The sequence below is a fragment of the Haliotis rufescens genome, unplaced genomic scaffold (assembly GCF_023055435.1).
Source record: "Haliotis rufescens isolate VD_foot unplaced genomic scaffold, xgHalRufe1.0.p SCAF_59, whole genome shotgun sequence".
In the NCBI taxonomy this organism is placed as follows: Eukaryota; Metazoa; Mollusca; class Gastropoda; order Lepetellida; family Haliotidae; genus Haliotis; species Haliotis rufescens.
Window position 1 is genome coordinate 2116272 of NW_025964323.1, and position 72089 is coordinate 2188360.

At 39.9% G+C, this 72089-nt stretch overlaps 4 long non-coding RNA genes across 4 annotated transcripts; all 4 read left to right on the forward strand.

The window, feature by feature from the left end:
* The first annotated feature begins 2585 nt into the window (after nt 1–2585).
* On the forward strand, nt 2586–4022 carry LOC125374583. The gene is made up of 3 exons (XR_007218678.1): nt 2586–2644; nt 3123–3332; nt 3934–4022. It is a non-coding gene; the product is annotated as an uncharacterized LOC125374583 (long non-coding RNA).
* An 11306-nt stretch (nt 4023–15328) lies between these two features.
* On the forward strand, nt 15329–16772 carry LOC125374585. The gene is made up of 3 exons (XR_007218680.1): nt 15329–15387; nt 15873–16082; nt 16684–16772. It is a non-coding gene; the product is annotated as an uncharacterized LOC125374585 (long non-coding RNA).
* Nucleotides 16773–28025: 11253 nt separating this feature from the next.
* LOC125374584 lies at nt 28026–29462 on the forward strand. Its single transcript, XR_007218679.1, has 3 exons — nt 28026–28084; nt 28563–28772; nt 29374–29462. It is a non-coding gene; the product is annotated as an uncharacterized LOC125374584 (long non-coding RNA).
* An 18596-nt stretch (nt 29463–48058) lies between these two features.
* LOC124142852 lies at nt 48059–51027 on the forward strand. Its single transcript, XR_006862217.2, has 3 exons — nt 48059–48096; nt 49067–49317; nt 50961–51027. It is a non-coding gene; the product is annotated as an uncharacterized LOC124142852 (long non-coding RNA).
* The last annotated feature ends 21062 nt before the right edge of the window (nt 51028–72089 follow it).

Here is a 72089-nt window from a genome sequence, read left to right on the forward strand (position 1 = left end):
ATCACTTCGGGCTTTCCTCCCACATTAAGCTGACACGCCGCGATATAACTGGAATAATGTTAAAAGCGGCGTTAAACCCAACTCACTCACTCACCTTCTTATCCGGTATATTTGCTTGAGGCCATGGCTCGTATGATTGTGGGTTCGTCTTTTTGATGATTCCTTGTTTGACAGCATCAGTCTGTGGGCTTCACAAAGTAGTTAACGTCTAAAGCCTGCATCAGTCGGTGTTATGTGTAATAACCATGACGATTTGATAACAAAGAAGGACAGCTGATTATGATACAATTTTACGTAGCTTTTAATCACATTCTATTTGAACAGTTCTTATTTTGCGTTGCAAATACATGGCATGCACATGCACAAGGTCATTTAGAAAAGAAAAAAACATGCAATGTGGGCTACTTTCACACCTATCGCATTCACTGAAGTAGATACAAGATGTCTTAGCATCCCCACTTGTAGTTTTATTACATGTCTTGTGTGTAAAATATCAACCCCACAACACGATATTGAATAATGGACGATATTGAAAGTGCAGGTCTCCTTAAACGATTCCATTGACAGTCGCTTTAAACTCAACTCACTCGCTCACGTTCTAGAAACATGTTGACATTTTGGGGTAAAAATAAGTCAAGTACACTACGAAACATATTGAAATGTGTTGGGTAAAAAAAGGTCCACTACACTACGAAACATGTTGACATTTTGGGGTAAAAATAGGTCCACTACACTACGAAACATGTTGACATTTTGGGGTAAAATTAGGTCCACTACACTACGAAACATATTGACATTTTGGGGTAAAAATAGGTCCACTACACTACGAAACATGTTGACATTTTGGGGTAAAATTAGGTCCACTACACTACGAAACATATTGACATTTTGGGGTAAAATTAGGTCCACTACACTACGAAACATGTTGACATTTTGGGGTAAAATTAGGTCCACTACACTACGAAACATGTTGACATTTTGGGGTAAAAATAGGTCCACTACACTACGAAACATGTTGACATTTTGGGGTAAAAAAAGGTCCACTACAATACAAAACATGTTGACATTTTGGGGTAAAAATAGTTCCTTATTATCCCATGCTTGTATTCAGAACCTAGTATTAAGGGTCTCGTGGTTGCTGTGTATGATCTCAATGACTGTGGGCTATTTTCTAGTGGTAATAATAGATAAGCTGGCCCAGGTTCACCTGGATACATGGTGCTGTGACACAACCGGAATGAAAATGAATGTGACGTAAAACAACAGTCATATTTCGGATCAGTATGCGTTTCAGTTAACAGGGTTTAAGGGTCGCTCACTCTTTTAAGTGTTCTTTCATCAACCCAACCCATCTAGTCTCTAAAGATAGTGCCTCGGCACTGTAGCTCACCTGAATATGTAGTCAACAATTTAAAATAGCAACAAAGACAGCACTTAACAGAAAATGCTGTCAGCATGATATTTTAATGTTCTGCAGGATACTTAAGTCTAAACAACCTACCTCAGTCTGGCAAATATTTCAGAGGGGAAGTTTACAGAGCCACATATGCATTTTGTGAGAATTTAATAGCACCGTCCAAAAACAAGGTCAATGTTTTAGATAGTGCAGTACAGTATATGATGGTAGTGGTTAGTATCAAATACAAAAATACAGTGGTGATACATTCATTGATAATAATACAGTGAAATACGGTTATAACGAACTACTTATTTTAGTTCGTTATAACCGTAGTTCGTTATAAGCATATATACAACATAACTACAGCAAATAGTCGGCACCAAAAAAGTAAGTTCGTTATATCCGTCAGTTCGTTATAAGCGTGTTCGTTATAACCGTAGTTTACTGTATATATTCCCCCAGCAGAGACAGCCGTCAAGCTTCCCAGACGGGCCTTGGCAGGGATTCAGCGAGTATTAGTGATGCAAACACGAAAGCTTGTCCTGATGAGATTAAAAGTGTGAGAGAAACACACCCTTGTCCCCTTATATACAGCTAGACTAGCGACTCGAACTTTCTACCCAGTGCCCTCACGCAACTCAAGAGAGATTAACACAAGTTGACATGTAACTTTCAAGTTTGACATGTTTCGGTGACATAAAATGAAACCAATATGGTCAACTTCAGATCATTATGTGTAATTTGATAGGTTTTAGTGAATGGTGAGAAAGTTATATTAAATATTAAACATTCTTTTCATAGGTTCAATTTGAAATGAGACTGGAAAAAATAATCTCAGCTCTCTTTTATGAAGTCTCTAAATTGGAGAAAAGGCACAATCAAATAGGAAATCATTTGAGACTAGTATCCAAAACCTTTAAACTGTTTAGGTTTTTTTGGTCAGTATTTGGTAACTTTATTCTGCTTGTTCTTAATAAATGACGTAACAATCAGTGAGTGAGTGCGAATGAAATTCAATCCTGTACGAAGATTTGTTAGACATTAATTTTTTTAATATCTTCCAAGGCCTCCATTTGTAACGAATCGTGTCCTTGCGCAATATAAAATCAATCAAATAAGTGCTCTCAACTGTCGTGAACTGATATGTTATTAATTCAGTTAAATGTAGGCTGAAGTTTGTCCCTTGCTCTATAAAAGGAGAGGATTTTCAATAATTTGACACAACACTATCTTGTCTGGATACTGGTAAGTACTCAGTACTCGTAACTACTATTATATTATACATATGATATTGTTATGTGTGGATCGCTGCATCTCTTTGTGGATGGGTGATCAAGGCCCTGCAACTTTGTTAAATGAGATAACTTTGCTTCATACAAATAATTACTATATACAATAATTACACTGTTGCAGTGCCCTTTCTCCTTTAAACAACATCAGACTGAATGTCAGAACATGTTGTTACTGTTGTAACCAAGGCTGTTAATCATATCAAAGCTATGACATTTTGTTAATTGTAATAATTATGAATAAGACCCCCCCATCCCCCAACCCCCACACCCCACCCCAGATCCACTCCGACCTTTAACTGATGACGAGCAAAGAATGCATCTGGTTGTCTTCGCACAAAAAGAAACCCTAACCGATTGAGATGCATGTCACCACATTTGTAAACTGATCACGATAAACTGTTTTGTTAATAATTACTCTTCGTTTCCCTCAGTAATCGTCAGGATGAAGAACCTGTTCGCTGTTTTGTTGGTGGCATTGGTGTTGGCTCTTTCCCAGGCCCACTTTTACAGGCCCAAGGGCGGCTATGGCGGCTATGGCGGTTATGGCGGTTATGGCGGATATGGCGGTGGCCATATTGAATTTGATGCACCTTACCCCCAAAAACCTTATAGATCGCGCTATTATGGCTACTAGGTACAAGGTATGTTATGACATATTTTCTAAATCTTGTCTGTCTCACAGTACTCTGGTAACAAGATTCAGAATGATAACGGATATTGTATGGAACACGCATTCAATGTTTTTGACGAATTATCAATCGATCTGTGTGTATTCTACTCATGAAGCAAATCACATATCTTGGAGATTTGACTGTATCATTCGAATAATGTTAACCTCTGTATGCTAACGGAACAATGGAAAATGCATATATTCTGAAATTATATGTGCATCTGTCAGTATTGTTGTTGGAACTTTATAAGAAGCACAGTTTTCTGTTAGTATACATCATTCATGGGTCATTCCTGAAAATACCTTGAATATATTTTTGCCACTGCTTTAACAATTTTTCTTTTTTTCAAATACCAAGGTGCATTTTCTCTTATTCACATATTCATTAGGTATCTACGTTTTCCACATTAAGCTGCATGCAATCAGAACGTGATATCAGTCCCGGACGTCCTACAACAGTGTCATCACGTCACTGTTAACTGTGATTCTTTCTTATGCTTATATCACATAAATCAGTTATATCTAAGACGTTACATAGATATGCATTTAAAACTTTATCTCTTATGTTTCAGAGTTTGTGAACCCAAACCTGGAACGTATCACAGAGACAAATGAACACTGATTCGCAATGATCAGTTGAACAATAAATCTTTCCAACATTTCCATGCGTTTTATTATTGTATCGGCTGTATGTAGAGCTATCTACCTAATTTGGAAATATAGAATAAGGAAGGCTCAAGTGATCGTGCATTTTCTGATTGCGTTACAATCTTAGCTTTGGGGGAAGTTTGAAGAAGGGGCTACCAAAAGATTCAGTAGAGGAAATGAGCCGGCTTTATCAATATTCTGGCCATTGCCGAACAAGGTTCAACAAAACAGGCTCATCACAGTGTACGGTAGTTGGGAATCGAACACTAGACTTTTGCCTGACAGGGCAACGCTTTTAGCGCCAGGCTATCTCACAGGCTTTGTAGATCCCGTATTGCGACAAATTGTAGCTGAAACAATAGCTGGTCTCCACCCGGTCACTCATCCATCCTTGCTTTTGCAGGTGAATACTTGACTTGCCTTTCCATGTTGTTTGTGATGGGTGCCACCACTTGGCCAGGATAAGGTCACCCTTTCCTCAACACCTGGTATCATCACTTTTGGATAGAGATTCACAAACATATACTTTTTATGAAGTCAGAACCGTACAATGGACTCTGCTTTCTTATGCAAAGTAAAAGGATTTTGTCACTTTTATTCGATTATCAGAGTTCAACACAAATGTATTCAACTTTATTACCCACGTGGTGAAGATACAGGTGGTAAGATACTAAATCCGTACGTCACACGTGTGTCGTACAAGGTTGACCTTGTTTTATTCGTTTTGATTGGATAACCGTGACCTCTGTCACACCGGGACTATTTTTTTCATTCATAAAAACATGCGAGACGTCATTCATTTTGCAACTACAATGCAGAACTGAAGCAAACTCACGTGAGCGAGAGATATTAACAAACACTTTATTAAACCAAACAAGATAGTCACACACATCAAATTCGGTTTGCACTCTATATATGTTATGCATTGAGCTTCCACAGACATTATATGATCGAGCTATATCCATTTACAATGTACGACTACCGTTCAATAGATCGAGGGTCCCAATGAGCGTGACGCACCCGACTACTTTCGCAACTTCCAACTTGATTTAACGTCAAAGGATAAGCGTGTCAGTTTAAACTATCTGGACAGATATCTAGACTTACTTGGGATGATCCGGTTGTGCCATCAGTGTCCTCTTCGAAGCGTATTTTGTTGCACTGTTTCGGGAGTTGCTTGTTCACAACTGCACAACCAGATCACTCAAAGTGAACATTTCCGATACAAATCATTCGAAAACTCCGTAGAAGTGTGCCTGATTTCTGATTATGTGGCCCAAAATATCCCAAAGGTGAACAATAACATTCCCTATCTCTAGCGTAAAACGTTGAGTAGATCACGGTTGTCTTTTCTTATTCCGGTGGTGACCTTGCCCTTCGTTCGAAGCTGTCACTGGCATGCGCAGACTTGAGCGTGTTGATTTTCACGTCTTCAGTAAAGGGTGGTACAGTAAACATGAATGTCTTTGGCGAACACTGTGATTTCCCTCTTCCAAAATGGTACGGACATGATATAAATTCAGCTGATTGATCAAGGAAACCGAACCCATTTTGAATGCACAGACGGGACCCCGGCAGTTCGAGTGTCCGATATTCAAAGCGCGACGCTAATGTGACTTTTCAAATTGTCTTATAGGTGTCCTACGTACTAAGAACATGGCGCTTGAATTCTCATAAGTTGAAGAAATTCTTCCAAAAGGATCTTGAGCGTCGATGCTGTTTTCAAACACAACTGTATACGCAGGCGCAACAGGGCTGATGTTCAAAAACAGGAGGCAGTTAGGCTGTTTAATGAAATTGGTATAGAGCCTGGGCCATGCACCGGTAGGGATACTTGGACTGTTTTCAGTGATTACCTGGCACCGGAATACCAGCTGAAAGTATGTTCTCAAGAAGTCTACAAAAAGCTTTTGTTCAAGAGTGCAGTGGAAAACCCCTCTAAGATCATTCACCTTTACCACCACAATAGCCACTATGATGTGATTACATTCATGGCAGCTTTTACCGGTTACAGTGAATATTGTGAAGATTGTGACGTGGGCTTCAATAACAAAGAAGACCATCGCTGTACCAGGGAATTTAGATGTCATCAATGTAGACGTCCTGGCTATTGTGGTAAAGGTGAAAATGAAGGCATTCCATGTCTCAATTGCAGGAGGTGGTTTCCAACAACTTATTGTTACCAGCGACATCAAGAGATGTATACGAGCAAAGCTGGTATTCCAACCAGTACTTGTCAATCCCTACATCGTTGCACCAACTGCAATCAAGAACACAATGCCTCTGCACATACCTGTTCTGAACTGTAAGGAAGCCTTAACCCCAAAACACCCGTGCTACATTACGCCCATAAAGGAGGACCAAGGTACTACATCAAACACTGTAGATCCTGCCCATGAAAAACAAAAGTTTATATTTTATGACTTTGAATGTCAACAGGAGGCGGGAGTGCATGTCCCGAACTTGTGTGTAGTACAGCTTGGATGTGGCATGTGTATTGGGGACAAATCTACCAATCTGTGTGAAGGGTGTCCTTGGAGAAAGGAAGATGAGGGGCCTTCAAGAACGAAAGTATTTCGAGGAGACAACAATTTGGAGGACATGGGAGTGTGGCTTCTAACCCTTGTTGACCAGAAACGAAGCAAGAAGAGGAAGAGGGATGCTCCAAACTCGGCTTTACAGGAAGCCTTAAATGTCTTGGAGGATGATGATGAGGAAGACGAAGATGATGTATTGGTCATAGCTCACAATTATCGAGGATATGATGGTCATCTGCTGCTACAATATTTCAACAAACACATTGTGGTTGCTCCGCAGATTGTACTCAGAGGCCAGCAGATACTGATGATGAAAGTGGGACGATTGACCTTCAAAGATTCTTTGAACTTTCTCAGCATGCCATTGAAATCATTTCCAAAGACACTTCAACACAACAGTCAACAAGAATTATGTAGGAGCCTATCCTCCAATGGACACCTATGGACCCGACAGTATGTCCTCGGGCGAACGGAAACTTTCATCAAAAGGTACGAAGAGAAAGTTTCCTCCAATGCCATATACAACATGTCTGAGGATATACTGTCCTACTGCCAAAGTGATGTCGATATTCTTAGAAGAGGACCTGCTGCTTTCCGTGACGTATTCATTGGGCAAAACAACGTGGATCCATTCCTAGAGGCAATTCCCTTCCTATGGCGTGTATGCATGTATTCAGACAAAACTACCTGGATCCTCAAACCATTGCCATCATACCACCTCATGGATACAGACCAGAGAGACACTACTCAATACAGTGTCTCCAATGGTTAAGATGATTAATGCATGAGGATCAAGATCTCAAAATAGAGCATGCACGCAATGGAGGGGAAGCAAAGTTTCTTTGCTCGGATGGTTCTCGTTACAGTGTTGATGGCTACGACAGGGAAAGCAAGACTGTCTTTGAATTGATGGGCTGTTTCTGGCATGGCTGCACAAAGTGCTACAAGGCTGTACGGTGTGAACCACATCCCACCCTGGGAACAACCATGAGAGAACTGTATCAAAAAACACTGTATCGCCTTGCTTTGCTGAGCCAACACAAAGACGTGGAGAAAATTGTCCAGATATGGGAATGTGAATTCAAAGACAGTCAGAAAACAAACCCAGAGTTGAAAGGGTTCCTATCCACCTTTGAATACCTGACAGACCCCTTGGATCCTCGCGATGCATTCTTTGGAGGAAGAACCAACGCCACAAAATTGCATTATACTGCCCAAGAAGATGAAGAAATAAAATATGTAGATGTGTGTTCCTTGTATCCATACATTTGCAAGTACGGAAAATTCCCCCTAGGTCACCCCAAGGTTGTGGATTATCCCCATGTGTCGCAATTGAATCATCTAGAAGGGCTCATCCGGTGTTGCATTCTTCCAGCAATCACAACTGTACCATCCCTTATTACCCTACAGAGCTGGTGGGACACTAATGTTCCCTCTGTGCAGAACATGTACAGATGGTCAGATAGATGGGGACCGTCGTCATACAGATGAGGAACGAGCATGGGTGGGAACCTACACAACCATTGAGGTGCAAATAGCCGTACGCGAATGTCGATACAGGGTTCTGAACATATTCGAGGCCTGGCATTTCGATAATTTTCCCGAATATAGCAGAAATACTCATCAAGGAGGATTATTTGCCAAGTACGTACACAACTTTTTAAAAATTAAACAAGAAGCCAGTGGCCTCCCTGAAGGATATACCGACCCCCAAAATTACGTCCATCAGATATATCAGAAAGAGGGAGTTACACTCGATGTCAACCGGATAATGAAGAATCCTAGGCTGCGGACATTGGCAAAAGGATGTTTGAATAACCACTGGGGCAAGTTTGGGCAAAGGCTAGGTTTTGGAAAAGCGAGCTATGTGACAGAGCCAGACCTATTCTTTGCAATGTTGAGAGACGAGCGGCATGAAGTCAAAGATGTCCGCATTGTCAACGAAAACATGCCGTTCGTCTTCACTGAACAAGGGAAAGACTTCCACAGTTCGCATCCTGCCTCCAATGTCGTCATCGCTGCCTGGGTTACAGCACAAGCCCGTCTCAAATTATACAGGTAAGCTATTGCATTTATTAAAATTGCTATTTAGATTATAAATTTGTAATAATTTGGTTTCAATATGAATTAATCATACGGATATTTACATGTCATCTTTCTAATTTGTCCACAGCTACTTGATGCCACTTTAGCGGAGGGTGCTGTACTTTGACACGGAAAGTATCATTTACGTCCACAAGGCTAGTGGCTGGAATCCACCTTTAGGTGATACTTCGGGCGACCTGACCGATGAGCTGGATGGCAACAGTATATCAACGTTCGTGTCAGGTGGCCCAAAGAACTATGCCTACAAATTGGTCCGACCTACTAAAGGCAGGACAAGGACAGTATGCAAGGTTAGGGGGGTCACGTTGAACTACCGTGCAAGCCAGCAAGTCAACTTTGACAGCGTGAAAGAACTCATATGCGGCAGACAGGAGAAGTCAATAAGCGTGGACTACCCTAACCTCATCGTACGCACAGGATTCCATCAGGGCATCCAGTTGTTGTCTGTCAGCACAGCCAAGAAATACAGGATGGTGTACACAAAGAGACGTGTTCTGTACGGTGACAATGGATTGCCCTGTGAAACCCTACCATATAGATGGAAGACATCGCCGTGATAGACTAGGATAGACTGTGTTAAAGACAAAACAATCATTTTCCTACACTGAAATCGGCCGTGCCACACCTCAACGTTGGTGTGTGGGTGACAACATGTTTAATTACTTGAACATGGCTAAGATGGCACGACGTACTACAATTTAAATTTGAAATAAAATGAATGAACGGAACGCCTATTTCTATGTTTTCATTGATTTGCTGCGTCAGTCGTTAACACACGGAAAATGTACATACAACTCCCATAAAGTGGTGATAGAAATTCGCCACTGGATAGCGTTATGTATATTATCACGTTTGTTGATTAGCAGAACACCAAGTTCTTTGCGGATTAATTTTATAATCTCTTGTGCCTGCCCGAGTTGTTGATATCGACGTCTTCTATGGTCAGTATATTATGAGTATTACTCGTCTTAAGATTACTAGACCTTTGTTTGAAAGCGTGCGTATCTTTAATGTATATAAGCAAGCTGGGAAGGACCCGATGTGGGTGAGTGAATGAGTGAGTTAATATTTAAAGTCACAGCGGCAATATTTCAGCCATATAGTGACTAAATCAAGTTATATAATAATACATATAGACATTAAAATCTGTCGACAAAGGACAGTAAAAACACTAGACTCTCACAGATGTAGATTTAAAACTAGCAGATCATAATAAAATTCATAACAATTCAGAACAGTACATAATAAAAATGGGCTATAGATCACCAATAACCAAAGGTAGGTCACCATACTAGGTACCATGGGAACTTACGATACCTCTGCTACCTACATGGTAACCCAGCAGGATTTACACCATCACTCTGGCTACTGGTGATTGTCGGTACGTTTAAGCCAAATCAATTAAAAACAACAAGAATTCTTTGATAAAAAACAAGGAAAAATGAAAAATACTTTGAATGAAATAGGACTTATGTACCCTCTCAGGGGGACAATTATTTTACGTTACTTCAACCCCCATTGAAGGTACAGCCACTTACAGTCACAGTTATATAATCATTTTACCAAATTAAATCACATACTTTTTACAATACATTTGATCAAAATTTATCTATTAATTCAATTTCTTTTAAAAAAGCAATAATTAAATGAGTACTTACATTAAAAAGATCCTTCATAGATGAACCTGGAAATAATTATCCCTTGTGATTGAAAAATAATCTCCAGCAATGCCATACAGTGCCTTAGAAATGGCAAAAGGATTTAATTTTAACGGTGTACCACTAAAAATCTAGACCAACTACCAGAAGAACATTTCAGGGTGGTAGTCTCCTCATCCGAGGAATATTCCAAAGAACGTTGTTTTTTTTTGGTTGAGCCATTTTGGGTTTGTGAAAGGTTCACCATCCCAGCTCCCCACCCACGAAGGAGTATCACAGGGACAATGCTATACGCCAGTGGATCTCCAACTGGCAGCACCAAGGATACTGGAATGGTATACTCAAGCAGACAAATTACTTAAAACTTAATGTAGTCCACCGGATAGGCCCATGAGCCACCGCCTTCTGGGCATAGGACTCTAGGCATATGAAAGATTTCACAATCAAAATATCAAGTTCTGTTACATAAACAATTTGTCAAGACCTAAAGTATGAAGGAAATTCGAATTCAAATTTTGTGCAAATAAAATAATGCACAGGGCTCGACATGTCCAGCCGATTGATAGAAGCGGGCCCATTCTACCACCCGTCTAGGCGAAGTAAGGGTCAAAGTGGTTTATTGGGCAAAGGAACGCTATTCTTGGAACCAGTGCCCTCAACCACCAGACTCCCGTCCCCCGCCGACACAGGGGCGCAACCCACGGCAAACGGGTTGCCCAATTTGGTCGCCTTTTACGACCAGCAATGGGGTGCTGTGGACAAATTCTACCCCTAGTCCACACGGGGGAAGAGCTATTAGCATTACCCAGCACTCACCACGAGGAGGTTGCTCTTCACGAGTGCCACCCGATGTGGGATTCTGAGTATTAATCGGCTTAAGACTTTGAAAGCGTGGATGTACTCCAGGTATCTTAATCCGATGACGATAAGATACTGGGATGCGGGATAATGCTCCCTTGGAAGAGCATGTTTGCTTTATTTCAACGCCTTACTGAGTATTTCACACCAGTGTTAAGATAACATGTCCGACTTGTTGACCGTTAGATAGCGGTGGTCGTTCGAAATTAATCCCTGAGTAGTATTAAGGATTAACTTCTCCAAGGGTCCGACTACAGTGACCCGTCAGTAGGTTAGCTGATCGCTGATTGCTTAAAACGTAGCTGACGTATTCTATTGCCACGCCTTGGCTAAAATCATCATTCCAAGTGTGACTGCAGTGCTGGAAGGATGTCTAATACGGATCCCAATTACGACTCGGGCGTTGATTCCTGTGAATGCAATGTATATTTCGACACTGATTCGTTGGATATACCTGTCAGACCCAATATGAAGTATATGCAAGATCGGTTGGATGCTTTCATTGCGGAGTTAAATTGTATCGTTGGAAAAGTACGGATAGTTCCGTCACAGAACACAGGCGATATTCACCTAACTGCTCGTATATGAAGATGGTATTTAGAAACGTATAACTCCGGTATACGCTTCTATTCAAAGGTCCTTATAAGGACCAACCAAATAAAACGAAAGAAAACTTGAATACATGATGATTCGTTTTGATTATCCTGTATGCGATGTATTTTGCATGTAAGAAACACGCCATTACATTATGTATTTAGCAAAGACATTGTTCGATTTAATAAACGTCACGAATACAGCCAAACAAATACATCCATTTTACACATGCATTCGTCAATTTATACACCATGATCAAACTAGCATACATGTCCGACTATATGTGTCGAGACTGTCATTTTTTTAACATGTACGACATCTGTCTCTATTACTACGAAACTCTCTCGAAGCCCATGTCCACTATTTACAAATACAGCCATTTTATAAATACACTCGTTAATTTGTACACTATGATCAAACTATTATTGCTCATGAAGGGTATATAGCATAAATGTCCGACCATTATGTAGCGAGACTGTCATTTTTTAACATGTACGACGCCTGTCTCTATTACTAAGTGACTTTCTCAATACCCATGTCCGCCATTTTCCCGTCTCTCACACATCTGACCACCAGACGTCATTTCTTACACGAGACGCCATTTTATCACTCCATTCTCACTAAACGGGTAGACACACTAAATCGGAAATTCTATGACGTCACTTCCATCTTCATTCCCAGAATACACTTCCGGTTATGACGTCTCTTCCTGTCTTCACTATTACCACTAATCCTCATGCTACGTCACTTCCGGTTATGTCGTCACTTCCGGTTATGTCGTCACTTCCGGTTGAATAAGCCTGGTATACTACTCGGGTGGCCCAGTCGTCTGTTAGCCGTGCAGAGTTGCGTCCCCTGGACATGCCAGAAACCTATGATTGTGGGTTCGAATCCCGGTTCACTTCGATTATGTTTCTAGGTTTTCCAGCACCATACCCGTGCTCGTGGGTTTCACCGAAGTGGTAAACGTCTGAGACCTGCATCACTTCGGGCTTTCCTCCCACATTAAGCTGACACGCCGCGATATAACTGGAATAATGTTAAAAGCGGCGTTAAACCCAACTCACTCACTCACCTTCTTATCCGGTATATTTGCTTGAGGCCATGGCTCGTATGATTGTGGGTTCGTCTTTTTGATGATTCCTTGTTTGACAGCATCAGTCTGTGGGCTTCACAAAGTAGTTAACGTCTAAAGCCTGCATCAGTCGGTGTTATGTGTAATAACCATGACGATTTGATAACAAAGAAGGACAGCTGATTATGATACAATTTTACGTAGCTTTTAATCACATTCTATTTGAACAGTTCTTATTTTGCGTTGCAAATACATGGCATGCACATGCACAAGGTCATTTAGAAAAGAAAAAAACATGCAATGTGGGCTACTTTCACACCTATCGCATTCACTGAAGTAGATACAAGATGTCTTAGCATCCCCACTTGTAGTTTTATTACATGTCTTGTGTGTAAAATATCAACCCCACAACACGATATTGAATAATGGACGATATTGAAAGTGCAGGTCTCCTTAAACGATTCCATTGACAGTCGCTTTAAACTCAACTCACTCGCTCACGTTCTAGAAACATGTTGACATTTTGGGGTAAAAATAAGTCAAGTACACTACGAAACATATTGAAATGTGTTGGGTAAAAAAAGGTCCACTACACTACGAAACATGTTGACATTTTGGGGTAAAAATAGGTCCACTACACTACGAAACATGTTGACATTTTGGGGTAAAATTAGGTCCACTACACTACGAAACATATTGACATTTTGGGGTAAAAATAGGTCCACTACACTACGAAACATGTTGACATTTTGGGGTAAAATTAGGTCCACTACACTACGAAACATATTGACATTTTGGGGTAAAATTAGGTCCACTACACTACGAAACATGTTGACATTTTGGGGTAAAATTAGGTCCACTACACTACGAAACATGTTGACATTTTGGGGTAAAAATAGGTCCACTACACTACGAAACATGTTGACATTTTGGGGTAAAAAAAGGTCCACTACAATACAAAACATGTTGACATTTTGGGGTAAAAATAGTTCCTTATTATCCCGTGCTTGTATTCAGAACCTAGTATTAAGGGTCTCGTGGTTGCTGTGTATGATCTCAATGACTGTGGGCTATTTTCTAGTGGTAATAATAGATAAGCTGGCCCAGGTTCACCTGGATACATGGTGCTGTGACACAACCGGAATGAAAATGAATGTGACGTAAAACAACAGTCATATTTCGGATCAGTATGCGTTTCAGTTAACAGGGTTTAAGGGTCGCTCACTCTTTTAAGTGTTCTTTCATCAACCCAACCCATCTAGTCTCTAAAGATAGTGCCTCGGCACTGTAGCTCACCTGAATATGTAGTCAACAATTTAAAATAGCAACAAAGACAGCACTTAACAGAAAATGCTGTCAGCATGATATTTTAATGTTCTGCAGGATACTTAAGTCTAAACAACCTACCTCAGTCTGGCAAATATTTCAGAGGGGAAGTTTACAGAGCCACATATGCATTTTGTGAGAATTTAATAGCACCGTCCAAAAACAAGGTCAATGTTTTAGATAGTGCAGTACAGTATATGATGGTAGTGGTTAGTATCAAATACAAAAATACAGTGGTGATACATTCATTGATAATAATACAGTGAAATACGGTTATAACGAACTACTTATTTTAGTTCGTTATAACCGTAGTTCGTTATAAGCATATATACAACATAACTACAGCAAATAGTCGGCACCAAAAAAGTAAGTTCGTTATATCCGTCAGTTCGTTATAAGCGTGTTCGTTATAACCGTAGTTTACTGTATATATTCCCCCAGCAGAGACAGCCGTCAAGCTTCCCAGACGGGCCTTGGCAGGGATTCAGCGAGTATTAGTGATGCAAACACGAAAGCTTGTCCTGATGAGATTAAAAGTGTGAGAGAAACACACCCTTGTCCCCTTATATACAGCTAGACTAGCGACTCGAACTTTCTACCCAGTGCCCTCACGCAACTCAAGAGAGATTAACACAAGTTGACATGTAACTTTCAAGTTTGACATGTTTCGGTGACATAAAATGAAACCAATATGGTCAACTTCAGATCATTATGTGTAATTTGATAGGTTTTAGTGAATGGTGAGAAAGTTATATTAAATATTAAACATTCTTTTCATAGGTTCAATTTGAAATGAGACTGGAAAAAATAATCTCAGCTCTCTTTTATGAAGTCTCTAAATTGGAGAAAAGGCACAATCAAATAGGAAATCATTTGAGACTAGTATCCAAAACCTTTAAACTGTTTAGGTTTTTTTGGTCAGTATTTGGTTACTTTACTCTGCTTGTTCTTAATAAATGACGTAACAATCAGTGAGTGAGTGCGAATGAAATTCAATCCTGTACGAAGATTTGTTAGACATTAATTTTTTTAATATCTTCCAAGGCCTCCATTTGTAACGAATCGTGTCCTTGCGCAATATAAAATCAATCAAATAAGTGCTCTCAACTGTCGTGAACTGATATGTTATTAATTCAGTTAAATGTAGGCTGAAGTTTGTCCCTTGCTCTATAAAAGGAGAGGATTTTCAATAATTTGACACAACACTATCTTGTCTGGATACTGGTAAGTACTCAGTACTCGTAACTACTATTATATTATACATATGATATTGTTATGTGTGGATCGCTGCATCTCTTTGTGGATGGGTGATCAAGGCCCTGCAACTTTGTTAAATGAGATAACTTTGCTTCATACAAATAATTACTATATACAATAATTACACTGTTGCAGTGTCCTTTCTCCTTTAAACAACATCAGACTGAATGTCAGAACATGATGTTACTGTTGTAACCAAGGCTGTTAATCATATCAAAGCTATGACATTTTGTTAATTGTAATAATTATGAATAAGACCCTCCCATCCCCAAACCCCCAACCCCCACACCCCACCCCAGATCCACTCCGACCTTTAACTGATGACGAGCAAAGAATGCACCTGGTTGTCTTCGCACAAAAAGAAACCCTAACCGATTGAGATGCATGTCACCACATTTGTAAACTGATCACGATAAACTGTTTTGTTAATAATTACTCTTCGTTTCCCTCAGTAATCGTCAGGATGAAGAACCTGTTCGCTGTTTTGTTGGTGGCATTGGTGTTGGCTCTTTCCCAGGCCCACTTTTACAGGCCCAAGGGCGGCTATGGCGGTTATGGCGGTTATGGCGGTTATGGCGGATATAGCGGTGGAGATATTGAATTTGATGCACCTTACCCCCAAAAACCTTATAGATCGCGCTATTATGGCTACTAGGTACAAGGTATGTTATGACATATTTTCTAAATCTTGTCTGTCTCACAGTACTCTGGTAACAAGATTCAGAATGATAACGGATATTGTATGGAACACGCATTCAATGTTTTTGACGAATTATCAATCGATCTGTGTGTATTCTACTCATGAAGCAAATCACATATCTTGGAGATTTGACTGTATCATTCGAATAATGTTAACCTCTGTATGCTAACGGAACAATGGAAAATGCATATATTCTGAAATTATATGTGCATCTGTCAGTATTGTTGTTGGAACTTTATAAGAAGCACAGTTTTCTGTTAGTATACATCATTCATGGGTCATTCCTGAAAATACCTTGAATATATTTTTGCCACTGCTTTAACAATTTTTCTTTTTTTCAAATACCAAGGTGCATTTTCTCTTATTCACATATTCATTAGGTATCTACGTTTTCCACATTAAGCTGCATGCAATCAGAACGTGATATCAGTCCCGGACGTCCTACAACAGTGTCATCACGTCACTGTTAACTGTGATTCTTTCTTATGCTTATATCACATAAATCAGTTATATCTAAGACGTTACATAGATATGCATTTAAAACTTTATCTCTTATGTTTCAGAGTTTGTGAACCCAAACCTGGAACGTATCACAGAGACAAATGAACACTGATTCGCAATGATCAGTTGAACAATAAATCTTTCCAACATTTCCATGCGTTTTATTATTGTATCGGCTGTATGTAGAGCTATCTACCTAATTTGGAAATATAGAATAAGGAAGGCTCAAGTGATCGTGCATTTTCTGATTGCGTTACAATCTTAGCTTTGGGGGAAGTTTGAAGAAGGGGCTACCAAAAGATTCAGTAGAGGAAATGAGCCGGCTTTATCAATATTCTGGCCATTGCCGAACAAGGTTCAACAAAACAGGCTCATCACAGTGTACGGTAGTTGGGAATCGAACACTAGACTTTTGCCTGACAGGGCAACGCTTTTAGCGCCAGGCTATCTCACAGGCTTTGTAGATCCTGTATTGCGACAAATTGTAGCTGAAACAATAGCTGGTCTCCACCCGGTCACTCATCCATCCTTGCTTTTGCAGGTGAATACTTGACTTGCCTTTCCATGTTGTTTGTGATGGGTGCCACCACTTGGCCAGGATAAGGTCACCCTTTCCTCAACACCTGGTATCATCACTTTTGGATAGAGATTCACAAACATATACTTTTTATGAAGTCAGAACCGTACAATGGACTCTGCTTTCTTATGCAAAGTAAAAGGATTTTGTCACTTTTATTCGATTATCAGAGTTCAACACAAATGTATTCAACTTTATTACCCACGTGGTGAAGATACAGGTGGTAAGATACTAAATCCGTACGTCACACGTGTGTCGTACAAGGTTGACCTTGTTTTATTCGTTTTGATTGGATAACCGTGACCTCTGTCACACCGGGACTATTTTTTTCATTCATAAAAACATGCGAGACGTCATTCATTTTGCAACTACAATGCAGAACTGAAGCAAACTCACGTGAGCGAGAGATATTAACAAACACTTTATTAAACCAAACAAGATAGTCACACACATCAAATTCGGTTTGCACTCTATATATGTTATGCATTGAGCTTCCACAGACATTATATGATCGAGCTATATCCATTTACAATGTACGACTACCGTTCAATAGATCGAGGGTCCCAATGAGCGTGACGCACCCGACTACTTTCGCAACTTCCAACTTGATTTAACGTCAAAGGAAAAGCGTGTCAGTTTAAACTATCTGGACAGATATCTAGACTTACTTGGGATGATCCGGTTGTGCCATCAGTGTCCTCTTCGAAGCGTATTTTGTTGCACTGTTTCGGGAGTTGCTTGTTCACAACTGCACAACCAGATCACTCAAAGTGAACATTTCCGATACAAATCATTCGAAAACTCCGTAGAAGTGTGCCTGATTTCTGATTATGTGGCCCAAAATATCCCAAAGGTGAACAATAACATTCCCTATCTCTAGCGTAAAACGTTGAGTAGATCACGGTTGTCTTTTCTTATTCCGGTGGTGACCTTGCCCTTCGTTCGAAGCTGTCACTGGCATGCGCAGACTTGAGCGTGTTGATTTTCACGTCTTCAGTAAAGGGTGGTACAGTAAACATGAATGTCTTTGGCGAACACTGTGATTTCCCTCTTCCAAAATGGTACGGACATGATATAAATTCAGCTGATAGATCAAGGAAACCGAACCCATTTTGAATGCACAGACGGGACCCCGGCAGTTCGAGTGTCCGATATTCAAAGCGCGACGCTAATGTGACTTTTCAAATTGTCTTATAGGTGTCCTACGTACTAAGAACATGGCGCTTGAATTCTCATAAGTTGAAGAAATTCTTCCAAAAGGATCTTGAGCGTCGATGCTGTTTTCAAACACAACTGTATACGCAGGCGCAACAGGGCTGATGTTCAAAAACAGGAGGCAGTTAGGCTGTTTAATGAAATTGGTATAGAGCCTGGGCCATGCACCGGTAGGGATACTTGGACTGTTTTCAGTGATTACCTGGCACCGGAATACCAGCTGAAAGTATATTCTCAAGAAGTCTACAAAAAGCTTTTGTTCAAGAGTGCAGTGGAAAACCCCTCTAAGATCATTCACCTTTACCACCACAATAGCCACTATGATGTGATTACATTCATGGCAGCTTTTTTAACCGGTTACAGTGAATATTGTGAAGATTGTGACGTGGGCTTCAATAACAAAGAAGACCATCGCTGTACCAGGGAATTTAGATGTCATCAATGTAGACGTCCTGGCTATTGTGGTAAAGGTGAAAATGAAGGCATTCCATGTCTCAATTGCAGGAGGTGGTTTCCAACAACTTATTGTTACCAGCGACATCAAGAGATGTATACGAGCAAAGCTGGTATTCCAACCAGTACTTGTCAATCCCTACATCGTTGCACCAACTGCAATCAAGAACACAATGCCTCTGCACATACCTGTTCTGAACTGTAAGGAAGCCTTAACCCCAAAACACCCGTGCTACATTACGCCCATAAAGGAGGACCAAGGTACTACATCAAACACTGTAGATCCTGCCCATGAAAAACAAAAGTTTATATTTTATGACTTTGAATGTCAACAGGAGGCGGGAGTGCATGTCCCGAACTTGTGTGTAGTACAGCTTGGATGTGGCATGTGTATTGGGGACAAATCTACCAATCTGTGTGAAGGGTGTCCTTGGAGAAAGGAAGATGAGGGGCCTTCAAGAACGAAAGTATTTCGAGGAGACAACAATTTGGAGGACATGGGAGGGTGGCTTCTAACCCTTGTTGACCAGAAACGAAGCAAGAAGAGGAAGAGGGATGCTCCAAACTCGGCTTTACAGGAAGCCTTAAATGTCTTGGAGGATGATGATGAGGAAGACGAAGATGATGTATTGGTCATAGCTCACAATTATCGAGGATATGATGGTCATCTGCTGCTACAATATTTCAACAAACACATTGTGGTTGCTCCGCAGATTGTACTCAGAGGCCAGCAGATACTGATGATGAAAGTGGGACGATTGACCTTCAAAGATTCTTTGAACTTTCTCAGCATGCCATTGAAATCATTTCCAAAGACACTTCAACACAACAGTCAACAAGAATTATGTAGGAGCCTATCCTCCAATGGACACCTATGGACCCGACAGTATGTCCTCGGGCGAACGGAAACTTTCATCAAAAGGTACGAAGAGAAAGTTTCCTCCAATGCCATATACAACATGTCTGAGGATATACTGTCCTACTGCCAAAGTGATGTCGATATTCTTAGAAGAGGACCTGCTGCTTTCCGTGACGTATTCATTGGGCAAAACAACGTGGATCCATTCCTAGAGGCAATTCCCTTCCTATGGCGTGTATGCTTGTATTCAGACAAAACTACCTGGATCCTCAAACCATTGCCATCATACCACCTCATGGATACAGACCAGAGAGACACTACTCAATACAGTGTCTCCAATGGTTAAGATGATTAATGCATGAGGATCAAGATCTCAAAATAGAGCATGCACGCAATGGAGGGGAAGCAAAGTTTCTTTGCTCGGATGGTTCTCGTTACAGTGTTGATGGCTACGACAGGGAAAGCAAGACTGTCTTTGAATTGGCATGGCTGCACAAAGTGCTACAAGGCTGTACGGTGTGAACCACATCCCACCCTGGGAACAACCATGAGAGAACTGTATCAAAAAACACTGTATCGCCTTGCTTTGCTGAGCCAACACAAAGACGTGGAGAAAATTGTCCAGATATGGGAATGTGAATTCAAAGACAGTCAGAAAACAAACCCAGAGTTGAAAGGGTTCCTATCCACCTTTGAATACCTGACAGATCCCTTGGATCCTCGCGATGCATTCTTTGGAGGAAGAACCAACGCCACAAAATTGCATTATACCGCCCAAGAAGATGAAGAAATAAAATATGTAGATGTGTGTTCCTTGTATCCATACATTTGCAAGTACGGAAAATTCCCCCTAGGTCACCCCAAGGTTGTGGATTATCCCCATGTGTCGCAATTGAATCATCTAGAAGGGCTCATCCGGTGTTGCATTCTTCCAGCAATCACAACTGTACCATCCCTTATTACCCTACAGAGCTGGTGGGACACTAATGTTCCCTCTGTGCAGAACATGTACAGATGGTCAGATAGATGGGGACCGTCGTCATACAGATGAGGAACGAGCATGGGTGGGAACCTACACAACCATTGAGGTGCAAATAGCCGTACGCGAATGTCGATACAGGGTTCTGAACATATTCGAGGCCTGGCATTTCGATAATTTTCCCGAATATAGCAGAAATACTCATCAAGGAGGATTATTTGCCAAGTACGTACACAACTTTTTAAAAATTAAACAAGAAGCCAGTGGCCTCCCTGAAGGATATACCGACCCCCAAAATTACGTCCATCAGATATATCAGAAAGAGGGAGTTACACTCGATGTCAACCGGATAATGAAGAATCCTAGGCTGCGGACATTGGCAAAAGGATGTTTGAATAACCACTGGGGCAAGTTTGGGCAAAGGCTAGGTTTTGGAAAAGCGAGCTATGTGACAGAGCCAGACCTATTCTTTGCAATGTTGAGAGACGAGCGGCATGAAGTCAAAGATGTCCGCATTGTCAACGAAAACATGCCGTTCGTCTTCACTGAACAAGGGAAAGACTTCCACAGTTCGCATCCTGACTCCAATGTCGTCATCGCTGCCTGGGTTACAGCACAAGCCCGTCTCAAATTATACAGGTAAGCTATTGCATTTATTAAAATTGCTATTTAGATTATAAATTTGTAATAATTTGGTTTCAATATGAATTAATCATACGGATATTTACATGTCATCTTTCTAATTTGTCCACAGCTACTTGATGCCACTTTAGCGGAGGGTGCTGTACTTTGACACGGAAAGTATCATTTACGTCCACAAGGCTAGTGGCTGGAATCCACCTTTAGGTGATACTTCGGGCGACCTGACCGATGAGCTGGATGGCAACAGTATATCAACGTTCGTGTCAGGTGGCCCAAAGAACTATGCCTACAAATTGGTCCGACCTACTAAAGGCAGGACAAGGACAGTATGCAAGGTTAGGGGGGTCACGTTGAACTACCGTGCAAGCCAGCAAGTCAACTTTGACAGCGTGAAAGAACTCATATGCGGCAGACAGGAGAAGTCAATAAGCGTGGACTACCCTAACCTCATCGTACGCACAGGATTCCATCAGGGCATCCAGTTGTTGTCTGTCAGCACAGCCAAGAAATACAGGATGGTGTACACAAAGAGACGTGTTCTGTACGGTGACAATGGATTGCCCTGTGAAACCCTACCATATAGATGGAAGACATCGCCGTGATAGACTAGGATAGACTGTGTTAAAGACAAAACAATCATTTTCCTACACTGAAATCGGCCGTGCCACACCTCAACGTTGGTGTGTGGGTGACAACATGTTTAATTACTTGAACATGGCTAAGATGGCACGACGTACTACAATTTAAATTTGAAATAAAATGAATGAACGGAACGCCTATTTCTATGTTTTCATTGATTTGCTGCGTCAGTCGTTAACACACGGAAAATGTACATACAACTCCCATAAAGTGGTGATAGAAATTCGCCACTGGATAGCGTTATGTATATTATCACGTTTGTTGATTAGCAGAACACCAAGTTCTTTGCGGATTAATTTTATAATCTCTTGTGCCTGCCCGAGTTGTTGATATCGACGTCTTCTATGGTCAGTATATTATGAGTATTACTCGTCTTAAGATTACTAGACCTTTGTTTGAAAGCGTGCGTATCTTTAATGTATATAAGCAAGCTGGGAAGGACCCGATGTGGGTGAGTGAATGAGTGAGTTAATATTTAAAGTCACAGCGGCAATATTTCAGCCATATAGTGACTAAATCAAGTTATATAATAATACATATAGACATTAAAATCTGTCGACAAAGGACAGTAAAAACACTAGACTCTCACAGATGTAGATTTAAAACTAGCAGATCATAATAAAATTCATAACAATTCAGAACAGTACATAATAAAAATGGGCTATAGATCACCAATAACCAAAGGTAGGTCACCATACTAGGTACCATGGGAACTTACGATACCTCTGCTACCTACATGGTAACCCAGCAGGATTTACACCATCACTCTGGCTACTGGTGATTGTCGGTACGTTTAAGCCAAATCAATTAAAAACAACAAGAATTCTTTGATAAAAAACAAGGAAAAATGAAAAATACTTTGAATGAAATAGGACTTATGTACCCTCTCAGGGGGACAATTATTTTACGTTACTTCAACCCCCATTGAAGGTACAGCCACTTACAGTCACAGTTATATAATCATTTTACCAAATTAAATCACATACTTTTTACAATACATTTGATCAAAATTTATCTATTAATTCAATTTCTTTTAAAAAAGCAATAATTAAATGAGTACTTACATTAAAAAGATCCTTCATAGATGAACCTGGAAATAATTATCCCTTGTGATTGAAAAATAATCTCCAGCAATGCCATACAGTGCCTTAGAAATGGCAAAAGGATTTAATTTTAACGGTGTACCACTAAAAATCTAGACCAACTACCAGAAGAACATTTCAGGGTGGTAGTCTCCTCATCCGAGGAATATTCCAAAGAACGTTGTTTTTTTTTGGTTGAGCCATTTTGGGTTTGTGAAAGGTTCACCATCCCAGCTCCCCACCCACGAAGGAGTATCACAGGGACAATGCTATACGCCAGTGGATCTCCAACTGGCAGCACCAAGGATACTGGAATGGTATACTCAAGCAGACAAATTACTTAAAACTTAATGTAGTCCACCGGATAGGCCCATGAGCCACCGCCTTCTGGGCATAGGACTCTAGGCATATGAAAGATTTCACAATCAAAATATCAAGTTCTGTTACATAAACAATTTGTCAAGACCTAAAGTATGAAGGAAATTCGAATTCAAATTTTGTGCAAATAAAATAATGCACAGGGCTCGACATGTCCAGCCGATTGATAGAAGCGGGCCCATTCTACCACCCGTCTAGGCGAAGTAAGGGTCAAAGTGGTTTATTGGGCAAAGGAACGCTATTCTTGGAACCAGTGCCCTCAACCACCAGACTCCCGTCCCCCGCCGACACAGGGGCGCAACCCACGGCAAACGGGTTGCCCAATTTGGTCGCCTTTTACGACCAGCAATGGGGTGCTGTGGACAAATTCTACCCCTAGTCCACACGGGGGAAGAGCTATTAGCATTACCCAGCACTCACCACGAGGAGGTTGCTCTTCACGAGTGCCACCCGATGTGGGATTCTGAGTATTAATCGGCTTAAGACTTTGAAAGCGTGGATGTACTCCAGGTATCTTAATCCGATGACGATAAGATACTGGGATGCGGGATAATGCTCCCTTGGAAGAGCATGTTTGCTTTATTTCAACGCCTTACTGAGTATTTCACACCAGTGTTAAGATAACATGTCCGACTTGTTGACCGTTAGATAGCGGTGGTCGTTCGAAATTAATCCCTGAGTAGTATTAAGGATTAACTTCTCCAAGGGTCCGACTACAGTGACCCGTCAGTAGGTTAGCTGATCGTTGATTGCTTAAAACGTAGCTGACGTATTCTATTGCCACGCCTTGGCTAAAATCATCATTCCAAGTGTGACTGCAGCGCTGGAAGGATGTCTAATACGGATCCCAATTACGACTCGGGCGTTGATTCCTGTGAATGCAATGTATATTTCGACACTGATTCGTTGGATTTACCTGTCAGACCCAATATGAAGTATATGCAAGATCGGTTGGATGCTTTCATTGCGGAGTTAAATTGTATCGTTGGAAAAGTACGGATAGTTCCGTCACAGAACACAGGCCATATTCACCTAACTGCTCGTATATGAAGATGGTATTTAGAAACGTATAACTCCGGTATACGCTTCTATTCAAAGGTCCTTATAAGGACCAACCAAATAAAACGAAAGAAAACTTGAATATATGATGATTCGTTTTGATTATCCTGTATGCGATGTATTTTGCATGTAAGAAACACGCCATTACATTATGTATTTAGCAAAGACATTGTTCGATTTAATAAACGTCACGAATACAGCCAAACAAATACATCCATTTTATACATGCATTCGTCAATTTATACACCATGATCAAACTAGCATACATGTCCGACTATATGTGTCGAGACTGTCATTTTTTTAACATGTACGACATCTGTCTCTATTACTACGAAACTCTCTCGAAGCCCATGTCCACTATTTACAAATACAGCCATTTTATAAATACACTCGTTAATTTGTACACTATGATCAAACTATTATTGCTCATGAAGGGTATATAGCATAAATGTCCGACCATTATGTAGCGAGACTGTCATTTTTTAACATGTACGACGCCTGTCTCTATTACTAAGTGACTTTCTCGATACCCATGTCCGCCATTTTCCCGTCTCTCACACATCTGACCACCAGACGTCATTTCTTACACGAGACGCCATTTTATCACTCCATTCTCACTAAACGGGTAGACACACTAAATCGGAAATTCTATGACGTCACTTCCATCTTCATTCCCAGAATACACTTCCGGTTATGACGTCTCTTCCTGTCTTCACTATTACCACTAATCCTCATGCTACGTCACTTCCGGTTATGTCGTCACTTCCGGTTGAATAAGCCTGGTATACTACTCGGGTGGCCCAGTCGTCTGTTAGCCGTGCAGAGTTGCGTCCCCTGGACATGCCAGAAACCTATGATTGTGGGTTCGAATCCCGGTTCACTTCGATTATGTTTCTAGGTTTGTCAGCACCATACCCATGCTCGTGGGTTTCACCGAAGTGGTAAACGTCTGAGACCTGCATCACTTCGGGCTTTCCTCCCACATTAAGCTGACACGCCGCGATATAACTGGAATAATGTTAAAAGCGGCGTTAAACCCAACTCACTCACTCACCTTCTTATCCGGTATATTTGCTTGAGGCCATGGCTCGTATGATTGTGGGTTCGTCTTTTTGATGATTCCTTGTTTGACAGCATCAGTCTGTGGGCTTCACAAAGTAGTTAACGTCTAAAGCCTGCATCAGTCGGTGTTATGTGTAATAACCATGACGATTTGATAACAAAGAAGGACAGCTGATTATGATACAATTTTACGTAGCTTTTAATCACATTCTATTTGAACAGTTCTTATTTTGCGTTGCAAATACATGGCATGCACATGCACAAGGTCATTTAGAAAAGAAAAAAACATGCAATGTGGGCTACTTTCACACCTATCGCATTCACTGAAGTAGATACAAGATGTCTTAGCATCCCCACTTGTAGTTTTATTACATGTCTTGTGTGTAAAATATCAACCCCACAACACGATATTGAATAATGGACGATATTGAAAGTGCAGGTCTCCTTAAACGATTCCATTGACAGTCGCTTTAAACTCAACTCACTCGATCACGTTCTAGAAACATGTTGACATTTTGGGGTAAAAATAAGTCCACTACACTACGAAACATATTGAAATGTGTTGGGTAAAAAAAGGTCCACTACACTACGAAACATATTGACATTTTGGGGTAAAAATAGGTCCACTACACTACGAAACATGTTGACATTTTGGGGTAAAATTAGGTCCACTACACTACGAAACATATTGACATTTTGGGGTAAAAATAGGTCCACTACACTACGAAACATGTTGACATTTTGGGGTAAAATTAGGTCCACTACACTACGAAACATATTGACATTTTGGGGTAAAAATAGGTCCACTACACTACGAAACATGTTGACATTTTGGGGTAAAATTAGGTCCACTACACTACGAAACATGTTGACATTTTGGGGTAAAAAAAGGTCCACTACAATACAAAACATGTTGACATTTTTGGGTAAAAATAGTTCCTTATTATCCCATGCTTGTATTCAGAATCTAGTATTAAGGGTCTCGTGGTTGCTGTGTATGATCTCAATGACTGTGGGCTATTTTCTAGTGGTAATAATAGATTAGCTGGCCCAGGTTCACCTGGATACATGGTGCTGTGACACAACCGGAATGAAAATGAATGTGACGTAAAACAACAGTCATATTTCGGATCAGTATGCGTTTCAGTTAACAGGGTTTAAGGGTCGCTCACTCTTTTAAGTGTTCTTTCATCAACCCAACCCATCTAGTCTCTAAAGATAGTGCCTCGGCACTGTAGCTCACCTGAATATGTAGTCAACAATTTAAAATAGCAACAAAGACAGCACTTAACAGAAAATGCTGTCAGCATGATATTTTAATGTTCTGCAGGATTCTTAAGTCTAAACAACCTACCTCAGTCTGGCAAATATTTCAGAGGGGAAGTTTACAGAGCCACATATGCATTTTGTGAGAATTTAATAGCGCCGTCCAAAAACAAGGTCAATGTTTTAGATAGTGCAGTACAGTATATGATGGTAGTGGTTAGTATCAAATACAAAAATACAGTGGTGATACATTCATTGATAATAATACAGTAAAATACGGTTATAACGAACTACTTATTTTAGTTCGTTATAACCGTAGTTCGTTATAAGCATATATACAACATAACTACAGCAAATAGTCGGCACCAAAAAAGTAAGTTCGTTATATCCGTCAGTTCGTTATAAGCGTGTTCGTTATTACCGTAGTTTACTGTATATATTCCCCCAGAAGAGACAGCCGAAAGGTTCCCAGACGGGCCTTGGCGGGAATTCAGCGAGTATTAGTGATCGAAACACGATAGCTTGTCCTGATGTCATGAAAAGTGTGAGAGAAACACACCCTTATCCCCTTATATACAGCTAGACTAGCTACTCAAAATTTCTACGCAGTGCTCACGCAACTCAAGAGAGATTTACACAAGTTGACATATAACTTTCAAGTTTGCCATGTTTCGGTGACATAAAATAAACCAATATGGTCAACTTCAGATCATAATGTGTTCTTGATATGTTTTAGTGAATGGTGAGAAAGTTATATTCTTTCCATAAGTTCAATTTGAAATGTGACTGGAAGAAATAATCTCAGCTCCCTTTCATGAAGAACAAACTCAGTCTCTAAATTTAAGAAATGGCACAATCAAATAGAAAATCATTTGAGACTAGTATCCAAACCTTTAAACTGTTTGGGGTTTTTTGGTCAGTATTTGGTATTTAAAACTTAACACTGCTTGTTCTTAATAAATGATGTAACAATCAGTGAGTGAGTGCGAATGAAATTCAATCCTCTTTGAATTTTCTTTCCACGCTTGTACGAAGATTTGATGGACATTAATCAGTTTTAATATCTTCCAAGGCCTCCATTTCTAACGAATCGTGTCCTTGCGCAATATAAAATCAATAAAAAAAATGTTGTCAACTGTCTTGAAGTAATATATTATTAATTCAGTTAAATGTAGGCTGAAGTTTGTCCCTTGCTCTATAAAAGGAGAGGATTTTCAATAATTTGACACAACACTATCTTGTCTGGATACTGGTAAGTACTCAGTACTCGTAACTACTATTATATTATACATATGATATTGTTATGTGTGGATCGCTGCATCTCTTTGTGGATGGGTGATCAAGGCCCTGCAACTTTGTTAAATGAGATAACTTTGCTTCATACAAATAATTACTATATACAATAATTACACTGTTGCAGTGTCCTTTCTCCTTTAAACAACATCAGACTGAATGTCAGAACATGTTGTTACTGTTGTAACCAAGGCTGTTAATCATATCAAAGCTATGACATTTTGTTAATTGTAATAATTATGAATAAGACCCCCCCATCCCCCAACCCCCACACCCCACCCCAGATCCACTCCGACCTTTAACTGATGACGAGCAAAGAATGCATCTGGTTGTCTTCGCACAAAAAGAAACCCTAACCGATTGAGATGCATGTCACCACATTTGTAAACTGATCACGATAAACTGTTTTGTTAATAATTACTCTTCGTTTCCCTCAGTAATCGTCAGGATGAAGAACCTGTTCGCTGTTTTGTTGGTGGCATTGGTGTTGGCTCTTTCCCAGGCCCACTTTTACAGGCCCAAGGGCGGCTATGGCGGTTATGGCGGTTATGGCGGTTATGGCGGATATGGCGGTGGAGATATTGAATTTGATGCACCTTACCCCCAAAAACCTTATGGATCGCGCTATTATGGCTACTAGGTACAAGGTATGTTATGACATATTTTCTAAATCTTGTCTGTCTCACAGTACTCTGGTAACAAGATTCAGAATGATAACGGATATTGTATGGAACACGCATTCAATGTTTTTGACGAATTATCAATCGATCTGTGTGTATTCTACTCATGAAGCAAATCACATATCTTGGAGATTTGACTGTATCATTCGAATAATGTTAACCTCTGTATGCTAACGGAACAATGGAAAATGCATATATTCTGAAATTATATGTGCATCTGTCAGTATTGTTGTTGGAACTTTATAAGAAGCACAGTTTTCTGTTAGTATACATCATTCATGGGTCATTCCTGAAAATACCTTGAATATATTTTTGCCACTGCTTTAACAATTTTTCTTTTTTTCAAATACCAAGGTGCATTTTCTCTTATTCACATATTCATTAGGTATCTACGTTTTCCACATTAAGCTGCATGCAATCAGAACGTGATATCAGTCCCGGACGTCCTACAACAGTGTCATCACGTCACTGTTAACTGTGATTCTTTCTTATGCTTATATCACATAAATCAGTTATATCTAAGACGTTACATAGATATGCATTTAAAACTTTATCTCTTATGTTTCAGAGTTTGTGAACCCAAACCTGGAACGTATCACAGAGACAAATGAACACTGATTCGCAATGATCAGTTGAACAATAAATCTTTCCAACATTTCCATGCGTTTTATTATTGTATCGGCTGTATGTAGAGCTATCTACCTAATTTGGAAATATAGAATAAGGAAGGCTCAAGTGATCGTGCATTTTCTGATTACGTTACAATCTTAGCTTTGGGGGAAGTTTGAAGAAGGGGCTACCCAAAAATTCAGTAGAGGAAATGAGCTGGCTTTATCAATATTCTGGCCATTGTCGAACAAGGTTCAACAAAACAGGCTCATCACAGTGTACGGTAGTTGGGAATCGAACACTAGACTTTTGCCTGACAGGGCAACGCTTTTAGCGCCAGGCTATCTCACACGCTTTGTAGATCCCGTATTGCGACAAATTGTAGCTGAAACAATAGCTGGTCTCCACCCGGGAGTCAGGCTTTCATCCGGTCACTCATCCATCCTTGCTTTTGCAGGTGAATACTTGACTTGCCTTTCCATGTTGTTTGTGATGGGTGCCACCACTTGGCCAGGATAAGGTCACCCTTTCCTCAACACCTGGTATCATCACTATTGGATAGAGATTCACAAACATATACTTTTTATGAAGTCGGAACCGTACAATGGACTCTGCTTTCTTATGCAAAGTAAAAGGATTTTGTCACTTTTATTCGATTATCAGAGTTCAACACAAATGTATTCAACCTTATTACCCACAGGTGGTAAGATACTAAATCCGTACGTCACACGTGTGTCGTACAAGGTTGACCTTGTTTTATTCGTTTTGATTGGATAACCGTGACCTCTGTCACACCGGGACTACTTTTTTCATTCATAAAAAAATGCGAGACGTCATTCATTTTGCAACTACAAGGCAGAACTGAAGCAATCTCATGTGAGCGAGAGATATTAACAAACACTTTATTAAACCAAACAAGATAGTCACACACATCAAATTCGGTTTGCACTCTATATAAGTTATGCATTGAGCTTCCACAGACATTATATAATCGAGCTATATCCATTTACAATGTACGACTACCGTTCAATAGATCGAGGGTCCCAATGAGCGTGACGCACCCGACTACTTTCGCAACTTCCAACTTCATTTAACGTCAAGGGATAAGCGTGTCAGTTTAAACTATCTGGACAGATATCTAGACTTACTTGGGATGATCCGGTTGTGCCATCAGTGTCCTCTTCGAAGCGTATTTTGTGGCACTGTTTCGGGGTTTGTTTGTTCACAACTGCACAACCAGATCACTCAAAGTGAACATTTCCGATACAAATCATTCGAAAACTCCGTAGAAGTGTGCCTGATTTCTGATTATGTGGCCCAAAATATCCCAAAGGTGAACAATAACATTCCCTATCTCTAGCATTAAACGCTGAGTAGATCACGGTTGTCTTTTCTTATTCCGGTGGTGACCTTGCCCTTCGTTCGAAGCTGTCACTGGCATGCGCAGACTTGAGCGTGTTGATTTTCACGTCTTCAGTAAAGGGTGGTACAGTAAACTTGAATGTCTTTGGCGAACACTGTGATTTCCCTCTTCCAAAATGGTACGGACATGATATAAATTCAGCTGATAGATCAAGGAAACCGAACCATTTTGAATGCACAGACGGGACCCCGGCAGTTCGAGTGTCCGATATTCAAAGCGCGGCGCTAATGTGACTTTTCAAATTTTCTTATTGGTGTCCTACGTCCTAAGAACATGGCGCTTGAATTCTCATAAGTTGAAGAAATTCTTCCAAAAGGATCTTGAGCGTCGATGCTGTTTTCAAACACAACTGTATACGCAGGCGCAACAGGGCTGATGTTCAAAAACAGGAGGCAGTTAGGCTGTTTAGTGAAATTGGTATAGAGCCTGGGCCATGCACCGGTAGGGATACTTGGACTGTTTTCAGTGATTACCTGGCACCGGAATACCAGCTGAAAGTATATTCTCAAGAAGTCTACAAAAAGTTTTTGTTCAAGAGTGCAGTGGAAAACCCCTCTAAGATCATTCACCTTTACCACCACAGTAGCCACTATGATGTGATTACATTCATGGCAGCTTTTACCGGTTACAGTGAATATTGTGAAGATTGCGACGTTGGCTTCAATAACAAAGAAGACCATCGCTGTACCAGGGAATTTAGATGTTATCAATGTAGACGTCCTGGCTATTGTGGTAAAGGTGAAAATGAAGGCATTCCATGTCTCAATTGCAGGAGGTGGTTTCCAACAACTTATTGTTACCAGCGACATCAAGAGATGTATACGAGCAAAGCTGGTATTCCAACCAGTACTTGTCAATCCCTACATCGTTGTACCAACTGCAATCAAGAACACAATGCCTATGCACATACCTGTTCCGAACTGTAAGGAAGCCTTAACCCCAAAACACCTGTGCTACATTACGCCCATAAAGGAAGACCAAGGTACTACATCAAACACTGAAGATCCTGCCCATGAAAAACCAAAGTTTATATTTTATTACTTTGAATGTCAACAGGAGACGGGAGTGCATGTCCCGAACTTGTGTGTAGTACAGCTTTGATGTGGCAGGTGTATTGGGGACAAATCTACCAATCTGTGTGTCCTTGGAGAAAGGAAGATGAGGGGCCTTCAAGAACGAAAGTATTTCGAGGAGACAACACTTTGGAGGACATGGGAGGGTGGCTTCTAACCCTTGTTGACCAGAAACGAAGCAAGAAGAGGAAGAGGGATGCTCCAAACTCGGCTTTACAGGAAGCCTTAAATGTCTTGGAGGATGATGATAAGGAAGACGAAGATGAAGTATTGGTCATAGCTCACAATTATCGAGGATATGATGGCCATCTGCTGCTACAATATTTCAACAAACACATTGTGGTTGCTCCACAGATTGTACTCAGAGGCCAGCAGATACTGATGATGAAAGTGGGACGATTGACATTCAAAGATTCTTTGAACTTTCTCAGCATGCAATTGAAATCATTTCCAAAGACATTTGGGCTCTCTGAACTGTCAAAACGATACTTCCCTCATTTCTTCAACACAACAGTCAACAAGAATTATGTAGGAGCCTATCCTTCCATGGACACCTATGGACCCGACAGTATGTCCTCGGGCGAACGGGAAACTTTGATCAAATGGTACGAAGAGAAAGTTTCCTCCAATGCCATATTCAACATGTCTGAGGATATACTGTCCTACTGCCAAAGTGATGTCGATATTCTTAGAAGAGGATCTGCTGCTTTCCGTGATATATTCATCGGGCAAAACAACGTGGATCCATTCCTAGAGGCAACAACCCTTCCTATGGCGTGTATGCTTGTATTCAGACAAAACTACCTGGATCCTCAAACCATTGCCATCATACCACCTCATGGATACAGACCGGGGAGACACTACTCAATACAGTGTCTCCAATGGTTAAGATGATTAATGCATGAGGATCAAGATCTCAAAATATAGCATGCACGCAATGGAGGGGAAGCAAAGTTTCTTTTCTCGGATGGTTCTCGTTACAGTGTTGATGGCTACGACAGGAAAAGCAAGACTGTCTTTGAATTCATGGGCTGTTTCTGGCATGGCTTCACAAAGTGCTACAAGGCTGTACGGTGTGAACCACATCCCACCCTGGGAACAACCATGAAAGACCTGTATAAAAAAATACTGTATCGCCTTGCTTTGCTGAGCCAACACAAAGACGTGGAGAAAATTGTCCAGATATTGGAATGTGAATTCAAAAGACACTCAGAAAACAAACCCAGAGTTGAAAGGATTCCTATCCACCTTTGAATACCTGACAGATCCCTTGGATCCTCGCGATGCATTCTTTTGAGGAAGAACCAACGCCACAAAAATGCATTATACCGCCCAAGAAGATGAAGAAATAAAATATGTAGATGTATGTTCCTTGTATCCATACATTTCCAAGTACGGAAAATTCCCCCTAGGTCACCCTAAGGTTGTGGATCATCCCCATGTGTCGCAATTTAATCATCTAGAAGGGCTCATCCGGTGTCGCATTCTTCAACCATCTCAACTGTACCATCCCTTATTACCCTACAGAGCTGGTGGGACACTAATGATCCCTCTGTGCAGAACATGTACAGATGGTCAGATGGATGGGGACTGTCGTCATACGGATGAGGAACGAGCATGGGTGGGAACCTACACAACCACTGAGGTGCAAATAGCCGTACGCGAATGTGGATACAGGGTTCTACACATATTCGAGGCCTGGCATTTCGATAATTTTCCCGAATATAGCAGAAGTACTCATCAAGGAGGATTATTTGCCAAGTACGTAGACAACTTTTTAAAAATTAAACAAGAAGCCAGTGGCCTACCTGAAGGATGTACCGACCCTCAAAATTACGTCCATCAGATATATCAGAAAGAGGGAGTTACACTCGATGTCAACCGGATAATGAAGAATCCGCTGACATTGGCAAAAGGATGTTTGAATAACCACTGGGGCAAGTTTGGGCAAAGGCTAGGTTTTGGAAAAGCCAGCTATGTGACAGAGCCAGACCTATTCTTTGCCATGTTGAGAGACGAGCGGCATGAAGTCAAAGATGTCCTCATTGTCAACGAAAACATGCCGTTCGTCTCCACTGAACCAAGGAAAGACTTCCACAGTTCGCATCCTGCCTCCAATGTCGTCATCGCTGCCTGGGTTACAACACAAGCCCGTCTCAAATTATACAGGTAAGCTATTGCATTTATTAAAATTGCTATTTAGATTATAAATTTGTAATAATTTGGTTTCAATATGAATTAATCATACGGATATTTACATGTCATCTTTCTACTTTGTCCAGAGCTACATGATGCCACTTGAGCGGAGGGTGCTGTACTTTGACACGGATAGTATCATTTACGTCCACAAGGCTAGTGGCTGGAATCCACCTTTAGGTGATACTTTGGGCGACCTGACCGATGAGCTGGATGGCAACAGTATATCAACGTTCGTGTCAGGTGGCCCAAAGAACTATGCCTACAAATTGGTCCGACCTACTAAAGGCGGGACAAGGACAGTATGCAAGGTTAGGGAGCTCACGCTGAACTACCGTGCAAGCCAGCAAGTCAACTTTGACAGCGTGAAAGAACTCATATGCGGCAGACAGGAGGAGTCAATCAGCGTGGACTACCCTAACCTCATCGTACGCACAGGATTCCATCAGGGCAACCAGTTGTTGTCTGTCAGCACAGCCAAGAAATACAGGATGGTGTACACAAAGAGACGTGTGCTGTACGGTGACAATGGATTGCCCTGTGAAACCCTACCATATGGATGGAAGACATGGCCGTGATAGACTAGGATAGACTGTGATAGACTGAGATAGACTGTGTGAAAGACACACTGAAATCGGCCGTGCCACACCTCAACGTTGGTGTGTGGGTGACAACATGTTTCATTACTTGAACATGGCTAAGATGGCACGACGTACTGCAATTTAAATTTGAAATAAAATGAATGAACGGAACGCCTATTTTTATGTTTTTATTGATTTGCTGCGTCAGTCGTTAACACACGGAAAATGTACATAAAACTCCCATAAAGTGTTGAGAAGATCTCGCCACTGGATAGCGTTTTGTATATTATCACGGTTGTTGATTAGCAGAACACCAAGTTCTTTGCGGATTAATTTTATAATCTTTTGTGCCTGCCCGAGTTTGTTGATATCGACGTCTTCTATGGTCAGTATACTATGAGTATTACTCGTCTTAAGATTACTAGATCTTTGTTTGAAAGCGTGCATGTGATTTCCGTATCTTTAATGTATATAAGCAAGCTGGGAAGGACCCGATGTGGGTGAGTGAGTGAGTGAGTTAATATTTAAAGTCACAGCGGCAATATTTAAGCCATATAGTGACTAAATCAAGTTATATATTAATACATATAGACAATAAAATCTGTCGACAAAGGACAGTAAAAACACTAGACTCTCACAGATGTAGATTTAAAACTAGCAGATCATAATACAATTCATAACAATTCAGAACAGTACATAATAAAAATGGGCTATAGATCACCAATAACCAAAGGTAGGTCACCATACTAGGTACAATGGGAACTTACGATACCTCTGCTACCTACATGGTAACCCAGCAGGATTTACACCATCACTCTGGCTACTGGTGATTGTCGGTACGTTTAAGCCAAATCAATTAAAAACAAAAAGAATTCTATGATTAAAAACATGGAAAAATGAAAAATACTTTGAATGAAATAGGACTTATGTACCCTCTCAGGGGGACAATTATTTTACGTTACTTCAACCCCCTTTGAAGGTACAGCCACTTACAGTCACAGTTATATAATCATTTTACCAAATTAAATCACATACTTTTTACAATACATTTGATCAAAATTTATCTATTAATTCAATTTCTTTAAAAAAAGCAATAATTAAATGAGTACTTACATTAAAAAGATCCTTCATAGATGAACCTGGAAATAATTATCCCTTGTGATTGAAAAATAATCTCCAGCAATGCCATACAGTGCCTTAGAAATGGCAAAAGGATTTAATTTTAACGGTGTACCATCAGTGTCGGAAACCACTAAAAATCTAGACCAACTACCAGAAGAACATTTCAGGGTGGTAGTCTCCTCATCCGAGGAATATTCCAAAGAACGTTTTTTTTTCTTTGGTTGAGCCATTTTGAGTTTGTGAAAGGTTCACCATCCCAGCTCCCCACCCACCATGGAGTATCACAGGGACAATGCTATACGCCAGTGGATCTCCAACTGGCGGCACCAAGGATACTGGAATGGTATACTCAAGCAGACAAATTACGTAAAACTTAATGTAGTCCACCGGATAGGCCCATGAGCCACCGCCTTCTGGGCATAAGACTCTAGGCATATGAAAGATTTCACAATCAAAATATCAAGTTCTGTTACATAAACAATTTGTCGAGACCTAAGACCTAGGCGAAGTAAGGGTCAAAGTGGTGTATTGGGCAAAGGAACGCTATTCCTGGAACCAGTGCCCACAACCACCAGACTCCCGTCCTCCGCCGACACAGGGGCGCAACCCACGGCAAACGGGTTGCCCAATTTGGTCGCCTTTTACGATCAGCAATGGGGTGCTGTGGACAAATTCTACCCCGAGCCCACACGGGGAAAGAGCTATTAGCATTACCCAGCACTCACCGCGAGGAGGTTGCTTTCACGAGTGCCACCCGATGTGGGATTCTGAGTATTAATCGGCTTAAGACTTTGAAAGCGTGGATGTACTCCAGGTATCTTAATCCGATGACGATAAGATACTGGGATGCGGGATAATGCTCCTTTGGAAGAGCGGGTTTGCTTTATTTCAACGCCTTGCTGAGTATTTCACACCAGTGTTAAGAAAACATGTCCGACTTGTTGACCGTAAGATAGCGGTGGTCGTTCGAAATGAATCCCTGGGTAGTATTAAGGATTAACTTCTCTAAGGGTCCGACTGCAGTGACCCGTCAGTAGGTTAGCTGATCGCTGATTGGTTAAAACGTAGCTGACGTATTCTATTCCCACGCCTTGGATAAAATAATCATTCCAAGTGTGACTGCAGCGCTGAAAGGATGTCTATTACAGATACCAATTGACATTGATTCCTATGACTGCAATGTATATTTCGACACTGACTCGTTGGATATACCTGCCAGACCCAATATGAAGTATATGCAAGATCGGTTGGATACATTTATTCGACGGCCTATACAGATGAAGCAAACTCCCCTGGATCTGGCAATGAGTGGATTCTTCTACACCGGAACTAACGATCGGGTACAGTGCTTTCATTGCGGAGTTAAATTGTATCGTTGGAAAAGTACTGATAGTCCCGTCACAGGACACAGGCGATATTCACCTAACTGCTCGTATATGAAGATGGTATTTAGAAACGTATAACTCCGGTATACGCTTCAATTCAAAGGTCCTTATAAGGACCAACCAAATAAAACGAAAGAAAACTTGAATACATGATTCGTCTTGATTATCCTGTATGCGATGTATTTTGCATGTAAGAAACACGCCATTACATTAAGTATTTAGCAAAGACATTCTTCGATTTAATAAACGTCACAAATACAGCCAAACAAATACCTTCATCTTATACATGCATTCGTCAATTTATACACCATGATCAAACTAGCATACATGTCCGACTATATGTGTCGAGACTGTCATGAACATGAACATGTACGACATCTGTCTCTATTACTACGAAACTCTCTCGAAGCCCATGTCCGCTATTCACAAATACAGCCATTTTATAAATACATTCGTTAATTTGTACACAATGATCAAACTATTATTGCTCATGAAGGGTATACAGCATAAATGTCCGGCCATTAAGTAGCGAGACAGTCATTTTTTAACATGTACGACGCCTGTCTCTATTACTAAGTGACTTTCTCGATACCCATGTCCGCCATTTTCCAGTCTCTCACACATCTGACCGCCAGACGTCATTTCTTACACGAGACGCCATTTTATCACTCCATTCTCATTAAACAGGTAGACACACTAAATCGGAAATTCTATGACGTCACTTCCATCTTCATTCCCAGAATACACTTCCGGTTATGACGTCTCTTCCTGTCTTCACTATTACCAATAATCCTCATGCTACGTCACTTCCGGTTATGTCGTCACTTCCGGTTGAATAAGCCTGGTATACTACTCGGGTGGCCCAGTCGTCTGTTCGCCGTGCAGAGTTGCGTCCCCTGGACATGCCAGAAACCTATGATTGTGGGTTCGAATCCTCAATCACCTCGATTATGTTTCTAGGTTTGTCAGCACCATACCCGTGCTCGTGGGTTTCACCGAAGTGGTAAACGTCTGAGACCTGCATCACTTCGGGCTTTCCTCCCACATTAAGCTGACACGCCGCGATATAACTGGAATAATATTAAAAGCGGCGTTAAACCAAACTCACTCACTCACCTTCTTATCCGGTATATTTGCTTGAGGCCATGGCTCGTATTATTGTGGGTTCGTCTTGTTGACGATTCCTTGTTTGACAGCATCAGTCTGTGGGCTTCACAAAGTAGTTAACATCTAAAGCCTGCATCAGTCGGTGTTATGTGTAATAACCATGACGATTTGATAACAAAGAAGGACAGCTGATTATGATACAATTTTACGTAGCTCTTAATCACATTCTATTTGAACAGTTCTTATTTTGCGTTGCAAATACATGGCATGCACATGCACAAGGTCATTTAGAAAAGAAAAAAAACATGCAATGTGGGATACTTTCACACCTATCGCATTCACTGAAGTAGATACAAGATGTCTTAGCATCCCCACTGGTAGTTTTATTACATGTCTTGTGTGTAACATATCAACCCCACAACACGATATTGAATAATGGACGATATTGAAAGTGCAGGTCTCCTTAAACGATTCCATTAACATTCGCTTTAAACTCAACTCACTCATTAAGTGAGTGAGTGAGTGAATTCATATTTTACGTCACATCGGCAATATTTCAGCCATATCGTGACGAGAAGTTATACCTTAATAATACATTTATTTAGACTTAATAAAAACCTGTCATTGATGGACAGTATAATAACTAGAATATCACAGATTGGATTCAAAACCAGTTGAGAACATTTAAAAGCAGAAAGTATAAGTTAATGACACAATATAAGAATGGGGCAGAGATCGTCAGTAACTTAAGGGAGATTACCATACCAGGGACCATGGGGACTTACAGTACCTTTGCTTTCTGCATGGACCCCGGCAGAATTTATATCATCCCTTCAGTCACTGGAGATTGTGTACCAGTTGAGCCAAATATTAAAATGACGACTATACTACGTTTAAAAGTCTGGCATTCATAAAAATACTTTGAATGATGTGGAACGTACATACCCTCTTAGAGTGGCAATACGTTTATGCTACTTCAACCCCCCTCGAGGGTACAGCCACTAACTAGCCTTAATTAGCATTACTAATTAAAAAGTTAATACATTAAGTACAGCAACATTTATGAATAATTTCTATTTCTTTTAAAAAGCATAATATAAATTAGAATTAACATTACTAAATAGGGCCTTGACTGTTTTTACACTGTAATATTTATCCCTTGTGATTGTAAAATCAACAAAGCCACTTCCTCGTTGATAGCATCCATGTAAAATTTGGCAGTAATACATTTAGGCAAGACGCGGGCATCTGCATGGGCACCAATTGTGCTCTCCTACTTGCTTATCCGTTTTTCTTGTTTTGTATCCATATGAATTGGAATGTCTGCTCGGATTGTCAAAAGTTTAACTTAAGCTTCAGATATATCGACGATCTGTTATTGTTCAATAGCCAGTTCCCTTTTATTGATTTACTTCAGTGAAACCGCCTTTTCAACTCTCCCTCTTTTCAACTGCGATCAGTCGCAGACGCGAGACGGGTGCGGTCCGCAGTACTCAGTGAAGCACTTGACACTGATCAATTCAATCCCCGAAAATAATTATAAGCGCCACGTAAAATCATTCACTCTCGAGAGAGACCCCAATCCGTGTGACCCAGGTCGTGACTGGCGGGTCGTGTGTGCATCGAGGCATCCGTCTTACTATCCTCGCATACCCTATTTTCGAACAGGTAAGTGAGTGAGTGAGTGAGTTAAAATTTTACATCGCATCGGCAATATTGCAGCCATATTGCGATGAAAACAAGTTAATTATGATTAAATATCCGTCGACAAAGGACAGTAAAACAGTAAGTCATGTATCACAGTTAAGGTATAAAACAAACCAATTCACAATAAAAACAAAGAATTCTTCAGTAGATTTGGTACAAGTTAAAACTGGGCTACATACCTCTGGCAACCAAAGCTAGACCACCTAACTGGGGATCATGTCGAATAGGTAAGATGACATGTCAGCTTGTCATTTGGACTAGATTCGCTTAAGTGAGTGAGTTAAAATTTAACGTCACATCGGCAGTATTTCAGCCATATCGTGACGAGAAGTACATTAATAATACACATATTTAGACAATATTAAAATGCTGTCATCGATCGACAGTACAATAACTAGATTATCACCGAGTCTATTTAAAACTAGTTGAGAATATATAAAAGTCATAAGTATAAGTGAACAACACAATATAAAAATGGGCTAGAGATCGTCAGTAACTAAAGGGAGATCACCATACTAGGGACCATGGGGACTTACAGTGCCTTTGCTTCCTGCATGGACAGATTCGCTTGAAAGTGTACACGTATGGTGCACGTGCTGTCATCGAAGGCCAACGGAGAACCAGCGATAGCATCAATGAATAAAGATATGTTGTCATGCACCTCACTGTCGCAGTTGTCGAAGCATATCAAAGGTAGTGCGCAACAGCTCTGTTCGGGTAGGGGAGATGATCACTCACTCTCAGTGATACAGCTTGAATAAGATATGAGGTACAACATTACAAGGTCAGTGTGTGATAAAGCTCTATATTACGCCAAAAGCTAAAGTTTATTCTTACAAAATATAGACCGGTTAACTTTAGAGAAATGAAATATACATTTTCCCTAAACATTTTAGCTCTTTTAAAAACAAAATGAACAATTTGCTTGGGTTATCTGCATTACGAAACGTGACTAAACCTCAGGATGTGACAATCGATTGGTTAAAACATGTGCCGATTAAGTCCCTCTCATTTCATTTTAAAAAACTTTTCAGAGAAACAAAATGGCACCCTCCTTCAGTCAAAATCAAGGCGGGGAAGAATGACTGTTTCCATCCTGTAGATGATAGTCCACTGACCTCTCCTGTTACTGTTGACAACTGGCCTCGATTATTGGTGATTCTGCTTTGGGTGGCAACCCTTTAAAGCTGAATCCATTTGCACTTGAGAAAGCAATATACGGCATAGCTGGAGGTGTTGCAAATGGCAAAAGACTGGGTGCTTATTGATATTTCACTTGAGTCGCTTATCAATGTTCCAGTTGAGATGTCAGCACATAGCTCTTTGAATAGTAGCAGGGGAATCGTACAGACCTATACAGACATTTCCCTTCAATACCCTACGAAAAGAGGGTCAATTTCCCATCAATATATTTATGTATGAACATTATCTCAAAAAGTATATGTTATACATTTTGCGTGCATGGGGGATGGGATTAAGATAGAATGCAATTGTTTTGCTTTTTCTCATAACTAAATGTGACAGATCTCACAGGATCATAACCTTGTGATCATGTTAAAGTTATACTTAACAGTTTCGAAGAACTGAAAAAATAGCAACTGAATTAAATTGGAAAGTGAGAGAAGAAATTAGTGGTCAATGTTTTTACATAAAAACCTCTCTGTAGAATAAAGAACAGTTGCTATTTTCGAACTTGTCGGAATCCGATTTCAAAAACCTCCAAATCTGTTAAAGCATATAATGTAAAAATGCGAACAAAACAATGAACACGCACCAAAGCATTATTTATGGACTTAATAATCAGCTTATACCATGCCATGCGGGCACTTTTTCTTTTGTTACTTACACTACCATGCGAAAATATTCCACACAAATTACACGTGAGCTACGCAGAAAGTATGTAACGTTTCAAGTTTCATTCATTACTAAGTCTACTGCAGTTTGCTTCCACGTGTGGATGCAAGTAATACTTGTCTCCTCAGTTATCAGGTTCATAATGTTTAACCTCGTCACGATATGGCTGAATTATTGCCGATGTGACGTTAAATATTAACTCACTCACTCACTCATAATGTTTAACACAGGTAGTATATTGAAACTTGTTGTACGTATATGGAAGCATACCCAAAGGATGCAGAACACATTTTACTCGTCAGTCCACGACTGAAATAAGTCAAACAACTATGTAGAGTCCATGCAGTATCGTATTCTTGCACAGCAAGGCTGTTGAGTACAACCAGCCCCGATTAAAATTCAATTTGCTTCTCCATTACCTTCTATACAGTTATTTAGACACTATTATGTTGTTTACTTAACCTCATTTCTCATGTCAGTGACTGATTTCAAACCGCTTGTTTTGGTGTAACCCATCCAGTGTCCCCAACCCTCGTGTATCATAAAACACTTTAATGTTTCGCCCTCGTGATCTAGCATTATAACATTTCAGAGCCCTACCACCATCTCATACACAAACATGTCTTATACATGTTACAAGTACATATTTCCCAAACAGGACCGTTTAGCCTATATGTAGCAGTAAGTTCATAGTCCAGTTACCTGACTTACTGACAGTAACATCAGCAAATAAGATGACTATTAATAACAAAAATATATTATATCCAATGACTTTTTCCCATCTGTCACAACATCAGTCACACTGACACCGCGGTAGACTGGAAACAGTTATGTGCAACGATTAGATAACTCCTACCGACAGGGTGGGGTTGTGGTTTAAAGCGAAACGGACAACACTGTCTTTTGCCTAATAAATGCTGGGCGGCGTCTTTGATCTTGCCTCCAACCATGCATGTAGTAGAAGTAAACGATGATCAGGATGGCCTGGAAGTAAAGAGGATTCATAGCAAGACACCAATTCATCTGTCATGATGTTTTGGTTTATTTAAGTGTGCCCAGTGTATCCGCTATTAATTAGAATGTTTCACATCTACAAAAAAAATATATACAGGCTAGGTATTTGCAAATCAAACAATAAGGTTTTTACCCATAACAAATATATATCATATAATGGGTTGGTTTCTCGGCAGGATAAAGCCAACGGATAAAAACGATATCCGTTGGGGTCATATGCGGATAGAGATGCAAATATCAAAGGTCAAGTAGGGACTACTTCCAGTGTTATAAACAAACATGGCGTCGCCCTTGTCATTCGGCAATCGAGTCAGAATTAACCATCGGGAATCTGGATAAACTACAGAGATAATTGCCATCATTATCAAAAGAACAGTCTAATATACTTAAAATCAGTGTCGTCGCTAAGACATTTTATAATTTGGGGCATCTTTGGAGATGTAAATTTCGAAAAAGATTTGCGAGGGCTCTAGGCCTAGCCAAGCGGGATCAGTAGCCATATCTGTGCTTGTAGACCTCTGCGTCTTGAAACCTTTTCCACAAATTAAAATAGTTGGATTTGGCCGAAATATGTTTTAATTGTTACCTTCTTTCGTTTTGTCGCTGTGTGTACATCTGATTGCACTTCTTAACGTTTTGATAGGACAGGCCGACAGTCAACAACGTCTGAACGTGGCCATGACCTCTCATAGACTAGGGTTAGAGTAGCTTCCCTTTGACAAAGGGCAGTTACTCTAGCGGACAGACCGATGGATTGCCGCGAAATGCAAGTAAAAACAATTGTTGTTTTGCGTATATGTTGCTTCGCCACTGTATAAGAAACAGATTTCAGTTGGAATTATATTGGCTACTGTCACTGTCCGACTGACACATCACTTACCCTGTGACGTAGTAAATACTAATACGCGCATTCCAGGAAAACTCGCAATTTTAGGTAATGTTTGTGAGAGAGGGAGAGCGATTAAAGAATGACATTATATGATAAAGAGGTTATCACGCTTGTGTGTTTGAGGATATTTACCATCCTCAAACACACAAGCGTGATAACCTCTATGTATTTACTTAAATGCGTTTATCAACACATGTATAACGCTTATTCACCCTTGGTGTGGCAGATTGAAATTGAACATTATGATAGCGTCCGCAGGTATTATTGGGGTCATAGCACATGCCTTTAGTTGCTTGTGAAGATCATAGATAAGTATATTTAAGTTACATGGCAGCAGAGTAGATTATTATATTGTGTTAAAAAAAACGTAGATTATTAACACACTTATTTTTGTACAATCTAACAAACTAGAATTTAAAGACATTTGGCTATTATGATGACATCTAGGTAAGAATTCATATCTATTGCTAAAATCCACGAGCATAAGTTTGGTGCTGTCAAACCTAAAAACATAATCAGGGCGGCCAGTTTTGACTTACACTTGGCCCCACAAGATAAAAATGAGAGCTGTCTCTCGCACGGTTATGGGTGATGATGTATTTGATAATATTACTGGGGAATGTTTAAATTAGTTAATGCCATTTACTCCAACGTTCTGTCAGTCGTCTCAACAAAAACATGACTTTGGTCACATACTCACTGTATGTAGTTGTATTTAGTTGTTAATCGGTGACATTCATTATACTGCGGTCCGAATTTATCAGCATATGCATCTCGTGTTGTAAGCTTAACTGATTTGTTTACACAATACAAATTCTAGTTGATAATGAACTACTGAGGTATTCAAACACATGTATTATTAGAACATATACATTTAAACTTACTCACAGACAGTATATATTTGGCGAGAGAGTAGGACAATTCCCAGCTCGGACAATACCTCACACTGATATTTCCCCACACTGAATATTTGTTTAATCTATAATACAGTTATATTTACAATTTGACAAACTATAATTATAGGAATATTAAAATTCATAATGACTTGTCAATTCAGCGATAAGTTGTCACAGATAAACGCTGATTCTAACAAAGCATCCTCGTCTGAGACACAGACAGACAAACAACAATTTTTATTCACAGATGTTTGTCCTCACCTTGCCACCACACCGAAGGAGGGGACTAACAGTTTCTGCCTAAAACGCTCACAGTAGTTTGTGAGTGAACTCAACTGAGGATTTTACGAGTATCCACCAAAACCACTTAACAAGTAATCATTGAGAATGGTATAAATATACTGGGAACTTCATTAAAATGGCAAATGCACCTTGGATTGTCTTGTTCATTCCCAACAATCGTGGTGGCCGTAGTCCCGTATATCAAGGTTTTTAAGTACCGAGTGAAACGAAGACGCGTCGTCCACATACACTGGAAATGCTGAATACTGCATGTCCAGGCTCCGCCAACACCTCAAATGATCCTATCACGACCACGAACCTTGCGCATAACCTTTGTTGTTGTTGTTGTTGTTGCAATTTCGGCTGACCTGTGCCTCTTTGGTGTGTGCGTGGGGTACACATATACGTCATCATGAAAATTTGTACCCCGTTTGGTCCTGTTAAAAAAACATAAATAAAACTTGAAAATTCAAACTCTTAGTGATTTAACAAGAAACATCTAAACTTAACAAACAGTTGGTAAAATTATGCCAACACAAACAAACATAATTTTGAAATATGACAAATATACTGGAGAATCAGTGGAAATCTATCATCCTTGGTGTAACCATTATAGTTACCGATCTTTTGCAGAGATAAAAAATAGATACCATATTTCTTTTGCTGTATTATTGTAAAACTAATATTCAGTTCTGCTTAGAAAAGAAAAAGAATCTCAGTTTAATATCACCACGTTTTAAACATTAAGTGATTTCAAGGGACCTAAGTTCGGGTGTTTTCATAAATTTAAGTGTTTATGTGAGTTAGAGATGTAATTACAATGGCACAAGACATGTTTTACCCATTAACCCTATCTTCACAGTTATCACTTGCTGACTTGTGATAACACCAAGGACATAATAAGTAATACTAAAAACATTTAGCTTCATCTAACCCTAAGTTAGAATGTTTTTTTTATAATAATACAAATTTAAGTGTTAATATGATTAAAGAGTTGTAATTCCAATGTCACAAGACATGTCTAACCATTGCCCATTCTAAGTTGATAATTGCTGACTTGTGGTAACACCAAGGACATATTAAATTACACCAAGGTCATTTTGTCATGATTTAGGTTACACCAAGGACAGTTACACCCAAGACATATTTGCATTCAATATGAAATAAAAATACAACTGACTGCTCCCTGTACAGTAGCCGACAACAGTCATTACAAGTGCAACTCTTCTATAATGCATGTAAGGATGTTTTGTAAATGAAATAGTTTTCTTTATAAAAAAAGTTACACCAAGGACATTGAACTTTCATATGGTGATGCTTGGTGTTACCTTTTTCCAGTTTGAATAACCTTACTTCAGTTGACTCAAAAACAATTTTCTCCTTGGAAGACAGGAATTGATATGATAAGAGAGCATTGAATTTCATTTACCTTCTTTCTATTTAAAGATAGATAAATCTTACACCTAATTAAACAAATGGTTACACCAAGGACAGGAACCTTTTAGACAGGCATGCTTTGGTTATTTTTCATTATTTAAAGATAGAAACATAGAGGAAACTGATGTTTATTTTAAAGATTCTAATCCCATTAGTAAAATAACATGTATATGACATAAAATCTGAAATATGTTCTGATGTTAATGTTTCTAATTGTAGTGCTTCTAGTAAAGTGTCTGTTGCTACACCTGTGGCTAGCATTAGGGCTTTGTATTGTATTCTGTCGAGGTGTCTCAAGACAGTATTTGATGCTGAGTGAAAGGCCTCACAACCATAGTCTATTTTTGATTTGATGAGTGATTTGTTGAGGCTTTTTAAAGGGATGGACTTATAATGCTGCCTTGTAGCGTACCATTGTCCAATGACAAAGGATCAGATTGATTGTTCCTTTTTTAGCTGATAGCGACCTGTCCTGCACGAAGCTGTCTATGAAGTTTGCTATGTTCCCTTCTACTCCATTGCGTGTTAGTTGTGTGAAGGAGTTCGTTATAAATCACCATGTTGAAGGCTGTCGATAACCATTGTCATGACATTGTCCATTTTATATCATTGATCTGTGGAAATGTAAAGCCAATAAAATAAATGAGACGCTGTCTATCACTCAATCAGCAGGAGAAGCAACCCAGACAGGGAATGCATGAACCGGTTGAGTGACTTCTTTCTATCAGCGTGACAGGGTACCCAGAGAGACAGAAAGCATAAAAAATCCTAAAGATAGCCTATCTACATGGTATAATTATCCACAAACAATTTCCTCTGATAATAAACTCATACCTTTGATATCCCCAAGGAGCAATAAATCAGAGACCCTAGTGCGATTCTGTCTACGTGGTAACACCGGGTGATTATTCATTTCCAATATTCTCATGTAATTAAATGTGTTTGCAGTGGAGACACGTATTCTCAGAAATTACTGTGGTTAGCTCAGAGATATACTTATCAAGACTGAGTTATTTATTCCAGAGAAGGGGCTTTTGTATGTATGAATTTCACATTTCAGGTTTTTTTTCTGATGACATAAAGCAGCACAAGAGCCTACCTCTTCTTAAGGCATTATAATACTCTTTTCATGGTTTATGTTCACATGTATAAGAACAAACAAAGTTATAATGTGATAATGCTGTTTTCTCGTTAAATATATAGTATATATTAGTGTCACAATCTTTTTCCATATCTAACATACATAGTATACATTATTTGATAGCATACAGGACACGTCTATTGCATGATAGTATTTAATATGACTACTCTTACAAACTCTGAATGGCTCCAATTCAAAACAATTGTCACCACAGTTATTTAATGAGAGTGATGCTCGACAAAATTTGAATGTAATGCTTCTGTTGAAAATAAACTAAGTATGTCGCTCATGGGAGCTGTTTTGATCTATGTTCAACTCCATTTTCTTGTTTTGCACCACGCTGTGCTATTTGATCTGTTTACGAAAACTGTTTACCTGTGCATGAAATCATGCTAATACGCTCATAGCTATGCATAACTCACACTTTTTAGTCCCTTTATATGGCCTAGTTTAATGGTGCAAATTAAAAAGAGGTTCTTGATTCGAATAAAGTAGGTTAAAGTTTGTTCTATTAGGTTCTATAAAAGGAGAGAAATGCGCAGTTTTCAACATATCTCTATCTTGTCTGCAAACTGGTAAGTATCAGCTATGTTATATTCATCCTCCTAATTCATAAAATACACCCCTGTGAATGCCTGCCAGAAATGGAGCTTGTCATATGTGTATTGCCACATCACGTTCTTATAGGCGCCGCAAGTTTCTAAGCAGATTTGACTTCCCATTTAATTCCGACAAAATGACATATTTAATTTTCTTATTACCATGCATGTGAAGTTCATCTTAGTGGTAACCGTCTATGTTTTGCACCATTGTGGATTTTCCATATAATTGCTTACATGCGGCAATGTTGTGATATAACTACAGGAGTATGTGCATTGTTGTTGAAGTTATAACTTCTATGCACAGGAAAAGACGTTAAAAGATGCTACTTGTTGTTACCCTGTCTGGCGCTCGGCATTTAAGGGGCTCAAACAAGGACTGGTCGGCTCGGAGTCAGTATACTGTGTCTGAGTGGGGTATTCATGTTAAACTGCGGCATGGTATCTCAGTGAGCTAGCCCTATCAATCGGCATCAGTCCGGACAAGTACAAGCAGCCACACAAACACACACACGTACATGCACGTCGCTATATAAGTGCAATGATCTTGGACGCGACGTTAAACCCCATTTCACCTCACCTCACCTCACACTGCACCATGCACTGCAAGATGACCCTGGAAGGACCTCAAGTCAAATATGCCAAAAGCCATGAAGTCAGAATGTTTGGTAACTGTAGGTTTTCCAAAAAAAGACCGAGATGCTCATGTGCAATTTCAGAGGAATAAGTTGTGTTTAATGACGTGCAAGAATACACTGAATCACTATCAACGGAAACTACAACACAACTTTCCTTCTTATTAATGGAAACGTGAATACCAAACCAAACCGTTATTTCTCATTATAGGTACATTAGGGGACGAGTATAGAATGCTTATCATACCCAAATATTCCCTTTTGTCACCAAATGTGTTGTTTTGTTAATGATAACTTTTCGTTTCTTTTAGTGAAAATCAGGATGAAACATCTGTTTGCTGTAGTGTTGGTCGCATTGGTGTTGGCTGTTGCACAGGCCTCCTATCAGCATGGAAAGGGTTATCGTGGTTATAACAAATATGACTACCCCACCCAGAAGTATGAATATGGCAGATATGATTACCCCAACGGGAAGTATGACTACGGTTACAACAAATATGATAACCCCAACGGGAGGTATGACTATGGCAAATATGAGAACCCCTACAAGAAGTACTACTAGGTATGTATCAAATTATGTGTCATTTCTGACGTTTAACGTTTATTCAGTGGAATCAGTGAGTGATATCAAACTTCCATAAAGGTACCCTTTTATCATGGTATGGGGGGACTGTCTGCGTAGTTTTGTGGCTAGAACGTCTACACGGAGAGGGGAACGTCAGTTGTTCGATCCTCTGGCCGCGTCACACCAACATACGTTAACCTGTTGCTTCCCTACCTTGTGTTCGGCATTTGTGCTGGCTTTCGGGTTGATCAGCTCGTCTCAGGGTATAGTCCACACTAATACCCATTTTAATGTGCTAGCCTACTGAGATACCATGTCGCAGTTTTCGCATGAATCACTTAGACACAGTATACTGAATGTTAGCCCACCAGTCCTTGCTTTATCGACCCGTGAACATTCCAGGGTAGAATAGGTCTTCAGCAACCCATGCTTGCCGTAAAAGGTGACTATGCTTGTCGTAAAAGGCGACTGACGGGATCGGGTGGTCATGCTCGCTGACTTGGTTGATGCATGTCATTAATCCCACATGCGTGGATCGATGCTCATGATATTAATCACTGGATTGTCTGGTCCAGACTCGATTATTTACAGACCGCCGTCATATAGCTGGAATATTGCTGAGTGCGGCGTTAAACAACAAACCAACCAACCAACCTTGCTTTATCCCCTTAATGTGAGGTGAGGTGAGGTGAAATGGGGTTTAACGTCGCGTCCAAGACTATTGCACTTATATAGCGACGTGCATGCACGTGTAAGTATGTGTGTGGCTGCTTGTACTAGTCCGCACTGATGCCGATTGATAGGGCTAGCTCACTGAGATACCATGCCGCAGTTTAACATGAATACCAAACTCAGACAAAGTATACTTACTCCGAGCCGACCAGTCCTTGTTTTAGCCCCTTAATGCCGAGCGCCAGACAGGGTAACAACAAGTACCGTCTTTTAACGTCTTTTGGTATGACGTGGTCGGGGATCGAACCCCGGACCTCCCGCTCTCCGGACGGACACTCTACCATTAGACCACGGAGGCGGTCTATCCCCTTAATGACATGCACCAGGCATTGTAACAACATGGTTTGAACCGACGACCTTCCTCTCTCCGGGCAGACGCCCTGTTCAATTGACCACGGCGGCGGTTGAGCACTTCAAATTTATTGTGCATGTCGCAAAATAAAATACGCTGTTAAAACTCTTTCAATTACCTTGTTACTTCACACGTCTTTTTTAATTACGCCAACTATCATTTTGTTATGTTCTTATGTTATATTTTAAATTGATATTTGAACCTACATTTTATATTGTGTCTTATTTTCTAAGGTTAACATACATTTTATATTTCGAGAGAGAGATGTTCTGTGAGTTTTGATCTGTTGTCAATATCCAGCAAGCACCTAGAAATCTACGACATTGTATCCGTATATATAGGCTATAAATTATACTGGCAGGTAGCAATTAATCAAAACATAAAATCCTTAGTTAGAAACTGAGTGTTAGGGTGCATGTTTAAAGACTGCTATGATATCAAACATCACTGAACTGTGCAGCGTGCATTCTCTTTATTGCCTACATCAGAAAATCGGCGATACACGAGACGTCACCCAGATATGGACATAAAGTATATACCTCTTCTTATTTTTCAGTGTTCTTCATTGAAGGAATGTACATGCTGAAGAATATCCGATGAACAATAAATCACCACAGCATTTATCCGTTTTCAGTTGTCTCTATGATTAGGTGCACGCTTACCATTCACATGTTTACCATTAATTTGGATATATGGAATTGGAATGGCCCTTCAATGTAAGACAAGGCATTTGCGTCCACGACGTCCACATGTCATCTCACAACTTCATTTAACTTAGAGTAACTAAGCTAATACTTAACGCAATATTTCAGCCATATCGTGACGAGAAGTTATATAGAAATTACTACACGAGTGTCCGTCAGATACCATTGATCTTACAACGAGTTGTTTCAAAATATCCAGCTGTTACTCTTTGTAACAACATATTGGAACATCAATGGTATCTGACAGGTACGAGTGTAGTAATCTGTTTCTTACACACCCCAAAATCGCCTCTTTTTAGCATCGAATCGATGTATTTTGTCCATTCTGATGATCGCATTAGCGCATTAATACGTAACACCACTGTCATAAGTAACGTTATCCTATGGACTGCTTACTACGCATCAATAATGTGACCCTACACAAAAAGGTTTCGCCATATCTGAGGATTATCAAAGCGATGATGATAATGCAAACTAGACAAAAACAAAGAACAGGCTGGATACCGAGTTGAAAGTGTACACCTTAAAGAAATTACCACCAAATATTTACAACAATGTTTACTTCCGTATGACATCACTACCGGTGACCGACTTTTACAAAATTGACGTGTTCACTGACAACTTTACGCGGGATTTCCAGAGGAGGAATTTCGTTGATTGAGGGATCGTTAATTCATAACTGTGTCACGTAAGTAATCAGAAATATTCTGACCATCTGCGTAGTGTTATTGCTGACTTGTGATAACACCAGGGACATAATAAGTAACACCAAAAACATTTAGCTTCATCTAACCCTAACTTAGAATGTTTTTTTAAGTAATATAAATTTAAGTGTTAATATGATTAAAGAGTTGTAATGTCAATGTCACAAGACATGTTTAACCAACTTTTTTTTCAGTTGAATCAAAAACAATTTTCTTCATGGAAGACAGGAATTGATATGATAAGAGTGCATTGAATTTCATTTACCTACTTTCTATTTAAAGATAGATACATCTTACACCTAATTAAACAAATGGTTACACCAAGGACAGGAATCCTTTAGACAGGCATGCTTTGGTTATTTTTTATTATTTGAATATAGAAAAATAGAGGAAACTGATGTTTATTTTAAAGATTCTAATCTCATTAGTAAAATATCATGTATATGACATAAAATCTGAAATATGTTCACTGAAAAGTGCATTCAGTGTCAGTGACAGTGATATTTCAACAATTTCAGACTATATACAACTACACCACAAGCAAATAAAGCACTGTCAAGGTAAATATTCGATGTTAAATTGGTTCCCCACTGAAATATTAGGGATGAAATTTGAGGGCTCAAACTATATGAAGGATAGACATTACTGACATAAAAAGGGTAGATATTTTGATAATGACCCATATCCGTTGCGAGCTTTAGTATTCATGGAATTTCTGTTTTTGTATTTATATGATTTCTATTTTCGCATATTGATATGACTTCATTTTTATCTTTGACTGCTCTGATAATATGCGTTCTAGTAGCTGTCCATCCTTCAGAAATAGAGTTATTTTGGCCTTCGCAGTTGCATCTCTTGGCTTTAGGAGATGTACGACAGATAGCAGATCTAACTGCAATTCCTGTTTAACCGAGCCAGGGCTGGGGAATGGTCTTGACACTCCAGTTACAAGTGATCAGTAGATTTAGGATTTAGGATTACAAGCTGGACATATCTTGTCATAGTGCTTTTTGTGACCGAGTTTGAGGCGTGACATGGCTATTTCAACTTTCCTTTCATTTGAGTATGAGAATAGCTTTTGGTGGATCTTGGGTTGAATATTGTGTAGCCATCTGCTGATATTACTTGCGTCCCACTAGGCTTGCCATCTTTGGGCTATGGAGGCTTTGATTTTGCTTTTTATCTCTAGTTTACTAAAGGGATTAGGCTGTATTTCCGCTTTGTCTAGGGCTAGTTTCGCCCTAATTTATGTCCATGAATATCTATGTGAGACGGGATCCAACACATGTACAGCTCCTCCTGTTGATCTTGGCCCAAAAGCTTTGTATATTCGTACATAATATTATTGACCGTGATTGGCCTGGAGTTGGAGTTTCTGCCGCCGATGGCTTGAAATGCACTTAACGAGTCTGATGGGATGACTCCTTTGCTTCCCGTAGTTCCCGTATGCATGATGAATTGCCTCCAATTCAGCAGTGAATACTGACAGACCATCAGGCAGGCGAACCGATGTCCTTGGGGTTTGGAGCTATGGTTATGGATCCCGTAACCAGCAGTGTTGTTGATAGGAATCTTGGATCCATCAGTGTATAAATGGGCCCAGCTGTCCCAGGTTGTTTGAATTTTAGTTATAGCTACTGATCGTAGTGGGATTGTTTTTTTAGTGACTTCTGATGTTAATGTTTCTACTTGTAGTGCTTCTAGTAAAGTGCCTGTTGTTACACCTGTGGCTAGCATTAGGGCTTTGTATTGTATTCTGTCGAGGTGGCTCAAGACAGTATTTGATGCTGAGTGAAAGGCCTCACAACCATAGTCTATTTTTGATTTGATGAGTTATTTGTAGAGGCTTTGTAAAGGGATGGACTTATAATGCTGCCTTGTAGCGTACCATTGTCCAATGACAAAGGATCAGATTGATTGTTCCTATTTTAACTGATAGCGACCTGTCCTGCAAGAAGCTGTCTATGAAGTTTGCTATGTTCCTTCTACTCCATTTTGTGTTAGTTTTGTGAGGAGTTCGTCATAAAACACCATGTTGAAGGCTGTCGATAACCATTGTCATGACATTGTCCATTATATATCATTGATCTGTGGAAATGTAAAGCCAATAAAATAAATGAGACGACCACTGCTGTCTATCACTCAATCAGCAGGAGAAGAGGCGACCCAGACATGGAATGCATGAACCGGTTGAGTGACTTCTTTCTATCAGCGTGACAGGGGTACCCAGAGAGACAGAAAGCATAAAAATTCCTAAAGATATCCTATCTACATGGGATTAAGTATCCACAAACAATTTCCTCTGATAATAAACTCATACCTTTGATATCCCCAAGGAGCAATAAATCAGAGACCCTAGTGCGATTCTGTCTACGTGGTAACACCAGGTGATTATTAAGATCACAAATTCTATCAACACCCGGAAAATATGGTAGTTTATATTCATTTCAATATCCTCATGTAATTAAATGTGTTTGTGGTGGAGACATGTATTCTCAGAAACTACTGTGGTTAGCTCATCCGAGATATACTTATCAAGACTGGGTTATTTATTCCAGAGAAGGGGCTTTTGTATGTATTAATTTCACATTTAATCAGTTTTTTTTCTGATGACATAAAGCAGCCCAAGAGCCTACCTCTTCGTAAGGCTTCGAAATTCTAATGTGATAATGTTGTTTTCTCGTTAAATATTTAGTATATATTAGTGTCACAATCTTTTCCATATCTAACATACATAGTATGCATTATTTGATAGCATACAAGACACGTCTGTTGCACGGTAGTATTTAATATGACTACTCTTACACACTCTGCATGGCTCCAATTCAAAACAATTGTCATCACAGTTAATAGTGAGTGAGTGAGAGAAATTTAACGTCACATCGGCAATATTTCAGCCATATCGTGACGAAACAGTTATATTAATTATATTTTTATTTAATTAAAAAGCTGTCAACGATGGACAGTAAGATAACTAGAGTATCACAGTTTCGATTTTAAAACTTGTTGAGAACAGTTAAAAGAATACATTTTCATTCAACAATACAATATAAAAAAGGGCTATAGATCACCAGCAGCCAAATTGAGGCCACCTCACTAGGGACTGTGGGGACTTACATTACTTTTGCTACCTGCATGGCTCCCCAGCAGGATTTACACCAACACTTCAGCTGCTGGTGATGGGATGCAATTAAGCCAACAATTAAAATAAACAAATATACTACGTTTAAAACCGATGTAAGAATAAATGTACTTGGAATGATGTGGTCTTACATATCCTCTTAGGGGACAATAATTTTACGCTACATGTACTTCAACCCCCTTTGAGCATATAGCCACTAACAATCTAAGTTACATATTATACAGTACCAAATATAAAATATAGCTATGTACACAATTCAAAATTTATCAATAAGTTCAATTTCTTTAAAAAAAGCCTAAAATTAAATGAGAATTGATTCTATTAAAAAGATCAGTCATTGATGATGATTTGAAATATTTATCCCTTGTGATGGAAAAATCAATACAGTCAAGCAGGACATGCTTGACCGTGATTCTTTCATCACAAGGGATGCAGAATGGAGGATCCTCACCTTTTAAAATATATTCTTGAGTATATCGTGAATGGCCAATACGACATCGTCGTATTATGACCTCTTCAAATCTGGACTGACAGCCAAAGTAGGTGTAGCCAATAGTTGGTTTAAGTTCATGTAATTTATTTATACCTACTTGAGTGTCCCACTTCTTTTGCATAAGATCATGGATGTAAGATCTAATCACGGGTTTATAATCAGTGTATGGTATAAGAAGTGGTGTCACAGATTTGTTGAGTGCTACTTTAGCAGCAGCATCGGCCATTGTATTACCAATGATACCAACATGGCTTGGTAACCAACAAAAGGCGATGTCGTACTGGCCAGTAGCAAGATCATTATGTAGTTCAATTATTTCATGTAAAAGTGGATGTTGACAAGATATGTTATTAATTGCCTGAAGACAGGAAAGTGAATCAGTAAAGATAATGAACCGTTTATGTTTAGATTGGGTATTTATATATTTGAGAGCAGTTAATATTGCCTGTGATTCTGCTGTAAAAAGTGAAGAGTCATCTGGTAATAAGAAAAACTAAACAATGCAGAAGTTTAGGATTGGTGTTATGCTTTTGAGAAATCCTTTCACAACATCTGTACAAAAATTTCATTTCAATAAAATCTGTACAACCAATATGACAAGCCTTAAAAGATGGGTGGGGTCGAAAAATGAACATTTCGTTAGAGCACTGATCACAGAAACAACGGGAAATGTCACACCACACGTCTAAAAGTCAAGTCAGTAGCGGGTAAGTCCACCGTGAGCATCAATACATGCCAGAACACGCCTACGGACTGATGACGTCAAACGTCTGATGACGTTGGGAGTGATGCGTTGCCATTCCTCGAGGAGACATCGTTCCAAGTCCTGGACGTTGACTGGAGGCACACGGCGACGTCGGATTTGCCGATCGAGGTGGTCCCATAAGTGCTCGATGGGATTCATGTCCGGTGAACATGCGGGCCATGGCAAAACCTGTACGTTGGCGTTGGCAAGGAAGTTCTGTGTCAATCTTGCTGTGTGTGGCCTTGCATTGTCATGTTGGAAAAGGAGTCCACGAGGCTGTTGCTGAAGAAAGGGCACCACAACAGGCCGTAGGATGTCATCAAGATAACGCTGTGCATTCAGGTTTCCACGAATTACGACAAGCATCGTTTTGACGTCACCACATATGCCACCCCAAACCATTAACCCTCCACCTCCAAACGGCCGGACCTGTTGGATACAGTTGACGCCAAACGTTCACCAAATCGTCGGTATACAAGCTGCCGTCCATCGTTTCTGAAGATGAGGAATCTGCTCTCATCAGAGAACATAACACGTGCCCAGTCCCGCCGTTGCCAACGTCGAACTCGCCTGGCCCAGATCAGTCTGTTGTTCCGGTGTCGAGGCGTCAGGAGCGGTCCGCGGTAGGGATGACGGATGGCCGGATCCCATACTGCCGTAGTCTCCTGTAGACGGTCTGTCGACTGATCCTGTGTCCCAGTGCTGTAGCCGCCGTGGACGTCGCTGTTACGGTGCGGTTCCTCAGGTGTAATACCCGGATGTAACGATCTTCACGGGGCGTGGTTACTCGTGGTCTTCCACTCCTGGGCCTGTCTGACGTCTGACCTGTCTGACGTAACCGCTGCATCAACCTGGTGATGGTGATGCGTGCGCAGCCCAACCTTCTGGCGACGTCGACGTGTGACGCTCCTTGTTGGACCATTCCAACGGCTCTCTCTCTCTCTCGATGGCTGTCAAACGTGGCATATCTTGTGTTCTTTTTGTTGCTGTGATATCAACGTGTCTGATCAGCCGTTTTATACAGTTTTTTCTGCACGTGCAGAACATGCTAGAGAGGGAAATGTCACTTTCACGAAATTTACGTTTTTTCCCGGAAGTGATCACGTGTTCCCGGTATTTTTTATCGACTATGCTGTGTTTGGGATGTGCAATACGAATTGGCATGTTTTTATACTTGACAATTCACTTAGTGAAAAACAATTTTGAAAATAAGTTGGTATCGTTTCTTTTGGACACTAGTTTAGTTAATATTGTTCTAGATCCAGTGATTGTGGCGCTGGCAACAGCGTTACCATCCTTGGATCCATCTGTAAATATGGATTTGTAAGTATTATATGTGTTCCTTAATTCATTATATTGTTGTTGATAAATTAGTTGATTTCTTCAGTTTAGCTAAAGTTAGGTCCACCTCTGGATGTACTAACTGCCATGGTGGAGAAGAGAAAAGCTGAGTGGGGGCTATATTACCAAGGTTTATTTAAGCAGTAGAAATATCTGCTTGTAGTCGTATCCCTAGTAGTGGAAGAAGAGAAGATTTTGTTTTGTAGAGATTACCATAAAGGGGATTAAAAACACAGTCATATGCTGGATTGGAGTCATTAGAACGTAATTTAGAGATATATTGTAGAGCTAATTTAATGCGACGGTGTTTTAGGGAAGGCTCGTCAGCCTCCACATACAAACTATGAACAGGCGAAGCTCTGAAGGCTCCAAGTCAAAGCCTCAGGCCCTGATGATGAATGGTATCAAGTAATTTTAAATTGCTCTTACAAGCCCCACCATATATGATGGAGCCATAATCAAGTTTAGAGCGGATAGGTGTTCGATATATACTAGCCACATAAAGAAACTGTGCACGGAGAAAATATAGATATAAGGGCACACCGTCCATATATGAAAGATAGGTTTGAACACAGCAATTATTGGAGACATTCAAACGCTCATGCACGTGCCATGCGATATGACGTCATTGATGGGGGCCTATTGACGTGCAATGTGTTACTGCACGTGCATCCTGTGCAGCTGTACACGGCATGTGCAACTCAAAATTCGCTGTAACTTTGGAAAGCGTGATCTGTGGTCATTCAAAAATTCAAAACTTCTCAGGCGCAGACACAAGCATATCACAAGCAAATCATGCCAAGATTGACAGCTGCACAGTGTCATGAAGCCATTGGAATGATCCGAGCGGGAATGAGGCAACAACAGGTGGCAAAACATTTCCAATGCCATCGTGACACGATATCGGCATTGGTGAGGCGTTATCAGAACACAAATGACGTTCCCGACCACCCACGTTCAGGACGACCCCGAGTAACGACGCCAAGACAGGACAGATGGATTCGAGTTACACATCTCCGACACAGGTTCCAAACGGCAGTAACGACGTCCCAGACAATTCCTGGACTGCGCCGTATCCATCCCAACACTGTCAGGAATCGTTTACGTCAGTACGGGATTCGACCACGACGCCCTGCCATACGTCCCATCCTGACACACCGTCATCGAGTCAACCGTCTAAGATGGTGTCGAAATCATGTTCGCCAACCTCGAATATGGTGGAGAAATGTTGTCTTTACAGATGAATCGAGGTTCAACATTTCCCACAGTGACAGGCGCCAACGTGTCTACCGGCGTTTGGGAGAACGTTATGCACGCAACTGTATTGTGGAGAGGAATCGTTTTGGAGGTGGCTCTGTGATGATTTGGGTTGGGATAACAGCACGGCACCGAACCCCTTTGGTGGTTGTTCAGGGCAATCTCACCGGTGTTGGTTTTGCAAACGCAGCTTGTCAATGATATTGGTAGGTAATTTGATGGGTCAGTATGATCTCGACCGGGCTTGGGTATCAGGACAACTATAGCATCACGCCACGAAGGAGGGAACTTCCCTGAGGTCCAAATGACATCAAAAATATTCAAAAGTGTTTCTAAGGATGATTCTGGTAAGTGCTTCAGGAGTTGATAATGTATGTAATCAGCTCCTGTAGCAGTATCGTGAGCTTGTCCAAGGGCAGTGTGGAGTTCATGAATAGAGAATAGTTCATTATAATCTTCCCCATTATCTGAATTAAAATTTATAGGTTTCTTTTCTTGCTGTTTTTGATACTTTTGGAATTGAGGTACATAGTTAGATGAGGAAGAGTGTTTAGACAAAGTTTGGCCAAGTCTATTAGCAATATCTGATTTATGAGTTAGTAGTTGGTCCCCATTTTTAAGATGGTGAATCCTAGATTTAGTGCTCTTACCTTTGATTTTTGGACCATGTTCCATACCTTGGACATGGGCGTTCTTGAATTTATTTTTGACACATAATTTCGCCAAAGATTGGCGTTTACTTTCTTTAAATGTACGCCGTGCTTTTGCGTTTAAGATTTTAAATTTATTTAAGTTATGGACCATAGGATGGCGGCGGAAATAATGCTCCGCCTCTTTCCTCGCCTTCCTAGCTCGCTTGCAGTCATCGGTAAACCACGGTTTACGTATGTGTGGAATTGCAGAGGACTTGGGAACACATTCTTCAGCTATTTGGATGAGTTCATCAGAAAAGCATGTTATCGGGTCAGGAATGTCAGTAAAGTGATCAGGTGGGTGAGTGAGTGAGTTATGGTTTATAGTCACATCGGCAATATTTCAGCCATATCGTGACTAAATCAAGTTATATATTCATGAAACACAAAACTGAACTATAAAACCTGTCGACAAAGAACAGTACAATAACTAGAGTATCACAGATTTTAGTTAAAACCACACTAGGGACCGAGGGGACTTACGATGCTTTTGCTACCTGCACGGCTCCCCAGCAGGATTTACAGCATCCCTTCAGTCGCTGGCGATTGTAGTCAATATTAACCACCAATTAAAACGAACAAATATACTACGATTAAAAATGTGATAGCTATAAGTTTACTTTGAAAGAAATGGAACTTATGTATCCTCTCCGGGGGACAATAATTTTTCTGTACTTTAACCCCCTTCGAGGATACAGCCACTTACAATCACAGTTGTTAATTTATTCTACCAAGTTTAAAAACATAGTTTTTATACAATATTAATAATCAAAATGTTGCAAACAATTCAATATGTTTTAAAAAATCTATAATTAAACGAGAGTTGATACCAGTAAAAAGATACTTAATAGATGATGCTTTAAAATATTGAGTGAGTGAGTGAGTGAGTTATGGTTTATAGTCACATCGGCAATATTTCAGCCATATCGTGACTAAATCAAGTTATATATTCATGATACACAAAACTGAACTATAAAACCTGTCGACAAAGGACAGTACAATAACTAGAGTATCACAGATTTTAGTTAAAACTAGTTTGAGAGTAAATAAAAGAATAAGGTACAATTCAACAACACAATAAAAAAACGGGTTATAGATCGCCAGCAACCAAAGTTAGGCCACCACACTAGGGACCGAGGGGACTTACGATGCTTTTGCTACCTGCACGGCTCCCCAGCAGGATTTACACCAACCCTTCAGTCGCTGGCGATTGTAGTCAATATTAACCACCAATTAAAACGAACAAGTATACTACGATTAAAAATGTGATAGCTATAAGTTTACTTTGAAAGAAATGGAACTTATGTATCCTCTCCGGGGGACAATAATTTTACTGTACTTTAACCCCCTTCGAGGATACAGCCACTTACAATCACAGTTGTTAATTTATTCTACCAAGTTTAAAACATAGTTTTTATACAATATTATTAATCAAATTTTTGAAAACAATTCAATATGTTTTAAAAAATCTATAATTAAACGAGAGTTGATACCAGTGAAAAGATCCTTAATAGATGATGCTTTCAAATATTGATCCCTTGTTTTGGAAAAATCAATACAGTCAAGCAGGACATGCATGACTGTGATTCTTTCATCACAAGGGACACAAAACGGAGGACCTTTCAATAAATATTCGTGGGTGTAGCGACTGTGACCAAGCGACATCGTCTCAGAACAACTTCGTCGTGTCTGGACTGGCAACTGAAGTAGGTATAGCCTAATTTGGGTTTAAATTCATGAAGTTTATTTGTACCTACTTGGGTGTCCCATCTTTTCTGCATCAAACTACGAATATATTCCTTGATGCCATGTTTAAAATCACTGTAGGGAATGGTAAGATGGGACATTGGTTTATCAAGAGCTGCTTTAACTGCAGCGTCAGCTCGTGTGTTACCAGCAATACCAACATGACTAGGCAACCAACAAAGGACGATGTCGTATTGGCCAGTAGCAAGGTTATTATAAAGTTCTAAAATATCAAGAATTAACGGGTGGTTCGAGTTGACAGTCTTAAGTGCCTGTAGGCATGATAGAGAATCGGAGAAAATGATGAAGTGTTTACGTACCGTTTGTTTTTGAATATATGTCAAGGCTGTGTGAAGAGCCTTAGCTTCAGCAGTAAATATTGAGCTGTTATCCGGTAATCTGGAGGAAACAGTTTTTGAACCAATGATGGTGGCACTGGCAACTTTGCCGTCATCCTTCGATCCATCTGTGAAGATGGTGCGGTGAGAATTATATTTAGAGCATAACTGGACATATTCTTGCTGAAAGATTAACTGGTTTGTATCAGATTTCTTAAAATTGGTAAGTGTAAGATCTACTTCTGGTTTGACCAATTGCCAAGGAGGCGTGGACAGTAAACGGTAGGGTGCAATAATATCAAGGTCTATATGAGCTGCTGTTACATGGGGTCGTAATCTGATCCCCAGAGGTGGAACCAGTGTTGGTTTAGTTTGGAATAACTCCTTGTAGAGAGGATTAAAAACACAATCATATGCTGGATTGGACGGGTTCGATTTTAGTTGTGTGACATACTGTAATGCAAATTTTAAACGACGTTGTTTCAACGGAGGCTCATCAGCCTCTACATACAGACTATCGACAGGAGAGGTCCTGAAAGCTCCAAGACAGAGTGAGTGAGTGAGTGAGTTAAAGTTTAACGTCACATCGGCAATATTTCAGCCATATCGTGACGAAACAAAAGTTGACATGAACAATATATTTTAAACTGCATACAATTCTGCCGACGAAGGGCAGTATAATAACTAGAATATCACAGATGTACATAAAACTAGTCAGAGAGCATGTAAAAAGATATTAACAGTTTACAACACAACATAAAAACAGGCTATAGACCACCAACAGCTGAAGGTAGATCACCACGCCAGGGTCCATGGGGACTTACAGTACTTTTGCTACCTGCATAGACCCCAGCAGGAATTACACCATCCCTTCAGTGGTTGGCAATTATTGGCAGAGTTTGCCTAACATCACAAAATGACACATATTCTACGATTAAAAACACGGTAGTACTAAATTTACCTTGAAAGAAGTGGAACTTATGTACCCTCTCAGGAGGACAATAATTTTACAGTACTTTAACCCCCCTCGAGGATACAGCCACTAACATTCTCAGTTGCTTATTTAATCTACCAATCATAAAACATTTATATTTCACAAAACACAATCAAAATTTTGCACACAACTCTATTTCTTTTAAAAAACCAATGATTAAACGAGAATCGATACTGCTAAAAAGATCCTTAATAGATGACGATTTGAAATATTTATCCCTTGTGATGGAAAAATCAACACAATCAAGCAGGACATGCTTGATGGTGATTCTCTCATCACAAGGGATACAAAATGGAGGATCCTCACCTTTTAAAAGATATTCGTGTGTATACCTGCTATGGCCAATACGACAACGTCGCATAATGACCTCTTCAAATCTGGACATGTAATTTATTGATACCTACTTGGGAGTCCCACTTCTTTTGCATAAGATCACAAATATAAGATCTGATTACAGGTTTAAAAATCAGTTTATGGGATAAGAAGTGGTGTCACAGATTTGTTGAGTGCTGCTTTTGCAGCAGCATCAGCCATTGAGTTGCCTTTGATGCCCACATGACTGGGCAACCAACAAAAGACGATGTCGTATTGGCCAGTAGCAAGTTCATTAAATAATTCAATAATTTTGATTAAAAGTGGATGTTGACATGATATGTTATGGATAGCCTGCAGGCAAGAAAGAGAATCGGAAAATATGATAAATTTCTTATATTTTAACTGTTTACTGATATTGTAAAGCTGTTAAAATGGCATTGGCCTCTGCTGTGAAAATAGATCTATTTTCGGGTAATCTTCAGGAGATAGTCCTGGATCCAATGACAGTGGCGCTGTCAACAGCGCCACTATCCTTGGATCCATCTGTAAATATAGATTTGTAAGTATTATATGTGTTTCTTAATTCATTGTATTTTTGTTGATAAATAATTGGATTTATTTCCGATTTCTTTAAGTTAGTTAATGTCAGATCCACCTCTGACTTTACTAACTGCAAAGGTGGAGAAGGCAAAAGCTGCGTGGGGGCTATATCGTCAAGATTAATTTGAGCAGCTGAAATATCAGAGTGAAGTCTTATTCCAAGTGGGGGGAGAACCGATGATTTTTTTTAATAGAGATTTTCATAAAGGGGGTTAAAAACACAGTCATATGCTGGATTCGAATTATTAGAGCGTAATTTAGAGACATACTGTAAGGATAATTGAATGCGGCGTTGTTTAAGAGATGGCTCATCAGCTTCAACGTACAGACTGTGAATAGGAGAAGTTCGGAAAGATCCAAGACATAGTCTTAGACCTTGATGATGGATAGTATCCAAAAGTTTAAGGTTGCTTTTGCAGGCTCCACCATAGACGATGGAGCCATAATCCCGTTTAGAGCGAATTAGTACTCTGTATAATTGGAGTAGGGTTTTCTGATCCCCTCCCCACTTGGAATTTGAAACAACTTTCAGTAGGTCAAGGGCCTTCAAGCATTTATTTTTCAAATATTTTATATTTGGTAAAAAGGTTAAATGATGGTAAAAAATAATACCCAGGAATTTAGCCTCTTTTACAACTTTAATCGGACTGCTATCTAAAACTAACTCAGGGTCTTTATGAGGTTTGTATTTCCTACAAAAGTGTAAACAGTTTGTTTTGGATTTCGAAAATTTAAAACCATTTTCTAAACACCATTTATTTATCTTATTGAGACATAATTGTAATTGTCTTTCGATAGTATGCATGTTTTTATCACGACATGATATGTTAAAGTCATCCACGAATAAAGATCCATCAATGGAGTCATTTAACACCTTGGAGAGGCTATTTATTTTAATGCTAAACAATGTGACAGACAAAATACTGCCTTGTGGGACACCCTGATCCTGATTATAATGATCAGACAGGGTAGTACCCACGCGGAATTGAAATTGTCTGTCAGATAAAAACTTGGATATAAATTGAGGCAAACGGCCTCGCAATCCAAAGTCATGTAAATCTTTTAAAATACCGTGCTTCCATGTAGTGTCGTATGCTTTTTCTAGATAAAAAAAGATAGACACTGCATGTTGCTTATTTACAATGGCATTCTTAATGAATGACTCCAGTCGAAGTAAGTGGTCAATGGTACTGCGATTTTTACGGAATCCACATTGGATATTTGTGATTAAGTTATGGGATTCTAAGTACCAGGTTAATCTGTTATTGACCATGCGTTCCATGGTTTTGCAAACGCAACTAGTCAATGAAATTGGTCGATAATTGGAAGGATCAGTATGATCACGACCAGGTTTAGGTATGGGAATTACTATAGCATCACGCCATGAAGAAGGAAATTCTCCTGACGTCCAGATTTTATCAAAGATCATCAAGAGGGTTTCTAAACAGGATTGCGGTAAATGTTTTAAGAGTTGATAATGTATATTATCAGACCCTGAAGCAGTGTCATGAGCTTGCCCAAGGGCAATATTGAGTTCATGAATGGAAAAGATGTCATTGTAATCCTCGCCATTATCTGAATTAAAATTTATAGGTTTCTTTTCTTGCTGCTTTTGATATTTTTTGGAATTTAGGGGCATAGTTCGAGGAGGAAGAATGTTGAGCCAGAGTTTCACCAAGTTTATTAGCAATATCTGAAGTATCGGTTGATAAGTCATTCCCATTTTTAAGGTGGTGAACACCAAATTTAGAACCCTTACCTTTAATTTTCTTAATCATGTTCCATACCTTAGATATCGGCGTACGTGAATTTATCTTGGAGACATTATTTTGCCAAGACTGACGCTTGTTTTGTTTAAAAGTACGCCTTGCCTTAGCGTTTAATATTTTAAATTTATTTAAATTGTGGACCATAGGATGGCGACGGAAATATTGTTCAGCTTTTTTCCTTGCCTTCCTAGCTAGTTTGCAATCATTGCTGAACCATGGTTTACGTATTTGAGGATTTGAAGAGGACTACGGAATACATTCATCAGCTATTTGAATTAGTTTATCGGAAAAAAGATTTATAGGATCAGAAACATCAATAAAACCATCAGGTTTTAGATGATTAGTGCAAAGGGTTGCATATAAAGCCCAGTTTGCCTTAGTAAAATTCCATCGTGATGACGGAGAAACATCAGATGGTGTCACAGATTGTAAAATGGTAGGAAAATAGTCGCTTCCACATAGGTCATTGTGGACTGACCATTCAAATTCCTGAAGTAAATTGGAATCTACAACTGACAGGTCTAAACAAGAGTAAGTGCCAGTTGCAGAATGTTGATACACTACTGCCTAGAAGTTCATTCCCCTTACACGCATGGGCAACGCGTTACGCAACCAGTGTGCATCGGGTTGGTCACGCGTGTGATACCCGTGTGCAACGCGTTGCACACGGGTGTGCACCCCGTCCGCCACTCGTGTGCAACGCGTGACACACTCATTAGAGGGGGAACAAACTTTTGACCAAAGGAGGACCCGTCTTAAGCTGAACCTGGAGGTGGTAACAAGGAGAGAAAATTTTGTTATCCTGACGAAAAATGATAATACACATGTATTTGCTAATGTCTCCTTTCTTTATGTGATTTTGTGGGAATAACATGAATACTGTTGTGTTAAAATAGATCTGTCTTGTTTTATACGACCATTGCTTCTAAATCCGATGGTGTTAAGAGAATGCATGGTCCTGGAACATGTTATTGCAATTGAAATGCTTTTGTAGTGATTTGACATTAACCTTCTGTAGTACGACTTTCAGGGATAATATGTATGAGGTTTGGCGGCGCATTGTTTTTATTGGACCCTAATTACTTTATGATGACTTGGCCCCTTTACCTCAGCTCCATAGCCGCGAGGCTGGAAAAGAGCAGCATGTAATTAATGAGGGTGGGTTACATCATTGAGTATACACTTGAGGGAGAGAATACTAATTACCGTACTACAGGAAGAGACCTGTAGACGTAAGCGCGGGGTTGTGTTTTAGCTGGCCGTTCGATAATGGCCGCCAGGAGAAGTGAGCTTTGACTGCGTCATCTAAAATAAATAATAAGATACAGCAGTGTTATTTTCACGGGTCTGTTGAATAAACTCCCAGCGCTACGGTCAATGTATCTTCTACTTGATCCTTGATACATCATTTTGGCATTTTACAATATATAAACTAGTGTCCAAAAGAAACGATACCAACTTATTTTCAAAATTGTTTTTTACTAAGTGCATTGTCAAGTATGAAAACATGCCAATTCGTACTGCACATCCCAAACACAGCATAGTCGATAAAAAATACCGTGAACACGTGATCACTTCCGGGAAAAAACGTAAATTTCGTGAAAGTGACATTTCCCTCTCTAGCATGTTCTGCACGTGCAGACAAACTGTATTAAACGGCTGATCAGACACGTTGATATCACAGCAACAAAAAGAACACAAGATATGCCACGTTTGACAGCCATCGAGAGAGAGAGAGCCGTTGGAATGGTCCAACAAGGAGCGTCACACGTCGACGTCGCCAGAAGGTTGGGCTGCGCACGCATCACTATCACCAGGTTGATGCAGCGGTTACGTCAGACAGGTCAGACGTCAGACAGGCCCAGGAGTGGAAGACCACGAGTAACCACGCCCCGTGAAGATCGTTACATCCGGGTATTACACCTGAGGAACCGCACCGTAACAGCGACGTCCACGGCGGCTACAGCACTGGGACACAGGATCAGTCGACAGACCGTCTACAGGAGACTACGGCAGTACAGTATCCGGCCACGTCATCCCTACCGCGGACCGCTCCTGACGCCTCGACACCGGAACAACAGACTGATCTGGGCCAGGCTAGTTCGACGTTGGCAACGGCGGGACTGGGCACGTGTTATGTTCTCTGATGAGAGCAGATTCCTCATCTTCAGAAACGATGGACGGCAGCTTGTATACCGACGATTTGGTGAACGTTTGGCGTCAACTGTATCCAACAGGTCCGGCCGTTTGGAGGTGGAGGGTTAATGGTTTGGGGTGGCATATGTGGTGACGTCAAAACGATGCTTGTCGTAATTCGTGGAAACCTGAATGCACAGCGTTATCTTGATGACATCCTACGGCCTGTTGTGGTGCCCTTTCTTCAGCAACAGCCTCGTGGACTCCTTTTCCAACATGACAATGCAAGGCCACACACAGCAAGATTGACACAGAACTTCCTTGCCAACGCCAACGTACAGGTTTTGCCATGGCCCGCATGTTCACCGGACATGAATCCCATCGAGCACTTATGGGACCACCTCGATCGGCAAATCCGACGTCGCCGTGTGCCTCCAGTCAACGTCCAGGACTTGGAACGATGTCTCCTCGAGGAATGGCAACGCATCACTCCCAACGTCATCAGACGTTTGACGTCATCAGTCCGTAGGCGTGTTCTGGCATGTATTGATGCTCACGGTGGACATACCCGCTACTGACTTGACTTTTAGACGTGTGGTGTGACATTTCCCGTTGTTTCTGTGATCAGTGCTCTAACGAAATGTTCATTTTTCGACCCCACCCATCTTTAAAGGCTTGTCATATTGGTTGTACAGATTTAATTGAAATGAAATTTTTGTACAGATGTTGAGAAAGGATTTCTCAAAAGCATAACACCAATCCTAAACTTCTGCATTGTTTAGTTTTTCTTTTATGTCGTTGCAAACAGGTGGTATCGTTTCTTTTGGACACTAGTTTAGTATTTCAACGTACAAAGGAGCACTGATCTAAAGCAATTCCGCGGGAGTAGTTCTTACCTGTGCATTACTGAATTTTCCCAGTGAGTACCCGGATGATATAGCAGAAATCTAGACTTGTTCGCGACCTGTGCTCGCCATTCGTAAGCGCATTTTTATTGAAAGTAGAAGGACGTATGGTCACATTGATCAACAAAAATGAAATACAGTTTTGGAAATGTAGGTATATTTGTGGGGAGCATCGGTAATGGTGATGCAGTTTTGGTAAGTCACTTGCTTGGTAATTGTGCGATCTTTGTGTACACTATTTTGACTTGCAACACAAAGTAAATATTTCATCTGAACATTGCTTATTTTACCGTGTGTATATGTTTACATTCAAAATGTAAACAGATTTCACTAAGGAAATTTATTAAACGCCTAAATATTCAGTTTATTTTACAAATTAACTGAAAAATATGTCCATCTTTATTAATATGATAACGAATTCCAAATATTTGTTTATGTTTAATATCATCACCAAGTACAGTTCTGTATTGTTTGGCTTCTTTTCTTAGCATAAATAATATATTGTGATGTGTTTAAGCTCTTTTGATCGTCTTTATCATTTTTAGTCAGTCGGTTAAATAAATGAATGGATTATTCAGTCAATTTGTAAAATGACTGAAATATTTAGATATTTAATAAATTGCCTGAGTGAATCATATTTTACACATTGACTGTAACATATACACGCTTACAAAAGAAAATACTTGTGAAAACAACGTCTATCGCGCATCGAAAAACTTCCCAACCAAACAAGAATGATTCTGTTCAAAGCTGCAGCGAATGAATGAAAACAAAATGCAAATATCATTATTACAACCTACCAAAGTTATAATGTATCCGGGAATATCAACATAAAGGAACAATATCCATTGCGTCTGCAGCTGTACAAAAATACTTATTCGATGTCAAATGTCTATGTGAGAATCAAATACTTTAATAATAATTATTTGGAAACAATATTTGGAATATACATGAAATATATTAAAATATTGAAATATATCGTTTTTAAACGTTATTTAAATGTATCGAATATTATAACCCGTGTTTGTTTCTTAACTGATCACTTAGTTTGTTTCAATTGTTTCACATAGGTGCCAAGTTAGCTGAGAAAGCCCACGTGACAACTATTTTTTATAATGTCCACGGTTCTTAAAAACATACATTGAGTTAGATAACAATGAACAACCAGTCAGTGTATTATCCGTTACCCTTTGAACAAAGTATGGTGTTTTTACATCTGTACTTCACGCCATGATATGAGTGTATTCCCTAGGTTTAGTAAACCTACCTTCACATGTAAACACTTACTTTTGACATATCCACTGTGCAAGATAACAGTAATTAATCAATCAACGTATTTCCTGTTGATCCTTTTGATGTCTGGGAATGATCAGTTGATTTACAAAAAAAGTAAAGCAACTGACCATACATCTCTTGCTGGGCTGCCACGTGCATATCACATAACTCACATTCCACCTCACTTCAAACCTGGATTTAGATTGAATAATTACCCCAGGTACAAGAAAGACCAAATTTGAACCTTTATAATCTGAGTGGTGCTACAACTAAGTATACATGTTATAAATTCATTAACTGAGCAGCAAGTGAATTACGACAAATACACAAGTGTAGGGTTATACCAAAAAATATGGATGACAACAAGGGAGTAGTTATTGTATCATTCACGCAATCCGAAATCCGCAAATGCTTTCACTCAGGGACACTTTTTTATTATTAAACTGTAACCATCAGGGGTATTTCCAAATAACGACATCCGGTGAGCTTTCGCCGTTATTTGTCTGTTTGTTTAGGCTGAAGATATTAATTACCATGCGCCCTTTGTTGAAATCTTCATAGATCACGGGTAACCAATCAGTTTTCAAAAATGCGTAAGCTTATTTAGCTGTCCTTGCAGACTGGTATCCCAGTCTCTTGTCACGCTCGGTTGCGTTAACGAGCAAATTGACTCACGGCAGCTAGAAAGCCCAAGCGGAAATCCAAAGGTCGTATTACCTGAAGAATCAACCTTCATTTGCGAAATATCTACTGCTCTCAAAATTAAAGAGAACTTTCTAACCAAGGATTACCAGTTGAAACTGGTCGATGGCTGAACATTCCCAGGGAAGACAGCCAGTGTCCACTCTGTGAATCTTTCGCTGTGGGAGATGAATTGCATTATTTATTCCAATGTGAAGCTTTTCACCAACGGCGATATGAACTCTTAAATAAGCAATATCTTAAGTTTCCAAACATTTAAGAAAATTATGACCACTAACAGTGTAAGAAATCTAAAAGGCCTATCTAAATTCCTTAACAATGTGTACAATACAATTGGTAAATTGTATTAGTATCCACGTATCCTATTTTTATTATTTTTTGTTAAATTGTACATAATAAAAATTGTAGATAATTGTATGTCATGTTATTCTAAGAATAAATGAGTTTGAGTTTGAGTCCGACACCCGAGAAGAAGCCAGAGATTAGTGCCCCTTTTTGAATAGTTTACAATCATGTGTTTTAGGGTTAGCTGTGTTGGCTTAAACGTATTTTTATTTCAAAAGAAATCTGGACCGGTAAACAAGCAAAGCTTGCTTATGTAATACCTCTCCAGGTAACAACTTAACAACAGCTCGATATATATATAAGAGAGTGATGAACATAAACATACAAAATGCACAAATGAAATACACGAAGCCAATACACTGAAGCAAGTGGTGTCTGTGAAATAAGGATATGCAGTTTTCCTTTACTACATGCATAAAATTAAGCTACTCAAACCTTTTGCTTTTGACAATGATGTCGTGAACTGATTTAAGAAGAGTCATGTTTGTAGAACTGCTTAACTACTGCCACGTAATATCATTTTTAGACCATACCCTTGTGTGTAGAAATACACAGTGTTTCTGATATTATCGTATTTTTTGACAGTTACAGAAAAAGTGAATTGCATCTTCAAGGTGATATCCACAAGTGCAGTCTGGTATGTCTGATACATGTCGTCTAAACTTATCAGCATTTAAGTCACTGCAGCCGAGCCTAAGGCGACAGTGGACAATTTGGCATGATCTATGAAAATATTTGAAGTCAAAATTATTAGTAATTGCATCAGAACGATTAATTAATGATTTGATTTCTTTTAATGAGCGAGCATTAGTTACTTCATCGGATAGAGGGTTCCGCAGGTCTATAATTTGAGCATTCATGTTCATCGCTGACACTGACACCGCATCAGCCCGGCAGTGGACTTGACACAGTTATTTGCGCACCGATTATATAACTCCTACAGACAGGGTGGGGTGGTTGTTTAAAGTGAAATGGACGACCCCGTCTGTTATCTAATAAATGCTGTGCGGCGCCTTTGATCTTGCCTCAAAACATACACCTTATAGTAGTAAACGACGATCAGGATGGCCTGGAAATAAACACAATTCTGTCTGCCCAGTGTATCCACAATTAACTAGAATGCTTCATATCCACAAATATATATATAGAAAATAGATATTTGCCCACAGCAAATATTCATTTGCTTAATTGCATCAGTGTGGTTTATCAGAACATGTACAATGCTTTCTTACGCTTGGTGAGGCAGACTGAAATTGAACATTAGGATAACGTCAGCAGGGATAAAAGAGGTCATACCAAAGAACTTTATTTACTAGTGGAAAGGTCAGACATTCCGATCAACCACAAGGCCCGGCCGGATCTCAAGGTTGACCAGATCAACACCCCAAAGGAACATCTCTACGCCAAACAAGGAGTCCCTTTCGTCATGGTGCACAAGAAGGGGGGACAGGACATCGAGTACGACTTCACAAACTACACAGA